Source organism: Nelumbo nucifera, chromosome 4 (assembly GCF_055504915.1).
Source record: "Nelumbo nucifera cultivar China Antique chromosome 4, China Antique-T2T, whole genome shotgun sequence".
NCBI classification, from domain to species: domain Eukaryota; kingdom Viridiplantae; phylum Streptophyta; class Magnoliopsida; order Proteales; family Nelumbonaceae; genus Nelumbo; species Nelumbo nucifera.
Genome location: NC_142652.1, coordinates 96,495,307 through 96,552,565, shown reverse-complemented (window position 1 = coordinate 96,552,565; position 57,259 = coordinate 96,495,307). Strand labels below are relative to the sequence as shown.

The window sequence follows — 57,259 nt, the reverse complement described above, 5'->3', positions numbered from 1 at the left end:
CTTTTAATTGCATTTACCCATCAAAACGGTTAGAGTTGAATTACTTTCTGGTTTCAAAATTTGAACCAAAGTAGCCTAAGAAGGGTATTAACAATTGAAAGTAGCCTTCTCTCCTAAATCCTATTATTTCGTTTTTTTTGGTGAATTAAAAAACTGATATGTATTCTATGGTACACAAAGATACATTGCCATACTTTAAACCTTGTTCCTGCATCCTGCCTAAGTTCAATCAATAACATATGCTATCATTCAAAACCCTAGGTTTGGCATTTGTGAAAATTTTGAAGAGACTGGTCCAAGGGAGCTCACATCCTATATTTGCGACTATCGTTGTAACCTTCACCAAAACACGCACAAAGATCCTCTTTCTTCAAGTTCAAAACACTCTAGGATTATCTTTAAGGTTTTGATGGTTGTGGGTCTCCATTTTATTAGGTATAGTAGGCCCTATTTGTTTTTCTTTAGGCCATATTTACCCAAGTAAATATATTTACTTTTGTTGTTTTATTTCTCATTGGTGTCCTTTGGGCCTTCTACCATTTCTCATGGGTGGAACTTGTTTGCTCTCTCAACTCATGTGAGTTGAGTAGCACATCTATCATATAAAATCAATCAACCCAAGTATATTACTCTTTCTCAATTCCACTTAAAGTTTTCATTTGCTGAGAAGCATTAGCATCTAAGGCTCGGTTTGGAAGGAGTACAAATATAAAAATGTACAATACAAATACATACAAAATAATACAAAAAACATAGTTTTGCACTCTACATATTTGCATTTGTACTCCTTCCAAACTGAGCCAAGAGTTCGTTTTAAATATTAGTCAAGGAGCGGATGAGTGAAGACCAATGCAAAGCATTCTAATCTAGGAACCTTAGAACAATATTAGAAACAAAAATTCTTATCTTACAAATAACCTCAAAAGCAATTTACTCTATTAATCCCTTGCATAGATAAATGATCAATAATGCGGTTTGTTGGTCTAGGAACCCATTGCATAACCACTAGCATGTCTTTTGAATATTTTAAACTCAGTTTTGAAATACCGTGGCACCCTATCCTCTTGATTCAACCAGCTTATGATCACTTTTGAATCTCCTTCGATCACCTATTTTTTTATCCCTATCTCCCAAGCTTTTTGAATTCCAAACATTGCCTTTCAATTCTACAACCATGGAGTTCCCTCCCCCTAAAGCTCAGAAATACCAATTCTACAACCTTTGTCATTTCTTATCACCCCTCCCTTTCCAACAGCACCCTAATTATCAAAGTAGCTACCATCAAATTAAGTTTAAAGAAATCATTCCCTGGAGGCTTCTAAATTTTCACTTGTTTCTTCTTTGTTGAAGATGATGCTACAATGATTACCAAATTTCTTGTAATATCAATAACAATAAAATCACCAAACAACTTTGTTGTCTTTACCCAATGTGTCACCTTTACCAATACGCTTTCAATCAAGGACTCTTTGCTTCTTTTATCCCTTCAAAAACTTTTGTATATGTTTCTTTCTTCCCAAATGGTCAAAGCCATTGCTGCTCTTGTGCACTTCCACAATAATCTTCTCTTTCTTCTCGGCCAAAAGAAAGTAGTGGGGTTAAACTAGTTGGAAAGTTCTACATACAACCAAACAAAAAAAAAAAAAAACAATCCCGAAAACATCAAGTAAAAGAGCATAAAATGAGAAGGTGATGAACAGTTCTACCATTTGATTCACACAAAGCACACCAATTTGGGGATAGACACCTTCTAGGTCTTCTCATTTGCAATAAGTCATGAGTATTGATTGCACCATGGAAAACCTCCCAACAAAAAATACTCACCCTAGGAGGGATTGGGCAACACAACACTTCCTTAATTGAGAATTGCCCTTGAAGGAAAAAAGGAAGAGTCAACACTCGGAAGAATGATGCACAACTAAAAGTTCCAGAAGGATGACCAGTCCACAAACAACAATCCACTTTATTGCTATCAAAGAATACCCCATCAAACAAATGTAAGAATTGAGACACAAGACTCACCTTTGAATCTCTCACATTTCTACCAAAACCCAAGTTCCACCCAATACCAAAAAGGGATGGGGACTGAACCAAGAAATCAAATATAGGCCTACCCTTGAAGGATGAGAGAGCAAACAAATATGTAAAAGACTCCATTTAAGGAGTTCATCTAGCCAAAGATCCTCCCAAAATTTTATTTTATTTGGTATGAATCAAAAAAAGAGGAAGATTTTTGTGGATAGCCTTCCAAGGAGTAGTATTGGAAGCCCTAATAGATACTCTAGCATCCCAACCATTCTCTAAAAGCCCATGCATGTTGATTACTACCCTATGCCATAGCTTGTCTATCTCATCTGGAAATCTCCAAAGCCATTTCCCTAAAGTGCCCAATTGTTTTCCTTTTAGTCTCCCCAACAGCCTAGCTCCTTCTGCACATGACCTCCCACTTGATTAAGTGATCTTTCTTCTCTTCCCCTGGCTCACAAAGAAAACCGCTCATAACTTTTTCTATTTCTTTTCACAAGAACCTGAGGCATGCTAAAAACCGAGAAATAATAAATTGGGATTGATTGGCTAAAGCGGATTTAATAACCGGGTTCCAAAAGGAAGCTGCTTTAGGATTTGCACCCAGAGGGAGACCCAAACTAAACTTAAATTGAAAATCTTACCTGTGAAGAGAGGTTGGTATCTTTAAGGACATGGATAGGGTTGCAGAAAATGCTCCTGTAACATGCACAAGATAAATCAAAATACCATCTATTTAAATGTTGATCCTTTCCTATACTTAATCCTCGAAGGATCTCCACCAATAATCTTGCTCTACCATGTTACCAACCCAATAAGTCCTGAGAATGAGGCTGCCATTTGTGGCATAAGGCTATTTAAAAACATTCCCAATGCCTAGACTAGTCCCATGTATCATATCTTCATCCATCAAAGTGAACCTACATAGCCTTAAGGTGGAGGGGCACCCATCAAAGTTATACCCAACATTTTTTATGAGTTATTATACCTAACAATTTTAGTAAAAAACGATGTTTTATGAAAAGTATAATTTATATCATACTTTGAAGTTTAAGAGCACATACAACATAAACACAACTGTGAAGTTGGATTACAAATAAGGACTTGTAAAAATGAATATAAGTATGTATGTGTGTATATCTTAGCTACAAATGCTACAAATGTAAGGAATTATGGTTGTGTTTGGAAACGATGAAAATGGAGTGTAAATCCCCATTCAGGATAAATTTGCACTCTGTTTCACTTTTGCTTGTGTTTGGCAACATTACATTTATGCATTGACAATGACAGACCGATGCATATTTACATTGATAATAAAATGTAAAAGTACATCAATAAAAAAGAAGTAAATTTGCATTCAAGTGGGCTTTTGATGAAAAGAAAAGAAAACATATGTTTTATTGGAATTCGTGTTTGCATCCATTACAGCTAAAAGTCTGTTTGGTCAGAAGGTAAATTTGTGAGTGCAAAACTAACCCAACTTTGCATTTTATATGAACTGATTTACACTCTACATATTTTCATGCACACTTATTTGCTAGTTGCAATCTAGTCTGTTGCTTGGTTTGCCTCTCTGTGCACATGCATGTAGCTAACTCCACTCTCCATCTTGTCCTTCATTTTCAAGCACTCTATGATGATATTTCTAAGGATCCAAGGAGGGGAGGACAACCCTTTGAGACAATGAATGGCTTCAAATCCCCTTCAATGATGATCGAGTTGTTGCAAAAGTTGACCACCAAGTTATGTGCTTCCCACGCAGCCCACACTTCAACTGAGTTGATCATGGAAGTGCCTAAGAAATAGCCTTTGAAGTTCAAAATCTCACCCAAGTGGTTCCTCGTGATGGTCGCCACAGAACACCTACCATTATTGTGAAAAGAAGCATAAAAATTAATTTTAATTTCTCAAAGATTCGGAGGGACCCAAAAGATGGCTTTCCAACTTCTTAAATCTTTGGTGGAACTTGGCTTCTTAATTAACTCCTCATATTCAGCAAAAGCCCTCAAAGCTCTATCCAAACCTATTTGTGGGGGGTTTTCTTTATTACTGAATGCCTTATGGTTTCTATTTTTCCAAATATGCCAAAGAACAAAGGCACACTTTTCTTTCAAACAACCTCTTTCACTTAAATATTTCTTACGAATTTCTATCCACCATTCGCCAATTTCAAAGTTATTCCCATTAGGACTCCCAATGTTCAAACAAAGGTTATTCAAAATTTGTTTCAAAGCACTACATTCAAGGAAAATATGATTGTTATTTTCCTCAATGCCACATTTGCAACAATCACCATCAATATCGAATCCTCTCTTTCTTAGAATATCCTTCATAGGTGGTCTAATATTTAAGAGCAAGAACATGAACACTTTAATTTTTGGAGGGATTTTAAGGTTCCACATAGTTGTAGCCCAACATACTATGTTTGATCTTGAGGAACCATCCTCCCATTTAATCTTATATGTCGATTTCATAGTGAACAAGCCCTATGGATTCAGACCCCAAATCAATTTATCTTCTCTAGAGCTCATAGGAATAAAAATGCTTTGATTTTATTCCAAATATTAGGAGGGACAACATTTCTAATTTGATACTCCTTCCACACTCCTCTATTTTTATCGATGAATTCACACACTAACTCATTTTCATTGTAACATTGCGAAGGGGTCAAGCAATCTACAAGAGAATTCTCTCCAACTCAGTTATCATTCCAAATTTTAATAGAGTTTCCATTATCAACCTCCCATCTAAGTCCTTTCCTTAAAAGGTTCTTAGCACTCAAGATGCCTCTCAAAGCCCAAGACATTCCTTTCCTTTTTCTTGCCTCCCAAAAGTTTTCCTTATTGAGGTATTTACACTACACCATTCTAACCCACAAATTATCCTCCTCCTTGAGAATTTTCCTTAATGAGATTATTTCTCCTTAATGAGGTCCCTAGCACTTAAGATACCTTGTAAAAGTTTTCCTTAATGAAATTATTTCTCCTTTCCAAAGTGCTTTTGTCCCAAATAGACAAATCAAATGATTGATTCTCGTATGGAATTAAACATCATCTTCCTGTACCCACCAAAAAACATTTTCCTATAACATTTTTGTTCTAAATCTGCATCACATTAAGCTACTTTAACCTGAAGTTCTTCAAAATATATTGTCTTTAGAGATTGTCAAGGCAGGTATCATTAGTCATAAAGTTGTCACTAGCTAGTTTTTAAGGCTCCTTCCTAGTTGTCCCCATTTCCCAGCAAGGTTCAAAATTTTTAGATGTTTATGGCGGCAATAGTATCTTCACATATTTTCTAGGTGCTCAACCAAGGTAAGGTAATGTATTACATTAATTTTTACCTTAGACTCAACTATTGGGCTCCATTTGCTCTTCGCTTTTTCTAGGTAGTTTAATTCCATAGACCTGGTTAATCCATCTTTCTCCTCCTTTTCTTCGTTCTCTATGGGAATAAAGGGCAATGCCCAAAAACTGAGGAAAAAATCCTCACAAGAGGAAGGAAAAGATCCTCTGATCCCCTATGTGGGCGACATAGAGAACCCTCATATTCATGCTGAATCTGTTTGTCAGTATTGGAAGGATATGAAGACCTTACACAATAAGGTCGAAAATGCAGAGTTTAAGCAAACCATCTGCTCTAGAAAATGTCTAGACTCAAAAGGAAGAAGGTTTCCTCTCCTAGTGAAGAATATGAGAAAGGAAATTTTTCTTAACCCGATAATGAATTTAGTTGGGTGTGTTCTACACAACTGAGATTAAACAAATTATTGGAGAAAATTGACCTTTTCCAATTTGTTTTTGAAAGGAAAAAGCAATAAAAGCTCTACAAAAACACAAAGGTTTACCTCAGATATTGTTGCTAGAACTAAAAGAAAATGAACTTTGAGAAGCCATGTAAAGTTCTACTTTGCGAATTCAAATCAAAAGCGGAAAAGAAAAGGAAAAAGATAAAAAGAAAACTGATGTTGCGCAATCTGGCTGCTCCCTGCAGGAGATGATCTAACCACCAGCAACAACGGGTTCGATGAACCTGCAAGAGATGAACTAGAGAACTCGGGGTTGTTTACCCGGTGGGGTCGCTTTGATGCTTAAGTTAGCACTTGGTTGCGAGCTGAAAATGATCTGAGAGAGCTAGAGAGCAGAGATTACGCGTCTCTTTCACCCCTGGGGGGTGGACCCTTTATATAGTGGAGTCCTTGCGGGTTCGGTGGAGTAGTTTCGGAATTCTCGTTGCGACAGGATCCGTTTCCATGTTAGGTGGGGATAATGCTACCAATCGGTAAGGCTGACCATTTCCGCCTGAATCGGGGAGTGGGAAGATAATACTAGCCGTTACAAGGTATGATCCCGTAAGACGTAGAGTACGGTGACGAGATCCCCGGGATTGCCATGCGGTGGTCGGTCAACATTGCCTGAGCTCGTGCTCTTTAGATCTGATCTGATATGAATGCCAAAGTGCCTTGGGACCGAGGTGGTCCTGATGTGACCTTGCACCGAAGTATACTCGTCCCGAGGTGGTCTGGTTATCCGAGCTCAATCCGTTGCGGACTTGGCGTGTCAGAGTGAGTTGTCGGCCTGCTAGTTAGGTCATGTTCATGCGTCCCCTTATCATTAGGTCGGGCCAAATCACTCTACATCAATTGCCCCGCACTCCCCGAGCCAGGGGTCCCGATCCGATGTGGGGAGTTCATGACGAGCCAAGTGGATTTGGTCCGAGGTTCAGGCAGCTAGTCAGACGAATCGCTAGTCGGACTTGTTCGACCACCCGGCTGAACTAGAGAAAACCCAGATCGCGTCTGTCTACGCGCAGACGTCACAAGGTCTATAAACTCCGCGGATGTCAAAAAATGCGCTAAACCGATTTTTCCCTTGGGGGTCATGCATTCAGTTTTTCTAGGAGCCGTTGGATCGATTTGATCTCAACCGTTAGTTTTCGGACATAGTGGCTATAAATAGGGGGCCCAAGACTCATTTTTCTCGCCACAACTTCACAAGTCTGTTATGAGGTCGTGTCGGAATCCTCTAGCTCGCCACCCCTTCTCTGCTTTCCGAGGTCACTTCTTTTTTCTTGGTGAGTTCGTACTCTCTTAAGTTTATTCTTTCTTGGTTTTAATCATGTCTAGTTCTAGCTTAGATAGTCTCTTAGGTACCTTTAGCGAGGTCGAGGGTGCCGAGGAGCAAACCGCTGCCCCTGCTGGGGAGGCCAGCTTGTCGCTGGGCGACTCCCCTCTTCGGTTTTTGAAGGGGACTTCGGTGCCCAAGGTTGAGCCATCTCGGCTCGGGGAGACTGAGGTTCAGGAATAGTATGTGAAGAGACTAAGGTTGAGCCACTTTGGTCCCTAAACTTTCAAAATGTAATAATTCCGCTGTTAACCAAATGTTAAATAGTATGTGAAGAGATACATATGCACTTCGGGTGTCATCTAATTTTCTACATACAACCAAACAAAGAAAAAAAAAACAATCACAAATACATATACATCTTTGTTTGCTCTCTCATCCTTCAAGGGTAGGCCTATATTTGATTTCTTGTTTCAGTCCCCATCCCTTTTTGGTATTGAGTGGAACTTGGGTTTTGGTAGAAATGTGAGGGATTCAGAGGTGGGTCTTATGTCTCAATTCTTACATTTGTTTGAAGGGGTATTCTTTGATAGCAATAAAGTGGATTGTTGTTTGTGGATTGGTGAGTATTTTTTGTTGGGAGGTTTTCCATGGTGCAATCAATACTCTTGACTTATTGCAAAGGAGAAGACCTAGAAGGTGTCTATCCCCAAATTGGTGTGCTTTGTGTGAATCAAATGGTGGAACTGCTCATCACCTTCTCATTTTATGCTCTTTTACTTGATGTATTTGGGATTATTTTTTTTTTCTTTGTTTGGTTGTATGTAGAACTTTCCAACTAGTTTAACCCCACTACTTTCATTTGGCCGAGAAGAAAGAGAAGATTACTGTGGAAGTGCACAAGAGCAACAATGGTTTTGACAATTTGGGAAGAAAGACACATATATGAAAGTTTTTGAAGCGATAAAAGAAGCAAAGAGTCCTTGATTGAAAGCATATTGGTAAATGTGACACATTGGGTAAAGACAACAAAGTTGTTTGGTGATTTTATTGTAATTGATAATATAAAAAATTTGGTAGTCATTGTAGCATCATCTTCAACAAAGAAGAAACAAGTGAAAATTTAGAAGCCTCCAGGGAATGATTTCTTTAAACTAAATTTGATGGTAGCTACTTTGATAATTAGGGTGCTGTTGGAAAGGGAGGGGTGATAAGAAATGACAAAGGTTGTAGAATTGGTATTTTTGAGCTTTAGGGGGAGGGAACTCCACGGTTGTAGAATTGAAAGGCAATGTTTGGGATTCAAAAAGCTTGGGAGATAGGGATCAAAAAATAGGTGATCGAAGGAGATTCAAAGGTGATCATAAGCTGGCTAAATCAAGAGGATAAGGTGCCACGGTATTTCAAAAATGAGTTTAAAATATTCAAAAGACATGGTAGTGGTTATGCAATGGGTTCCTAAACCAACAAACTGCATTACTGATCATTTAGCTATGCAAGGGGTTAATAGAGTAAATTGCTTTTGAGCTTATTTGTAAGATAAGATTTTTTTCTAATATTGTTCTAAGGTTCCTAGATCAGAACTCTTTGCATTGGTCTTCACTCATCCGCTCCTTGACTAATATTTAAAATGAACTATTGGCTCAGTTTGGAAGGAGTACAAATGCAAATATGTAGAGTGCAAAACTATGTTTGTTGTATTATTTTGTATGTATTTGTACTATACATATTTGTATTTGTACTCCTTCCGAACCGAGCCTTAGATGCTAATGCTTCTCAGCAAATGAAAACTTTTAAGTGGAATTGAGAAAGAGTAATATACTTGAGTGGATTGATTTTATATGATAGATGTGCCACTCAACTCACATGAGTTGAGAGAGCAAACAAGTTCCACCCAATACTCAAGTGATAGATGTGCTATCATCTCAGCAATTGATAGATGTGCTACTCAAGTTCCACCCGATACCAAAAAGGGATGGGGACTGAACCAAGAAATCAAATATAGGCCTACCCTTGAAGGAAGAAAGAGGAAACAAAGATGTATATGTACTTGGGATTGTTTTTTTTTTTCTTTGTTTGGTTGTATGTAGAAAATTAGATGACACCCAAAGTGCATATGTATCTCTTCACATACTATTTAAGAGTTGTTTAACAACATAATTAATACGTTTTGAAAGTTTAGGGACCAAAGTACAAGGTATTAATCGGGAAATTTTGCATTGGTTTTTAATTTTTTATTGTTTGGTGGGGCATTTCTTGTGACATTTTGGCTTGATGTTAGAGTGACATCAAATTGATCCAAGGGTCCAAATTATAATGGTTTATTTTGAGTTTCAATGATGGGTATTGTATGCAAATCACATCTAACGGCCGAAATCACTTGTCCATATCCCATAAGAGGTGAAATTGGGATCCAACAGTGAATATCATATGAAAATCACATTAAACAACTCATGTGAGTTGAGTAGCACATCTATCATATAAAATCAATCAACTCAAGTATATTACTCTTTCTCAATTCCACTTAAAAGTTTTCATTTGCTAAGAAGCATTAGCATCTAAGGCTCGGTTCGGTAGGAGTACAAATACAAATATGTACAGTACAAATACATACAAAATAATACAAAAAACATAGTTTTTCACTCTACATATTTGCATTTGTACTCCTTCCAAACTGAGACAAGAGTTCATTTTAAATATTAGTCAAGGAGCGGATGAGTGAAGACCAATGCAAAGCGTTCTGATCTAGGAACCTTAGAACAATATTAGGAAAAAAAAATCTGATCTTACAAATAAGCTCAAAAGCAAGTTACTCTATTAACCCCTTGCATAGCTAAATGATCAGTAATGCGGTTTGTTGGTCTAGGAACCCATTGCATAACCACTAGCATGTCTTTTGAATATTTTAAATTCATTTTTGAAATACCGTGGCACCCTATCCTCTTGATTCATCCATCTTATGATCACCTTTGAATCTCCTTCGATCACCTATTTTTTGATCCCTATCTCCCAAGCTTTTTGAATTCCAAACATTGCCTTTCAATTCTACAACCGTGGAGTTCCCTCCCCCTAAAGCTCAGAAATACCAATTTTACAACTTTTGTCATTTCTTATCACCCCTCCCTTTCCAACAGCACCCTAATTATCAAAGTAGCTACCATCAAATTTAGTTTAAAGAAATCATTCCCTGGAGGCTTCTAAATTTTCACTTGTTTCTTCTTTGTTGAAGATGATGCTACAATGACTACCAAATTTCTTGTAATATCAATAACAATAAAATCACCAAACAACTTTGTTGTCTTTACCCAATGTGTCACCTTTACCAATATGCATTCAATCAAGGACTCTTTGCTTCTTTTATCCCTTCAAAAACTTTCATATATGTGTCTTTCTTCCCAAATTGTCAAAACCATTGCTGCTCTTGTGCACTTCCACAGTAATCTTCTCTTTCTTCTCGGCCAAAAGAAAGTAGTGGGGTTAAACTAGTTGGAAAGTTCTACATACAACCAAAAAAAAAAAAACAATCCCGAATACATCAAGTAAAAGAGCATAAAATGAGAAGGTGATGAACTGTTCCACCATTTGATTCACACAAAGCACACCAATTTGGGGATAGACACCTTCTAGGTCTTCTCATTTGCAATAAGTCATGAGTATTGATTGCACCATGGAAAACCTCCCAACAAAAAATACTCACCCTAGGAGGGATTGGGCAATACAACACTTCCTTAATTGAGAGTTGCCCTTGATGGAAAAAAGGAAGAGTCAACATTCAGAAGAATGATGCACAACTAAAAATTCCAGAAGGATGACCAGTCCACAAACAACAATCCACTTTATTGCTATCAAAGAATACCCCATCAAACAAATGTAAGAATTGAGACACAAGATTCACCTTTGAATTCCTTACATTTCTACCAAAACCCAAGTTCCACCCAATACCAAAAAGGGATGGGGACTGAACCAAGAAATCAAATATAGGCCTACCGTTGAAGGATGAGAGAACAAACAAATATGTAAAAGACTACATTTAAGGAGCTTCCTCTAGCCAAAGATCCTCCCAAAATTTTATTTTATTTTTAGAATTGATATCAAATTTGGTATGAATCAAAAAAAGAGGAAGATTTTTGTGGATAGCCTTCCAAGGAGTAGTATTGGAAGCCCTAATAGATACTCTAGCATCCCAACCATTCTCTAAAAGCCCATGCATGTTGATTACTACCCTATGCCATAGCTTGTCTATCTCATCTGGAAATCTCCAAAGCCATTTCCCTAAAAGTGCCCAATTGTTTTCCTTTTAGTCTCCCCAACAGCCTAGCTCCTTCTGCACATGACCTCCCATTTGATTAAGTGGTCTTTCTTCTCTTCCCCTGGCTCACAAAGAAAACCTCTCATAACTTTTTCTATTTCTTTTCACAAGAACCTGAGGCATGCTAATAACCGAGAAATAATAAATTGGGATTGATTGGCTAAAGCAGATTTAATAAAAGTTATCCTAGCATCCAACGAAATATAATTTATTTTCCATTCTACTAGTTTCCTTTCAAATCTTTCCACCACCGGGTTCCAAAAGGAAGCTGCTTTAGGATTTGCACCCAGAGGAAGACCCAAACTAAACTTAAATTGAAAATCTTACCTGTGAAGAGAGGTTGGTATCTTTAAGGACATGGATAGGGTTGTAGAAAATGCTCCTGTAACATGCGCAAGATAAATCAAAATACCATCTATTTAAATGTTGATCATTTCCTATACTTAATCCTCGAAGGATCTCCACCAATAATCTTGCTCTACCATGTTACCAACCCAATAAGTCCTGAGAATGAGGCTGCCATTTGGGGCATAAGGCTATTTAAAAACATTCCCAATGCCCAAACTAGTCCCATGTATCATATCTTCATCCATCAAAGTTAACCTACATAGCCTTAAGGTGGAGGGGCACCCATCAAAGTTATACCCAACATTTCTTATGAGTTATTATACCTAACAATTTTAGTAATTATATCATACTTTGAAGTTTAAGAGCACATACAACATAAACACAACTGTGAAGTTGGATTACAAATAAGGACTTGTAAAAATGAATATAAGTATGTATGTGTGTGTATATCTTAGCTACAAATGCTGCAAATGTAAGGAATTAAGGCTGCATTTGGAAACGATGAAAATGGAGTGTAAATCCCCATTCAGGGTAAATTTGCACTCTGTTTCACTTTTGCTTGTGTTTGGCAACATTACATTTATGCATTGACAAATGACAAACCAATGCATATTTACATTGATAATAAAATATAAAAGTACATCAATAAAAAAGAAGTAAATTTGCATTCAAGTGGGCTTTTGATGAAAAGAAAAGAAAACATATGTTTTATTGGAATTCGTGTTTGCATCCATTACAGCTAAAAGTCTGTTTGGTAAGAAGGTAAATTTGTGAGTGCAAAACTAACCAAATTTACATTTTATATGAACTGATTTACACTCTACATATTTGCATCGTTTCCAAACACAGCCTAAAGTTAAAAAGGAGGAAGAAGTAAATACAAAGATACACACTTTTTTTGTGGATATAGATTTTGCGTTTGGGAACGTGAACTTAAATTTTTGGCAAGCCAAGCATAGATTTATAAAACATACAATGTTGAGTTGTAAAATAATTATGACTTAGATATCCTAAATATTATGAGATGTGGACCATGAAAGAAATTGTACAGCCATCTTTTATCATTTTATATTTTGATTGATTTTTTATTCTTAGTTGTTATTGAATTCCTACCTATTGGTGTGCCTTGTTTAGTTGCTTTCTCAAATCTAGAATGTAAGTTTAACTATATTCTCTTGTTGTATAATAGCAAAATTGAGATGTAACCCTATGACTGTTAATCCAATGGTTTTGCAAATGTAGTTGATGTTGATTACTTGATTCAACAAATAAAAGTTGTTAAAGAGTTGCCATCAAAGATAGCTTCAAGAGAACCCTTTCGAGTGGACTGGTGGAACACCGTTATATCTCAACCACACCAGCAATGAGTCCAAGAAGGGTTAAGTGCTATGCTTGCTCATGGAATATTACTGGTGGAACACTATTACTTTGTTGTATGTGAATCAGATCCAAAATATCCTAGACCTAGACTATAAATACCCAATAAAAGCTAAACTATACCAAAGAAAAATTACTTATTGGGCATACCTGTTGGCTTTAGTATGAATATCAATAGAGAGATCTAAAACGATGATAAACAACGATAGGATTTTGTGGCTGGTGGACTTACCTCTGTGTTTGTGTTGGTTGAGACAAGAAATTGCAGATGGCTGACAACATTGGGTGCACCTCGCAAGTCTTTTGTATGTCACTTTTACAAGTTTTGTATATAATTCCATGTCAACAAGAGTTGAATTTGATGATTGTTCTCCGTTTTCTTGATAAAACAAGTTGGTCGTAGTCCCTCAAGCTAAAGAGAGAAACTGAGCAAGTGGGAGTCTAGACACTAGACACATGGTGGTCCTTTACTTGGCCATGTGTCACCTCACTGGCCTTCCACGTGCCATCAATTGTCCCTAGTTTTGAAGATGAGGTGCAGGGTGTTGATGATACTAATAGTGTTTTTAAGCGTTTAGTAAGCTTTTTTTATACTTTTAATCTATCGTGGCACCGCATTCAAAAATCAAAGCCTTTGGTGTATTGATGCAATCCCACCTCGAATCACATGAAGTGATACCGTGATTCCCAATAAAATAAATCTAAGGCTTTGATTTTTTATGCTAGCCTTGTGCTACGATAATCGATTTTTTTATTATTTTCAACATCGCCGGATGGAAACCCAAATTGAGTTGGGTGAACGAGTGAAGGCAGGGTAGGCGGCTGCAATTTTCATTTTATCCGAATTTCCTTTAATAAAAAACCTGGCTGCAATTCGTACATGATGAGCAGATGAAATCAGTGGACGAAAGAAATAAAAAACATGTGGTAGGACTTGGGAGAAAAACAAAAAGCAGATTCATCTCTCAGTAAGAGGCTCAATGCCCGTACTGCCCACGTCAAAAGGGGCTAACGTGTACATGTGAATCCGTCGGGAGTGAGGAGTGAGGAGTGAGGAGTGAGGACCCTAGTCCCTACCCACTACCCACTTTCTTTGTTGCCGATCGGACCGGAAATGGTGATGGGGGGGGGGGGGGGGGGGGGGGGGCTCCAACCCCAATTGGATGAGCGGTCGCTGATTTCGATTTTGGTTTCTTCTTCTGTTCTACTACTCGGAATCACTGTCCAAGCTCTCCATTCCTTTCAATCCCCTGCGCTTTTGCTGCAACCACCACAAAAGAAAATCAAACTAGAAATTAGTAGTCCATTTTTAGAAGGGGCCCACTCAGAGTGTTGGTTAGGTTAGAAGTAGAACAATACCACACCTGATCACCCTAATGCTTACGATAAGCAAGTTTCGTGGTGGACCAATATCAATATTATAAATGGATCCTTTGGGCTTTCGCCATGGCCCATGGGGAGTAGTAGTACTGTAGTAGGAAGTAGGAAGAGAAAGAGATAACGTAAGGACTGAGGAAACGCATTTACCTTCTTCACGCACTTCTTCTCCCTAACTTCGTACCGGCCCCTCGTCAAGTCCGAAAGCCACATTCCCGGAAAAACATACTGCCCCAGCAATCCACCAAATACAGAGAGAGAGAGAGAAGAAAACGAAGAAATCAGATACTAACACAAGTCCTTTTTCCCTTTAAATAAATTGGGAAAAATAGAATTATTTACCTGGAGAGTCTTGTCAAGGGCTTTGGCTCTTTTCTTGGGCCTCTGAGGGAGCTTTGTGCCCTTCATAGCATAGAAATCGTCCTCTTTCTCCTTTCTTGAAAGAGATATGTAAATCCTTGGCCACTCAAAGTGATCGAGATTCACCTTCTCCCCTCCCCCTCCTCCGCCTACGCCGGCTGCCGCAGGCGTCGCTGTAGCTTCCTCATCCGCTGGAGTTGACCTAACATGGTTGATCATTAGCTCCGCCTGTGGCAGACACCCATTTCGCTTGTCACCCACAGCAATGGTGCTATAACAAGATGGAGCTTTATCTGGTGAAGAGGGGGAACGGGGTGACCTTTTCCGGTTAGTGCTGCCGCCGTTGCTCCTTGCAGGAGACCCGTTTCCGGCAGCCGGCCGATCTTCCAAGCTCCTGATCATGGTTAGAAAGAGATGACAGATGAGACCCCCTACTATTTACGACCAATAAAGACAATAAATAAAGGTGGTGGGAGTGGTGAAGGGTTTCAAGTAGAGAGGACTTCTTTTTTCTAAATAGAAGGGATCGGCAAATAGAGAAGATAGGACGAAGAAAAAGAAGAGAAAAGGACACGGGGATCTTTAATACCCCCTCCTCCTTTAAAAGAAAGACATATGACTACTCAGTTAACGTTGCTGTTGGTATGACTACGAAAAAGAAAAATATTATATATATATATCTAATAAAATTTCAGATTCCAACCAGAAGGAATTCACTTTTTCAAGCAGGACTGCAGGAGGTCGGAAGATCGATCGAATCCCATCAACAAAAACCAGAAGAAATACTAGGAAAGATGGAGGAAAAGAGAATGGGATTGGATGATCGTGGATACCCACAACTAAAAAGGCACGAGTTATAGCATATTTTTTCTATTTATATTAGGGATAAAGTGTAAATTAACTTGGAAATGATCTATTAATTACTAAAAGTTAGATAAACCTTACCAATCACATATTCTAGAAATTACAAAGAAAACTCGGAAGGAAATTCATAGAAAAAACAGGAGAAGGATGGATGAAATTTCAGAAAAAAAAAAATCCTCCCATTTTCCCTTTACTTTTAAAGAAAAAAAAAATCCCAATATAGAAATGACGCAGCTAACAGGAACCCAATTAAGAAGGGATAAATAAAAGAAATTAAAAAATGCCAGAAAAGATAAAAAGAAAAATTAAAAACCATAGAAACGCATTCGGGGGAGAAGAAAACCCTAGCACGATTTTTAAGTTTTGGATAAATAAGGAAACCCAATATTAATAACCAATAAAACTCAAAATTTGACCACAATAGCAGGAACAGGAAGAAACCCTAATAATTTTTATGCGCAGGAAAAGAAAGCAATCAACAGTAAACAACTCTTGGTGTTGGTAGCCGGTATCGATGTTTCCATCGAAGTCCGGAATTCTCAAGTATCATCAAAGAGGCAAGATACAAACCTACTACTGCGAAGGGAGCCTGTGCTTTCCCTGATGACGGGCATTGGAGGTCTCAGATTCGCACCTCTGTTGTACGAGCTACCACCGCCGGAACCGGGAGGTGGTGGTGGTGGCATTGCGCCGGTGTTATGGGTAGGGGACTGCTTCTGTACCCCTAAGCCCACCCTCCGAGGGATCTTGATCACTTGTCTCGCTGATAATTCATCGCTCATCACCCGTGCCTCGGACCTTGCCCCTCTAGACCTCTTATTCTGCCCCCATTGCAAGATAACATCCCCTCCTCCCCTGCTAGGGCTTGGACTTGGACTCCTTTCATGGCTCTGGCTCTTTTGGTGGCCATGGTTCTCGGATTGCGGAGAACTGGAAGCCGAAGCGGCAAAATGTGGTGAATTCTGTTCTGGGTTGGTTGTCGATCGGAACCTGAGTGGTTTTCCTTCTAAATTGTTGTAGCTTGCAATTCTGCCAGTCTCTACACCATCACTATCATCTTCTTTACAAGTTCTTACATGGGGTTTTCTTCCATTGCTAAGAGGAAGGCAATCTATACTTGATCTCTGGTATCTGTAACGAAAATAGCAGCTGGATTAGCCAGAAGGGATGCAACTCATGCAAGTAGAAGGGTTGATCCATCACAAAGAATACAACATCCCCGGGAATAAAAAGCACATAAGGAAATTATAAGAGTTATGAAAATTATGCAGTTTTACGCCCCAGATCACACCAACAACTGTATAAGAATCAAATGAAGGGGGCAAAACACATCAACCGCTTTATTAAATAAGCAGCTCCGAACGAAACAGAATCAAAAGAAAAATAAATTGCAGAGAACCATAAGTCTCTTGAGAAAGCAAGAGTTCAACAAGATTAGGGCAGAACTGGGTCAGAGCCACACCATTGCCTTAAGAGAGACAAGAGAAATGCACCCCCCCCCCCCCTTCCCTCTTTGACAGACTAAGAAATGCAACTAAACAAATCGACAGGTCAGCTTGCAGCTGCTCAAAAGAAAAAGGAAAAGGGAAAAACTCAAATGGCACAAGTGATTCTCGAGGCTATTAATACAGCAATGGAAAACAAATTTTAAGAATTCAAATAACCACCCAAACCCAGAAATTACTTGCAGTTTTATGCAATGATTCATGAGATTCCGAATTCCTCCTTTTGATCCTCCCAATAGACAAAAAGGTAAATGCAACAAAAATAGGAGTTTAGGCCCAAATCGCCCCTGTTCCTCCATTTAAAGCGCATCTTGCTTCCTGCAATCAGAGAATAATACCCAGGATTTCTGTTTGGGAAAGAATAAAATCAAACCTAGATGAGATTGAAGGAGAAATAGCAATAACACCTCACATAAATTTTAAGAAGAAACGGCAATCTCAACAAATCGATTTCTTTCTGGTAAATCTAGAGATCCTCGAAAAGAACAGTCAATTACTTTCAATTCACTAGATTGTTAAATCCAAAAAAAAAGAAACCTACTCAAAACCGGACATTTTTAGTCAACCCAAAAAACCCGAAACCGTCGGCGACTCAGATCCCTTCAACCGGAACCAACAATTACAAGCTGCACTGAAACGTGAAAAGTTATCAGAAGGTTTGGTTGATGACTGGAAAAGATCCCCAAGATGAAACTAGTTATGTTTGCTCAAAAACCATGTAGTCTCTACTGAAAACAAAGACTCGTTGGAGTGCAGTTTCTCATTGAAAAATTGAAGAAAATAAGGACCTTTCTCTGATGGAACGATTAGGGCGAGTGACATTCCACCGCAAGGAATGGAACTTGCTTTCGCCGGAATCTATTTTGCCAGAAAATCCTGAAAGGAAATTTAATAAAAAAAAAATAACTCTTCTTAGGTAGAAATAACAAAACAAACAGAAAGGCACAAATCTCCAGAGTTGCAGCTCTGACATTAGTATCTCGCAACCAAATGATTCATTATAAGAGTAGAAGCATCTCGCCGGCGACATGCCATTCGTCGGAAGACCGTCTCCACGGAAAACGACCAAACCAACCAAAATAAAGCAAGAAACCACCATTATTGCTTAAGATCGGATAACTCATCCCTTTACGAAGAACTCAGATAAAGGCGACAGACGTTGTTGCCCTACTTTCGCTGTAATCAAATGGGTATGTCTCGAATGAGATATAACCAGTTCGAGCATCCGAAACAAAACCATTCGCTCTAACACTCAAGGCATCTCGCCGGCGAGATACGATTATTGCTTTGACGGAAAGGGGAGACTTTTTCGCCGGAAAACGGCCATACCCACCAATAGAAAAAGAAGACCACCATTTATCGGCTAAAGATCGGATAATCGGTTCCTTCACAATGAACCCAGATGAAAACACCCAGAACCGAATGGTCATCTCTCGACTTAAAGAAATAACCATTGTAAATATTTAACTATCCAAGACCAAACGGTTGCTCTAACAATTGCGGCGTGTAACCACCGAGACATGATTCAATGCCTCGCCGGAAAAGACAAGTTTTGGCCGGAAACCAAGCTAACCTACCCGAACGAAGCAAGAGGCCATAATTTTGTTCAACCAAAGATCGGACAATCGATCCTTCTCTGACGAACCCAAAGGAAAAAGTCGATCTCTTGGTGAGAGCGGATAGTAGAGAAGAGAAAAAGAGAAACCAAAAGGTGGAATTCTTGTTTGTTTTATTTAAAAGCTTTCTTGATTCATTGTGGAAAGAACAGAGAGGTCGAGCGAGTTTGGGAGAAAGCATTTTGCAGACCTCATCATATCTAATGCAGTGAAGATTCACGAAGGGACGCGGGGAATCGGCCACTCGCCGGAAACTGCTTCCGTCAAAGATGAACAAAAATCGTCGACGAGCAAATGGCTTCGATTCATGTAATCTCCTCAATGGGTCCTTTAATCAACTATCAGAGCACGAAGCAGGAAGAGAGAAGAGGAGAGAAACAAAGTCGCAGGAGAAGGCAGCGGAAGCTGCAGAAGCGAAAGGGATATAGTAGGCTTTATTGAGTGATTTATCGAAAACACCCTTTCGTCTTGCCTATATATACGAGACTACCCCTCCAAGTTTAATGTGAGTGACATAACCGTAAAGTGGGCAGACCGGCACGGCGTGACACGAACAACTAGCGGTCACGGCCCAAATAGAGGCTTTTTTTGGTGGTGGTGGTGGTGGTGGTGGTGGTGGTGGTGGGAGGGGGGTGGTTTTATAGAAATACCCTTAACTTCAATGAGACTCATCTACACCAAGTGTTATGAATTAACAAAATTAATTCATATTTGTCACCGGTGTGTCTTTATGTGTTAATAACACATTTAGGCTGAGTTTGGATGGAGTATAAATGTAAATATGTAGAATGTAAAACTTTATATTTTGTATTATTTTGTATGTATTTATGTTATACATATTTGCATTTTTACTCTTTTCAAACTGAACGTTAAGGTTGTGTTTGAAAAAGATGCAAATATTAGGTTGTGTTTGAAAACAATGCAAATAGAGTGTATATACAAATTTATAGAGTGTATTTCGGTCCATACAAATGTAAAATAGGGTTAGTTTTGTATTGATTTATTTTCTTATTAAGCAACTTTTAGTTGTAATGGATGCAAATACAATTATACAAATCCCAGTAATACTTTTTTTTAACAAAAGCCCACTTTGAATGTAAATTTACTTCTTATTTATGTAAAATTACATCTCATTTCTTATGTAAACATGCCTTAAAAATTGTGTTTTTTGTCATTGTCAATGAACAAATGCATTCTTTCCAAACTTTAGCAAAACTAAACCATAGTGCATATTTACACTGAACTATCATTTACACTATTTGCATTATTTCCAAACGTAGTCTTCTGAGATTTATTTTAGTTTAGAAAGTTTCTAGCCATTAGATAGATTTGGGAAATCTATCTTGACAAAGTTGATACTAATGTACTATCAAAATGGTGAAGCAACTTATCTCATCTGCTAGTAGTGGCGGATCTGAGACCTTTGATCAATGGGGCTAGGCATTATCATAGCATCAACTTAGTTATAGCAAGGTGGGTTTAGGGTGAGGATTATACTCCCTATCCTCGATCCCAATCCTCATTAGGGAGAAAGGTTAATCTCCATCCCCGATTCCTAATGGAGACAAGTTCTCCATTGGGGACCCAAATCCTTGACTTTTTTTAATAAATTTTATTGGGAAAAGATTTATTTAAAATAAAGGAACAACTTTAAAGCATATTACCTTGACCCTGTCCTCAATCAGATATCCATATTAATTCCCATCTCTGCCAAAGTAGTCTCCGTCCCGATTAGGTTGGGTACCCAATAGAGATTGGAAAATTCGTCATCTCTAGGTTTGAAGAGATGAAGTAGAGAGATAAGATTTAATTATGAGAAAAAAAAAACAAAATGAAGAAAAGGAAAGTGGGAAAACATAAGAGTTAAAACCCCAACTCACATCATAAATTGGCTCACATGAGATAGGGACATGGGTGTCATTCTTGTATATTTTTTTCTTTATTGCCTTATTATTAACCTTTGAAAAAAGGACCTCATTTAGAAAGCATATTTTATTTGAACCGTACTATTTTATTTGAGTGGGGGCAATTGTGAAAAAAATATTAAATTTATTCATAAATTTCATAACTATGTTTTTTTTTATCAAATTTAAGTGGAGGCAATTACCCACACTAACTTCAACATAGTTTCGCCATTACTGCTATGGTTAGACCCAAGGTACAATTAATGGGTATTTATGAGAAATGCTAAACAATGACCAATTTCCAATCATGCCCTAAACTTTAGAGATAGATGGACAAAATTGAAAAGTTACACTTAATCTTAGACTTAATGATATTATACTAGGTTTTCGACCATGATTCTTTTAATATACCAACCAGTGAGATAGTCTTAGGATCAAATACTTGGGTATGTTGGAAAGTTTAGAATACTACCTAAGTGAGTAATCGTTGTGATAGGATCAACCCCTTTGTCAAACAAAGAGAATATCCGGATTAACACTCTATCTGATGGAAATCTAAATCTATCAACACTAGATTTCAACTTGTTTTTGAAATCATATTGTAAAATATATCTATATTTATAATATCTCATTTTATTAAAAGGTTTGCAAAAGGTTTCAATCCCAATATCCATTTAAGCAGAGTGTGACACTACATTTAGTAGCCAGGGAAGATGTCATTTTCTATGAGCAATGCTTGATCATTAAGGGTGGAGAGGTTAAGAGTAAAAGATCATTAAAATGATTAAACCTGATGGACTTTACCTTATGTTAATCCATTATCCCTTATGGTCTATTTGGTTGTTGAGTAAGGATGAGATGAGATGGGATGAAAAGGGAAATTTTTTTTTCTCAACAATGTCACTTGTGTTTGGTTGCTGAGACCAATTTGTTCAAGTGAGAAGAAATGAAAGTTATCGGTTAATTTGATCTTTACAGTGAGATTACAGGCTTTGATATGAGTTGTAGCCTTGATAACAACAAGGAGGTGATCTTCCCCCTCTATACGCTTCTGCCTCCAAAATTTGGCAATCTCCTACTCGTCTAATCAGGACCTAGTACCTCGGCAATGCTCATGGTGGTGGTGGTGAAGACAGTGGTGGAAGAACGATGCCTGATTTGGAAGAGGCAAACGTCGGAAGCTGTTTTTTGGCAATGAAAACCAGAGGTGGCATCGGTTAGTAAATCGTTGGACGACGTCTGAGAAGAAGACTACGTTCAATTGCCTCCCTCGATGAAATTTTCTCACTCAACTTCCTTTCTTAGTGGGGTCACACCTATTTGGTGAGACATCGCGTCCCAGAAATTGAGATGTGTTATCTTGTCGCATCTCACCCTTTCGTCCAAAACAAACCTGGGAAAATAGGAATCTTTGAAGAATATTCCTACTTTCCTATCCCAATCATACAAACCAAACGGACCATTAGCTTCATAGGGTGGTTAAAACCAACGGGTCACTTAGACTTAAGTATTGGGACCATACTTGGCCCAATTTGATTGGCTCAAGGATTCACTAGGTTTACTCAATGAACTCAACCCATGTGCTTTTTATTCATTGCATGAGCCAAACCCATATGGACAAGTATAAGACTTTTGTGGGCCTCACATCATACATTATTCAAGCACAATAAGATTTGCAACAATTATGTTAACTAATCACTTAAAAGGGATATAAGAAGTAGAGATCGATATGTGCTTGTGCACCTCTTTCTTGCACCTTGAATTTTCTCTGTTGTGTTTCTTTTGTAAAGCATCAAAGAAATTAAGTGATTAACAATTGAAAATATCCAAGCAAGTTGGAAGTGTAAATCGGCTAAAGACTAGTTGCAAGGTTGACCTCACCATATCAACTACGCCATCTTCAATCATGAGGGCAATTTGAGATTAAATTTTAGGCGTAAAACACCACTCTAAGAGTTGTACATTTTGAAATTCAGCCACTAAATCATAACTTCGTTCAATCCATATTCTGATATAACAATCCAAATAATAGTGGCATTAAAGCATTAGGTCCAGACCTAGCACTGGATTTGGACTGATTTGATTCTTGAATCAAATCGGTTGGAACTAGTTTAGTCGATTTAGCATAGTATAGTTGTTTTAGGAATTCGATTCTTTGTTTTTGGGCCATAGATCTGGATATTATTTCTTTTTATTTTTTCGTCATTATTTACAATTGATTTGTGGTGAAATTTTTAATTTATTGGCTGGAGTGTGGTAGAGATTGAATTTTTTACTTATTCTAAGATTGATTTACATGGGGCGATTTCTCATATTACATACAATTTGTGATTATTTTTTTAATTTTATTAGACGGCTTGTATTAGGATTTTTTTCTGATGTAAGCATAAAAAAATTAGGGTTTTCTTATATTTCACACTGGAGGAAGCGATGGAGATCTTATCCCTTGAAGGAGTTTAAGTTCAATGCAAAGTTGTAGCAATTTGAATCCAATTTGGACCATCACACTCCTAGTCAATTATATTTATCATTGTTAATGTTGTTATGGTTATTTTGTTGTTCTGATTATTAATTAAGATTGATAATATTTAGATCATAAACCCTAATTTGGTTCATGAATTATAACACCAAACCCTAGGCCAAATTGACCTAGGATGGGCTCAACTTGTTGGACTAATCCTATGGTTGTTGGGTGGACTGTTAACAGCCCATAAAGATCATTGTTAAGTGATCAAATTTCTAAGTTGGATCAAAGTATTGATGGGCCATTACATGGATCAATTTGGCCCATGCTTGGAAACCCAATTTTGTTAGGTTGAAGCATAATTTAGCCCATTTTGTTTTGAATTGGCGTATGGGCTATATTGCTTTTTTGTAGTTGGGCCCATATTAGTTAAATTAGTTTAAGAAAAATATTATAATTATGGGTTGATAATGTGTTAATCTACAAAGATCTGGGTTTTACAAGTTTTTTGATTCCTTACTTGCTTACATTGGATGTTTTATGCTATGTGAATGTATTTCTGCCATATGGGCCATAAGTACTTGGCTCACATTGAGACTTTAGTGGCATGCTGATTGTAGTTGAATGCACATCATTATCATGATGTTTAACATATCATTGAACGATCCCCTTATTTATGGGCCCCTCAACTTATTTCCTCTCTAAAGAGGGAACCTCATAGTAACTCTAACCTTGTAGGACCGTACAAATTCGATTTTATGAAAGTTAGTGAAAGACACCTTTATAAGACATAAGAGTTTAATTTGGGACTGTTACTTTGGTTCCCTCATGAATAATATAAGTGTATAATGATATGGATCACTATTAGATGACATATCTAAAGACCTTCTGTTATTAGTGTGAAAACAAGCTAAAATGGTAAACAAAGATGCACCATAAAATTGGGTTATCTACTTAACTGCGGATGCCAGTTGGATAACCTCATATGATGATAAGGAGGGCATCATAAATTAGTGGGAGGTTCTTTCATAGTACCTTGGGGTTCCCAACATAAAATCCCATTCTATGGTCAATAACATGAAATGATAATAGGTCGTGGATTAATTAATTTCTCGTGCAATTTATAGAAATAACACAAACCATTCACTAGACTTCTAGCTGACAATAAGCTCAAAGGACCAAATTATACCAATTGACAACACAATCTAAGCATAGTACTCATGTCTAAAAATCATGACAAGGTAGCCACCCAAAAGTGATGGTGTAAATGGATCAGATCATGATCCAAAATTTGATCCTATTTTGTCGAATTTGAATATCCCTAGGGGTGAGCAAACATTTTATTTGATTAAAACTTGAACCGAATAAACCGAAATTTTAAATGGGAAAACAAACCAAAACCGAAATAATGAAAAACTGAAATAAGCGAAACTGAATTTCATCACTATATATATTTTAATATATAATAGATATTATATATTATGTAATAAATTATATATTTTAATATATAATATATTGTACATATTATATATGTATTAGATGTTATATATATATATTATATAGATAGTAAAGTTTGGTTAATTCGGTTAACCAAATTTCCAAACTTGAAAACCAAAACAAAAACTAAAATTTTATAAAACCAAAATAGTTGAACTGAAATAACCAAACAAATTGAAAAAATTGGAACCTAAATTTTGTTCTTGTTTTTTTATTCTAACCGACCAATGCTCATCCCTAGATATTAGACCGGATTGGATAATGGGATCCAATTGAAAATGGGATTAAATTCATATTACCCACCATTTGGTCTAAAAGAATTGAAAATGGGATTAAATTCATTAAATTCATATCACACACACATAGATATCTATCTATCTATCTATCTATCTATCTATCTATCTATCTATCTATCTATATATATATATATATATATATATATATATATATATATATATATATATATATATATATATATATATATATATATATATTATGTTTATATTTTTTATAAATATATGTATATATTTGATGAAAGTAGTTTAAAAATACTTGCATTCTTTCGTTTTTCATTATATAGATTGTTATGTTTTTTAAATTTTTAGAAATTAAATCAGATCGGATTATATTTGGATATTCAACATCTTTAGTGGATATGGATTCAAATTGATGTTTCTAAGATTTGACAAGAACTTTGTATTAAATTGAATTTACTATTTATTGACTATGAAGAAACCTTCTCATTCAAGGCCATGCTAAAATCCATTATAATACTATTGGTAATAGCTACACACCATGACTACGAAATTTGGCAAATGGATGTTAAGACAACATTACTAAATGAATATCTTACTGAAAATATCTATATGCATCAATTGGAAAGGATTCATTGCTAAAAACTAGGAACACATGGTGTTTAAATTTAACAGATCCATATATGGACTAAAGCAAGCTTTCATAAGCTAAAATATCCAATTTAACTCAATAGTGTAACAATTTGACTTTGAATATAATCCAGATGAACCTTGTGTTTACGTAAATATAATAGGAGAAAAGGTTGTGTTCTTAGTATTATATGTAGATAACATTTTGTTAATTAGGAATGGTGCAGGAATGTTATCTACAATGAAAGTATGGATTTTGCAACAATTCTTTATAAAAGATCATTTTATATCTTAGGACATCGACTCAATAGAGATAGATTAAAGCAATTGATTGAATTGCCACAATCTACTTATGTTGAGAAGATTGCCAAGTGGTTCAACATGCAAGGCTCCAAGAAGGGATTTATCCTTTTTATGTGCAGGGTCACTTTCTCTAAGGGTATGCCACTTAAGACTCCTGAGGAAATAAAGGACACAAAATATATTTCTTATTCCTCTCCCATAGGGAGCATCATGTATTCTATGTTGTGTACTCGACCCGACATTGCACAAATTGTTAGTGTTGTAAATAAATATCAATCCAACTTAGAATAGGAACATTGGGTAGTTGTGAAAAATAAACTAAAATACCTTTAGAAGAATAAAAGACTATTGTCTCGTCTTCAGTCATAGTTCATTACAAATTATCGGGTATCCATCTTGGTTTGCAAAGTGTCGACTTGATGCTTGGGTAATGGGTTTATAGTGATGTTTGTCTACTGTTGATTGCTTGGACCCGAGATAGTGATATGTTTATTGTCCATCTGGTCCTATATGGCATTCTTTAGTGGTGAGAGTTGTTGGTCTAGTGATCTAGTCCCTAGTGAATTTCACAAATAGCAATTCTATTAGACTATGATGGTAGAGGTTTTGGAAGTGGCTAGGTGCTAAGGGAGTCTAAAGGCCCATCTCAAGTAGGCCTGGGAGTAGTTGGCTCATGGGTCTACCTAAGTCGGTATACTCTTTGTCTGGTCATTGAAGGTACTGACTCCTGTACTGCCTAGGTTGGTTGTTCTAGCCATGTTGAGTTTATTCCAATTACTCTCATAGAGTGATATTTTTCTTGAATTATTTACCATTGGTTGAGTCATATAGTTGGTTAAAAGTTAATTGACCTCTCGCTTGGAAGATCCATCCCCTGTGGGCTTGTTGCTGTTGGTGGGTGTGTTATTGGTCTTGTTTGCAGGGGAACAAGTGGGATTGTTGTACCGACTGCCAATGAATCTTCGGTTTGACAACTGATGTAGACTAATTAGTGGAATGTATGATGGTGGGTCAACATCGGTATACTCAAATATTCTATGTTTAGAGTCTTCAAAATCATAACATTTTGGTCTTCTTCTCTTGGCCTTTTTAGCACTTGAGCCACTTGGGCCCTCTACCTAGAAATAAATTTCGTAAATGATTCATTAGGGTGCAGCTTGATTAAATCTAGTTTTTGCTGAGACAATTGAATGCTTATATTATATGAATAGCATTGCTTGATCATTAAGGTAAAAGATGGTTTTTTTCTTCTTCTTTATTTCTATTATATGGTGGGCTAATTTTTCATTTCTGTTACATAAAAGCCACATCACTGGATGGCAAGATATCTGCAAGAATAAGTGATATTTTTTATAGTAGTTCATTGTAAAGTTTTCAACGGTTAAAGGAACTAAAGTTAGATTTATCATATAGAAGTTAATTCTTGCAAAGGTAACAAGAATTCAAATAAAATTATGACGAAGGTAATTGATAAAAATTATTAATTTTATTAATGAACCATACTAAATAAGAATAATAAGAATTTTATTAATGATAAATAAGAACAATAAGAAGTTTATTAATTCTTGTTACCTTTGCAAGAATTTTATTTGGACATATTGTTATGTTAATGAACCATAATAAAGGTGATAAATAAGAACAATTTTTATAAATGTAGGAATATAAAAAAAATTACAAAAAAATTTAGGAATATATTATATACTATCATCATTACAAAATTGTCACATGCAAAACACCTATACAAATACTAGTAATGGAAGTGCTTATAAAACAACTGGAAAATTGTTGAAACGAAGTTCGTACTCACTCGTGAAGTTCAACTAAGTTGGTAACACTCAGGAGCTTATCTAAGGTTGTAAGAGCTTTAAAAATCCTAGACTATGTTTATTTTCAGTATAAATATGGACCAATGTAAAACTCCACTGTCGGTCCATATTTTCATGTGTTTGTTTTCTATGTAAGTTTTTACATTGAAAATCGATATAAACATCATGAACGATTGAGTTTTACATCGATTATCGCATTTTAAAAAGTTCAAACAATTCATTCATTTTAAACCCGTCTGTATTGAACTCTTTCGATCAATGGCAGTTTACACCGAAAACAAACGCAGCCCCACAGTTGTAAGGCTTTGTTAGTACCCAAATAGCTCAACTGATTTAGTTAGTAGAAATTCTTAAAGGGTTTTTGAGGTACAAGACGTAAGCAACTGGTTTTTTATCTCCTCATAGACTATTAGCTCTAACAAAATAGAGTAGAACTTTAGTTTATGCAAAGAGAAACATAAAGTAGACAACGACGGGAGAAAGATCTAAGGATAGGGCTGCAGATGAATTGGATTGAATCGGCTATAGGCATATCCGAATTGAATTGGCTAACATTCGAATCCAAATCGGATCATATCTATTAAATATCTAGCGGGTTTGAATCAAATTCGGATTATAATGGGCTATTAAATAGTATAAATAGATTAGACTAAAAATAATAAAAAATGTTATATATTATTAATAAGATGAGCTAAACATGACTTTAATAATTTGTTTTATGAACAAAATGGATGGAAAATTACTTATATAAAATTTGAATATATAACAATTTAATGAAAATATAAACATTAAGACCAAAAGGTATAATATACTTTTTAAATATATATATATATATATATATATAATCGAATAAGGATAAATTCATATTTGATCCAATTATAAATGGGTCAAATTCGGATCAGGCTTAATCGGATGGAATTAGAATTTGAAATCGAATAATCGGATACCGTTTGCAACCCTATGTATAGGGGTACTCTATGTTCAAATTTTGCATTCATGATTTCCTTTAATTTTTCACAAACATGTTTGGATTTAAGGATATTACAAGGAGGGGTTAGACTATGGAAAACAATCGACGAATAAACTGAAATCACAAACATAGATTGAAAATTTATAAAAAGAAACAAGCTTGGAAGCTAACGTTTAGGTTTAGCTCATGTTTCTTTGGAGAGATGGATTGTGAGGGAGTGAGACCACTCAGACCAGATGCCCCGTTAGCTTTCTATTGGCGAGAAGAGGCCGACGGAAGTCAGAGATGGAGATTCTGATGATCAATTGGGGAAGAAGAGGAGAGGGGTTTTGGATGGTAACATGAATAAGGTTGCGGAGACTGTAGAAAGCTGAAGATCACTTGCAGGTTATAAATAAAGATCAAAGGATGCAGAATTTTATTTCGGAGTTGAGCTTTTACATTAAAGAGTAAAGATGAAGACAAAGAAAAGGCATAAAAATGAGGGGGGTGAGACAACGACAACGATTTTGGACTCAGAGCTCATGATGCTTTTGAAGCAACAACCGACTTGTTTGCTATGAAACCGTTTAATCTCAGAGAACTTGTTCACAGGGTTAGAGAGATGGGATTCTCTGCAGATTCAAAATTTATGTTATCATTTTGAAAATTTGAGGAAGAATGAAGATGAAATAGTCTTTTTAATCTTTCGTTAATGGATACTGTCAGAAAAATTAATGGCACTTTAAATAATTTTTTAAATGTTAGGGTAAGTTTCACATTTGGTAAAATATAGGGGTAATTTAAGTATTTTACCCATAAATATACGGCGAAGGAAATAAGATCCTATCAATTGTGACGGAGCTGAGGTTCAGCCGGCAGCAAAACTCCGCTGCGACTGTTGACGTGTGACGGGTTTTTCTTCAACCGCTCTTTTACAGGATTAAGCGGCGAATAGTGCGTCCTTTCATTTTGGAGAACTGGAGACCGTTTCCTCCTCTCTCTGATAACCACGTCTTCGTCTCCCTTTCTCTATTGCTATCCAATTTTCCCTGATGTATGTTATTAATTTCTATTTATTTATGGATTTTCTTATTTTCTTCTTTCTTCTCTCCGTTATTCTTCTGTTCCTCAACGGTTTTCTCTCTGAACCATCTGAAATCTCCAAACTCTTCCAAATCGAAAACCCAAAAAATTCCTCCAATGGGTTTGTCGAAATAACTTCCTCATTGTCAAAATCCAGCTGGGATTATCCTTCTAATCCTTCCTACATGTATAGTCTTCATTTGAGTTTGAGTTTCTCAGTTGATACATGGAAGCGGAGCAAGAAGCATTAGTTTCTGATTGATGACTTCAAGGGTAATTGCGCTTAGGGGGAGAGAGAGCATATCATTGATGCAAACTTTGGATTATTGGTTCGTTCTAAATGTACATTATTTTCTGCTCTATAGAATTCAATTGTTCCTTTGGCTTAGTTTATTTGCTTGCAGTGCGAATTTCATTTACACCGATATAAATGCATGAGACTACAAATAGGACTTGAGTGTAATTCTGCTTTACTTTTGCTTTATTTGTTTGTGAGAAGTAAATTAAGTGATTCCCACTTAACTTTATATGAAAGAGAATGGAGGTAAGAGGAGTGTTATTTATTTGGGAATGAGGTAGGAAGCAAGATAATGTGGTTCCACTTTATATGAGAGAGAATTGGGGTAGGAGGAATGTGGTGCAAATTCTGTATCAGTTTTTGGGATGCAAAATTTGCACTAACAATGAGTGCAAATGAGACAAAAAATTACAAAATTTATATCAGGTAAGAGTGCAAGTAATAGCTATGAACAAACGGATGCAAAATTTGTATCAGGTTCAATTTTACAATCCAAACAAAGAGCCTTTATATTGATGGTTCTGTTGGCATGGCCTAAAGTAGGATTTTTCTTTATAGTTATAATTACTCATTACTAAATCTATACTATTATATATTGGACACTTGCCTTGGTTTTAGTGCAGTCATAAAAGTTAAATTTGATAACATATTGTTAACTTAATGTTTTTACCTTTATTTGCATACGTGCATAGCACATGCCCTCGCACTGGTGTCAATACAAATAAAGTAATATTGATTTTTTATCTTCTTCAATGGACCGCGTCCATGAATTGTTAATTTTTACAGATATAGATTTGGGTTAAAGTTTATGTTATCACTCTGGCACTTCGTGTTCATCTGACCTGTAAGTTGTACTCAAGGGTTGCTCGGGATTGCCTCCATGGTATCATCAGGGACTTTCAAGCGGCAGAGCTCCTATGAGGTATGAAGTACAAAATACTTATTGATAATTAATCATGTTTCACTTTTTTCCTCTATTGGAAAACTTTTTATTAATTATTGATCATATGAGTGATTGTGGAAATTTTGAGAGGTTAACAACTTGAATTTTAGAAAAAAAAGTGATCTTTTGAAGCCCTAGATGCAGTGATCCATTTGGGTACATTATCAGTTGTGTTTGGTACCTTTGCTGTTGCTACCTGAAGCAGTTTGAGTTGAATACAAATTGGTGAGAGATATGTCTTGTCACATCATATACGTTATTATTTCAGCTAGAAAGATTAGACTCCACCCCTCTTAGTGCAAGAAACATTTCTACAAACAACTTACCACACATGCATTTTTAAGGTATGCATGTTTCAACTATAAACAGCCTCAAATAACAGTAGTGTGCTAATTTGTATTGATCAACCCAAAACATTTCAGGTAGAAACAGCTATTGTACCAAACACAACCATTATGATTTCCACCTTTGTCTCTAATTTCAATTTTTTTTTTGCTTATTAAGCAATGGTTTAACATTGTAATGCAGATGAGAAACATCCACCAGAAAATGCACCATGTGAACTCAAAAAATTGAATCCAATTACAAAAGATAGTGTTTACTTGATTGATGTTCCACCATATGAATGCTTAAGTTAGTGATCCAGCTTCCAAAGGTAGCATTGATTCAACCAGTAACCTGCCATGTAAAGCCAAAAAGATGGATCCAACTTCTAGGACTGGTGCTAGCCTAAACAACAATCCATGTCCATTGCCATGCCCAAAGGCATCTGTAAATTCAGAAACAATAGCAACAACAGGAACAGTAGCAGCAGCAATACCAACAACTGCAAAGACAAATGATGCAAAGAGAAGTAATTCCATCACCAATAATTGCCGAGGGAGCTGTAGTAGCACCCGTAGTGACAGCATAGATAGCTCCACTGCACCCCTCAAACCCCACACTGGTGGTGATGGTCGGTGGGAGGCAATTCAACTTGTCACTGCCAGAGAATCCCCTCTTGGTCTCAACCATTTTCGGCTTCTTAAGCGACTTGGATATGGAGACATTGGAAGTGTCTACCTTGTTGAACTTAAGGGAACCAATGCATTCTTTGCCATGAAAGTGATGGACAAAGCATCACTGGCTAGTAGAAACAAGATACTCCGAGCACAGACAGAAAGGGAGATTCTTGGGCTTCTTGATCACCCCTTCTTGCCCACTCTTTATTCACATTTTGAGACAGACAAGTTCTATTGTTTGGTCATGGAATTCTGCAGTGGGGGTAATCTGCATTCTCTTCGGCAGAAGCAACCAAACAAGTATTTCAGTGAGCAAGCTGCACGGTCAATTTCTTCTCTCTCATCCAGTTATTTTGAATTTCCTATTCTATTTTGTATTTTTCATATGTTTGCCTTTGCATGTGCTTATGAAGATGTTGGCACTTTATGTGGAAGCATTCATGCCTGTACTTATTTATCAAATTTTGAACTTTTGAAATATGATACTGATCTCTGGTGAGCAGAGGTTCCTGTTTGCATTCAGTATCCACAGCTTTACAACATTTCTATGTACAAAAGCAAACCCAATTCGGATATGTTTTCTATTGATCAAGGCACCACCTCATGGAACTTAGGCTCAGTTTGGGAAGAGTGCTACAGTGAAAATACAAGATTTAGAAATGCCATACACAAGGTTTTGTATTGATCATATTTGTATTTGCACTCTTCCCAAATTGAGCCTTTGGTTTTAGGAAGGGTTTGTTTGAGAGAGAGTTGGAAAATTCGGTTAGACGTATTTCCAATTTGAGTAGTGTCTTCATTTCTTCCAATGGTTCAAATGATAGGATTTGGATGCCCAGCTCCTTGGGTGTTTTCTCAGTGTCCTCTTTCATTAAAGACTTTGTTCTTGCTACCAATCTGCCTTTCCTCCCTTAGTTTCCTTGGAAATTCATATGGGTTGGTCCTTCCCCACCAAAAGTCAAGATTTTTTCTTGGGAAGCCTCTCTTAATTGCCTTCAAAGGAAGAGGCAACACTGGTGCTTGTCCCCTCATGTCTTCTTTCTTTCCCTTTCTCTTATAGAATTTAGAATCATTTCTTTTCTTTATTTGGCAAGAGGTGGAATGCCTGACAAATCCATACAAAGAGAATGAAGATGCTTTGGCATTGCATAAGAACAACAATTTTATGGTGTATTTAGGGGGAGAGAAATGCAAGATTGTTTGAATACAAAGAACTTAATGTGGAAATTCTCATTGAGTTAATTGAAAATAAAGTTGCTCATTGGGTATTGGCATGTCAAGATTTCCATGGGATAAGCATGGATAATATTCTTGGAGAGTGGAAGGTAATAGCTAATGTTGCTATATCTAGACCACTTAGAGAAGCTATTTGGCAATCTCTGGATGCAGCGAGTCTCAAATTTAATTTTCAAAGGTGCAATTTAGGTAATCCTAATGAATCTAGTTAGGGGTACAAATGGATCGGATCATGATCCAATCCAATCCGATATCCGATCTTATTTGGTTGAATTTGGATCACCCCCTATTCAAATCTTTGGATCGGATAATAGGATTCAATCAGAAATAGGATCGGATTCGGATCCCTATCCGATCCGATATATATTATATATTTATAAATATAAATATATATAGTACATATATATGTTATTTATTTATTTATAAATATATTTTTATAAATTTGTTATATTATTTATTTTTTTATAAAAAACATGTATGTATGATGAAAATAATTAAAAAATACTTGTATTTTTTGTTTTTACTTTATTTAAATTAGTATATTTTATTGTTCTTTTAATAATTTATTAATTTTTAAAGAAAACAAGTTGGATCGGATCAGATCCGAAGATCCGACTTATCGATAGGATTCAAATTCAAATCGAGTCCTATAAGATCTGATTGGATATTTGGAACTTCGGATCCGAGATTAACAGAGCCAGATCGGGTTCAAATATACACTGATTCGAGTCCGACCTGGCCCGATTCGTTTGCATCCCAAAATCTGGGGTGGGAGGTGTGTTAAGGAACCAAGGTGGAAACATCATGCTAAGCTTCTCAGGTAGTATTGGTTTTTTTAACTCATTGATAGCTAAGAGCTGCTCAAGTCATAGAATGGGAGGGGACATGCTAATTGAAGGTGATTGTAAGGTGCTTATTTACTTGGATAAATTTTGAGAGGACTCTCCTTGGAGATTTCCTCGGTAGAAGTTTGAATTGATTGTTCAAGTGGACTCCCAGGTCTACTAATTCCCTAGATGAGTCTTTGGCCAGAGCAGGTGTATCTAGACAAGTTTGTGACTGGGGTACACTAGGACCTAGGGCTCTTTTGTAACGGGGGTGTTTTTATGAGTATTTTCTTGAATGGTCAGCCATTTGCTGTTTTGTTGTATTGATCCTGATGCCTACTTGTTGAGAGATGAAGGCCAGTTTGCCCATTGAGGAAATTGTTGAGAGAGATGTTGAGATTGGTAAGAAGCTTGGACTGTTTTTTTTTTGGGGGAGGGGAGGGGTTTGCTAGGAAACTCCTTTGAGGAGTTTGAGAGGAGGAGAGAAGAGAGGCTGAAGAAAGTGGTTATTGGGGGAGGGGGAGAAATGTGGAATGAAGAAGACGAAGGCCAGGACTCAGGAGGAAGGTCTCAAGGAGGAGGATTGAGGAGAGGGCTAGTATCCAAGGTTCAAAGTATTGATACGTATTGGCTCGTATCGTCCAATACGTATCGCATTGGAGCCTTCCGGATATGCCCCTACAGGGGGTGTTTCGGGTCAACAAGTGGTTCATGGGGTAGACCGGCCTTAAACCGGCCTCTCTGAACCAAATTCGAAAAAAAAAACAATAAAAAGAGTAACCGATACAGGTCGATACGCCCTACTGGCATATCGCCCTGTATCGGTACTTTGAACCTTGGTGGTATCAGTGTTCGGTTCCAGAAAGGTGGAGGTGCGCTGGAGTCTTTTTAATTGGGGGCAAAAAGGTGTTTTTGTTGTCCTTTGTTTCAGTCTGTTGGCTTTTGGTTGTTGGAGGTCTAGTGTCTTGTTTGTTTTGTGTTTAGTAGGTGAAGGAAACTACTAATATATGCCCTGTTGTTTTACAAACTACTTATATATACCTTTTAAGATGACCCCATATGACACAAGTAGACCCACGATTAAGGAAACATTTAGGGCTGTTTCTAGTTATCATTAAATATTTTTGTAATCCCAAGTTTATCCTTCTACTTTAAAAACACTTTTGATGTTCTTCAAATTTCTCAATCAAAATACAGCCCTCATCTCTCTCTCTCTCTCTCTCTCCACCATTCTTGGTTTATCGCACACAAGTGCATTTGCTTTTCAGAGCATCAAAATTATAGAGAGAAAACTGTAAAGAACATGAAACTTACTCTCTGTCCTGTTGTGGATTGAGGCCAGCAGGGAGATACCCACTGAGAATATCAAGAATCTATTTGCTCTATGATGATTGAAAAAAAGGAAAAAAAAAGCATCATAGATGATGTCTCTGGAACCAAAGCAAGAAAAGGGGAAAAAGCAAAACCACTACAGCTCCTAATTGTATCTGTGAAATTATAATATCCCACATTGCATCTTCTTCTTCTTCTTTTACTTTTGCATGGAACCCTAACCGATAGATTTGATTGAAGGTTAACAAGTTCCAAAGAAAAGGGATCAAAAAAGAAAAAAACACACTCCAGCTCCTAATTGTGTGCATGAAATTATATTATCTCACATTATACCACTTGCAAGGGTAGGGTCTTGTTTTGAAAATTTAATGAACAATGAGAGACACTTTTGTCCTTTTCGTTTTATCTGTTAGACTTAACCTTTCAGAGGTCAACAAAGTACATATAAGTAGTTTTTGAAATTACAGGGTATATTATAAGTAGTTTCCTCAAACCTCAGGGTACATGTAAGTAATTAACCCTAATAAAATATGTTAACTTATATAAAAATATGATACTGATCTCATATTTCTAAAAGCTTTTTTCTTTAGCCCACAATGAAGTTCATATAACTTGGATGCTAGATTTTAGAACTGATTTTGTTTTTGTTCCTTTCTCTATTTTATTAGTCTAATGGAGAACTTATTGATGCACATATTATTACTAGTAAACATGTACATGCATTTGCACGTGACAGTATCTCCAAGACAAAACTATTTACAATACATGGACAGGTTTTGAACAATTATAAGTGGGCAGGTTCTTAACTGTTATAAGTGGACAGTTTTTGAACAGTTATAAGTGGGCAGTTTTTGGAGTGACAGTAAAGATATATATGCCCTTTTTTATGCCCATTTTATGTTACTTAGATAAGGGGTAAAAATGTCTAATAAAAAGTCCAGAAAATGGGGCTATTCGCTCTTTTATTAGTAGTATAGATTGGCTTCTGAAACAATTATCAGTTGGATATTTCAGTGAATGGATTTCCTAGGATGACAAATGTGAAAACATGTTTTTTGATGAATAATAGTAAATGTGAAAACATGTTCAGGTTTGAGAAGAGACATTGCATGCTAGATTGTTGGAAGTTAGGTCTTATCCATCCCTAGATAGTCTGGACCAGTATTGGCTAATAGCATTGTGGCCATATTTATGTGCTTACTAGCAAACTGTTTAGAACTTAGTTAGATTCTCTAATTAAATCACTGTTATCATCATCATTATCTAAGGGTCTAAGCCTTATCCCAACTATATGGGGTTGGCTACGTTGGGTCCTTTTTCACCTTCCCATTCTATTTACTTGCTATACCCATTGTTGAATTATGAGCACTTAATCATTTCTTAGTACAACCTATGTCCTTTTTGGTCTGCCCTTAGCCCTTCTTGTCCCTTGAACTTGTGACATATCTCATTTTGTCACAAGTGTTTTAGGGTGGTCTTATGTGCATGTGAACAAACCATCTAAGTCTACTTTCTCTCATGTTATCACCTATTGGAGATACTCCTAGGTTCCTTCTAATGACTTTATTGACCCTATTTTTTCTAGTTTTTCCACTCACCCATCTCAACACACACATTTCTACCACACTCATTTTCTTGGACATGTTTTTTGTCTGCCTGAAACTCTACTCCATATTTCTAGCCTTACAATTGTTTTATAGAAAATTTCTTTTAATCTAAGTGGTTTTCATGTATCACATAAAAGTTGATATACACCTTTTTATTTTTCCCATCCTGCTCTAATTTTATGGGTAAAATCCTCAATATCTCCCTTGTTATGAATTATTGAACCAAAGTACCAGAAAAGGTCGCATTGAGTTATCTCTTGGTCACCAATCCCAAGTATATCCTTATCCTTATTATTATTATTATTAAATTTACATTGCATATTATCTGTTTTAGTCCTACTTGTTTTAGAACCTCTTGTTTCTAAGGTATTCGTCATAAACTTAACTTTGTATTTAATTCTTAATTAGTTTCATTAATTAAAACAATATTACCAACAAACAACAAGCACCATAGGACCTCCTCATTAATATGTTTAATCAATTCATCTATGATCAGTGCAAATAAATAAGGGCTAAGTGGTTTTCAACCTTGGTGAAGACCCATTGAAACCGTACAATTTGATGTCTCTCTCGTAGATGTTCTAACAGTGGTTGTTCAACCCTTATACAAATCTGGTGTATCTCTCATATGCTTTCTATATATCAATGAACACCATATAAAGATCTCTCTTCTTCTTTATAAACTTTTTTTATCAACCATCTCAAAAGAAATATAGCTTCCATGGTTAGTCTCCCTAGCATAAACCCAAATTGCTTCTTTGATATATATTTTTTTTCATATCAAAACTTTTGCTCAATTATTCTCTCCCAAAATTTCATAGCATGGCTCACAAGTTTAATCCTGTGGTAGTTATTAAAACTGAGTATATCACCTTTGCTATTAGATATATGCATTATGGTGCTCTTTCTCCATTCTTCAGGCATCCTCTTTTCTTTCATTATCTTATTAAATAGTTTGATAAGCCATAATAAGCCTACCTCTACCAAACCTTTCCACACTTCTATTGGAATCCTAATAAGTCCTAATTCCGTTTCCTTTTCATCAAATCAACTCTCCTTTAACTCCAATTACAATGACTCTATTTATAGACTCAAACTTATTAACTGGGATGTCCCTTTACAGACTCCAATTTAGACTAAGAAACTAATTGAAAACAACTTTTAATTGCTTTCAAAATAAGACAAGTCTACAACTAACTCATAAAGACACACTTGAATAAAACAAATAGAATACTGCTGTGGACTGATGTAATTTAAGAAGAGAAACACAGGTTCGAAGAGAAGAAGAGAGAGAGAAAAGAAGAGAGAAAGGAAGGAGAAGAGAGAAAGAAAGGAGGGGTTCGGTTGTATGTATCTGCCGCCCCATTTAATTGTTATTTATAAACATTAATTTCCTTAAGATAGTAGCAGTTATTCTAATACCCCTACTTAAACTCCAACAAAAATAAAAAAGGATAAACATAAACAAGGCCCAACAAACCCAACTATAAAAGGAAATAATAAATAAAACACCTAATAAATAAGTGTGGGGTTGGAACCACACACACTACTAACTATCTCTATAGACACTTTTCCTAATCTCACTAAAAATAAATTTAAAGAACATCAGAAATTACTAAAAATAGTAATAATGAGAATTTCTATAAATAGTAAATTTGAGAGTTACCATAAATCATAATAAAAATCTAAAAAATATAACCATGTTCTTAAGACACCAACAACTAAAGAATAAATAAAAAACAGAAATAGTACCAATATCCTATAACCAAAAATAAATAAATAACAGGTATAGGAATTGAAAAACGAACTTAATTCTCCATGGATTCTTCCCTGCTTCCATATTTGCATGATTGCATCATTCTCCCCTAGTTTGAAAAAACCCTTCCTTGAGTTTTGAAGTGCAAAAGACAAAAAGTAGATTCAAAACTTGAGCATAAGAACTGATGTTGTTGTCATATGCATGAAAGAATATGGTCTTGAAGAGATTTTCTTCAATTCTCAACATTTCAGAAATAGAGATCACCATCTTGATGTGTTGATTGCCTCCTTGTTCTACAATAAAACCTTTAGAGAGACTAACTAGCAGTCCATCATTATATTCTTGATGAAGTTGTTCCTCAAGCAATCAGATAACTTCTTTAGGTGTTTTCTTCAACAACAGATGGCTCCACATCTGGTCCTTCTTTCCCTTCAACTTTTTCTTGTGTCATAATTTCATACCTATGGAGCTTTGATGGTTTACAAATGGCAGATGCCTTATGTAACTCTACTTGTAGATCTTGCAGGTTAACTGGTATCTCATGAAAACCATTGCAGAATTGATTTTTAAGTTCTCTTAATGAGAGTAGGACATATTCCCAACTCATCTTCAAGATTTGCTTTGATACCTCTAGATTTAGCTTTTGTTCTTTTTTCTTGAAGAGTAATAAAGAAATTTTATTAAAAAGAAAAAGGAAAAAAGGTTACAAAATAAGAGGTGGCAAGATGACACCTCGCCAAAACAAAGCATCCAAAGACCAAAAATCACTGCCCTTACCCCAACACTCTTCCTTCAGGTTCATATTGAACGACTCCCAGTTTGTTTCTTGCAAAAGAACTGTCTCCGTTCTGTACCATCTGATAACGCTTTTGACTGCTACTCTTCTTTTTTCTTCAGACCCCTATTATTCCAACTCAATATCCTCAACCTTGACCCCCTCCCTGACCCCTAATACAAGTTAATCTTCAACTCCTTATTAGATCCTCTTCCATCACCTCCTCCTCTCCTCTTTCATCCCAACCTTTGTTCTTTATTAGACTTTCCTCTCTCTTATTCTTTTCTTCCCTCCTAGCCTTCTTGAACTTTTCAAAAGCCCTCCTTGCAAAATCTTCCCTCCCCAGAATAGCAAGCCCAAAGAGTTACTCACTGCCACCTCCTTCTCAACCAAAGTATTGATTTCCAAACCTCCCTTACACACCCCTTCCAATACCCCTTGATCCCCTTCTCTCCCCTTAACTGCGACCTCTTTTACCCCCCTCTGTTTCTTTGAACAGCCATTCCTGTTCTCTTCCTTTCCTCCCTTCTCCCCTTCCATTTCGGTGTCAAGACCTAGGGCACAATGTACCACACCTAGCCATGACTACAGCATCCTCACCAACTATTTGATCGGTAGCCAAATCCCCTGCCACCGACTGAGAAAGATGGGCATGCAGTGGCAATGAACTTGCCTCCCTAACCTGACCCTCTATAGTATTAATCTGTGTAATATCCTCTGGGGTCTTCTTTTGCTCTGCCCCTTCTTGAAAGCCTTCCTCTCTTGGATCCTTTACTGTGTTTTCCACATCATGACTTCGTCTACCCTGTTGAATTTCAAGGAATTTCTTTCCTCCTTCGAATCTGGGAATCACCCAACCTCAATTCTCCTCTTGATGTTTTGAAGACCCTCCCCTTTTTTGTTGAAATGCCCCTTTTTATTGGTCATCTGGAATCTAGATATGCTTCTGATACCAAACTGATGTAGGATGGGGTAGGGCTCCTAATTTAAGATTGTAGTGGGCTTTGTGGGGTGAATGAGGGGCTGTGTATGATTGAATATAAAGAATATGGATGGAAAAGCAAGCAGAATGCTTGCTGTTAGGATAAACAGCAAAGGGATAGATTGCCTAGAAGATGAAATAAGAGAGAGAGGGGAAAAAGGGAGAAATTTCTGGAAACAACCAGAAATCACTAAACCAAAAAATTTATTTCATCAACTCAACTCTCGTTGAACTCTAATTACATTGACTCTATTTATAGACTGAATTTCTAATCCCTTTAAAACTAAGACAAATCTACAAGTAACTCAAGTGCACTTAAATAAGGAATCCGATTCCTAAACAACTCTTTATAGCAATTTCCTAATCCTACTAAACTAACTTGAAAGACATCAAAATTACTAAAATAGTAAACCAGGAGTTTACTAAAAATAATAATTACAAGAATTACTATAAATAGTAAATTCAAGAGTTACCATAAATAGTAATTCTAAAATAGTGATACAAATATAAAAAACATAACCATGTAAGACACCAAAAACTGGAAAGTAAATAAAAAATTGAAACAATACCAATATCCTATTCTCCTAGTAGGGAAAAAAATCTATTTATTTATGTTTGCTCCACTTTTAAATGTTATTGATGTTCATCATTCATTTTGAAATATATGTTTACTATTGTCATATGTAAGATGTTGCAAAATTTAAAATTGTATCTCTTATTTCATTTCTTTCCTTAAACCCAAATCCTCTATGCGCAACATCGCATTTCTTTTCTCCACATGCCCATTTATGTCCTCTCCTATAAAAATTTTCTTTTTATTTAAAATTTCTTGAATTAATCTTTATATGTTTTCAAAAAAACTGTCTTTTAATATTTTCTTCTAAGCCCACTTGAGGTGCACAAGAACTAGTTATGTTAGCGATTTCTTCACCTAAAAAAAGTCAAATTAAACTTAATATTATCTCCAATTCTTTTAATATTTACAATTTTATTTGCTAGATCCTTATCTACTGTTATTGCTACTCCATTTCTATCATTTACTTCTCTTATGCACCATAGTTTGTAGCCATCTATTTCTTGATGTTTCCCTTTCATCATGCAATATTAATCATTCTCTTCTTGATTGTGTCTACTAATCTTACCATATTTTCTAAATATTCCTACATTCCAAGTGGCTAATCGAATTTGTGTTGATTGCACTAACTTCTTTGCTACCCTCATCTAAAAATATGTGGAAACCCTTTCTTATTTTCTAACACAGTTGGGCTTAACTGTGATGCATCGCTTTTGAGGAATGCCCTAGAATACCCCTGCCCATTTAATACCAACTCTGAGATTGAGGTGTAGCACATCACTTTCAGGGAATGCCCTAGTATGAGCACGAAAAAACAATTCAAGATCCATGCCCTAAACAGTTTGTTGAAGGTTTTAATGCCAGCTACCAACCTGATGCCCTAGAAAAATTTTTGGAAGCATTGCATTTCAAATTGTGTGCACATTTTAAACTGTACTAGACTTGGTATTTTGATGACCTTCTAGTTCTCTCTGATTTTCCTTTTTGTTTTGAGGCTGCTCTCTGATTTTCTCTTCTAGATACCATTTATAGACAGCAATCCATTCAGGTTATCAACAATTGAGAAACTCCAAATACTGAAAAAAATGAAAGATAAAAATGAATATGAATATTCCAATAATGAATCAATCTTTTTAAAGAAATCATGTCACTTCTCATATTCAGTTAATACTTATACACTATAAAATTTATGTCAGCTGTCTTGTTTCTCCATAAAACTCAATTAACATTAAGGAGAAATTAGTTGCACTCCAACTTAGCAACTTAAATTTGGCAACACGGCAATTGGATGAAATACGTTGCACTTACTACACATGTATCAGTATTTCAGTTTACTTTAGCAAGCATATTATTGATTTCTTTATATAATCTCTAAAGCATCGTGGTCCCTGGGATGTTACCTGATGATGGTTCAAGCTATCCGGGGTCTTGGAAGGGGTGGACTGGATATGGACTTAATCTTTGGCATTTGTTTTGATAAAGTATCTACTCTTAAGACTCAAACTTGCATTCTCATACTTTCCAGCCTTAATTATAATTAGTGCAAGGTCATTTGTTTTTTTACAGATCTTATATGAAATTAAATTGAATATTTGAACATTTTCCTCGGCTGAAGGCCATATTAATTTTAAAGGATTCTATTAAAGTCTACTCTGTTGCCATCGAAAGGAATTGTTGGAGCTGAACTTAAAATCAGAAGTCTGTTCTTATTTTGACTTGGGAATGGAACAGAAGTATTCTTAGTATATTAGTTATTATTTCCTCATCCATTCGTTATTCCTGAGACAGGTTTTATGCATCAGAAGTATTGCTGGCACTTGAGTATCTGCACATGCTTGGAGTTGTGTACAGAGACCTGAAGCCAGAAAATGTGCTAGTAAGGGAGGAGGGACATATAATGCTCTCTGACTTTGACCTGTCACTGCGTTGCTCTGTCAGCCCAACTCTTGTAAAATCATCATCAGTTGGTGGTATTGGAAACATAGGTGGCATTCTCAGTGATGAGTTTGCAATACCTGGATGTATCCAACCATCATCATTCTTCCCACGCATCCTACCTAAGAAGAGTCGGAAATCTAAATCAGATTTTGGCCTCTTTGCTGGGGGATCCCTCCCAGAACTAATGGCAGAGCCCACGAATGCACGTTCCATGTCATTTGTGGGGACACATGAGTACCTGGCACCTGAGATCATACGCGGTGAGGGCCATGGTAGTGCAGTTGATTGGTGGACATTTGGCATTTTCTTGTATGAGCTGTTGCATGGGACAACCCCATTCAAAGGGGCAGGCAACCGTGCGACACTCTTCAATGTGGTGGACCAGCCACTCCGGTTTCCAGATGTACCAAGTGTGAGCCTTGTGGCACGGGATCTCATCCGTGGCCTCTTGGTGAAGGATCCACAGAAACGAATAGCCTACAAAAGAGGTGCCACAGAGATCAAACAGCACCCATTCTTTGAAGGAGTTAATTGGGCCCTAGTGAGGAGCAGCATGCCACCAATTGTGCCCCCACCCATGGACTTCAGCCAATATGCCAGTAAGGAGACAAACCACATGGATAAGAAGACAATAGGAAGTAGTAATACCAGTGGTGGTGGTGGTGGAAATAAGAACATCTCTGGTGACTCTGCTTCCCTTGATTTTGAATATTTCTAGGATAACTGCAGTTGCATATTAAAGTAGGGTGCTCCAAATTCAGGGATCAAACAGCCACATTAAATGTTCTTGGTTGGAAACTGAAGTTGTAATTACAGTTGTACACATGTTGGAGGGAAAATTTCTTGTACATCTGCAAGGATAAGTATTTCAGATGTATCTGTTTTAACATGTATTTATCAAAAAGAATGTTGATGGTCAGAAAGATTAAATTCTTTTCAGTTTTTTTTTTTTTTTTTGGTGGGGGGGACTAAACATTGCATTTTGAAGGATGCTGCAAGATCCATCCTATATCTTACTGTATTGTCAAGATTGATCTGACTTTGCAATTTCTATAAAATCTGTATTTTTTACACTTAAAAATATTTGCAACAGATTAGATTGATTAAATACTTTTCATTGTTCATATGTTAAATAATTTGCTTTTGATTCTTTCTTCAAATTTATGAAAGGATCGTAAATGATTCCAACGACAATTCAGTTTTCATTTTTTTTTTTTTTGGTAGTACAATTCGGTTTTGAGTGTTAGATTTCAGCTATTCCTAATAACTCTTCTCGTTTTAGCTTGTTTTTATCTTGTAAGTCGACATGGATAAGGATGGACTTAGAGGGAAGGAAGATAGTTACAGGGAATGGTTCGTCTATTTATAGAAGTATGGGAGTAAGAGTACATGCATGAAGCAATAATTCCAGAATATTCCTTAGCTTGAGTGGTATGAGATCAATCCTGTAGATTTCTCCTTTATTTTTTGGAATAGAACACGATTTTGGATTCTCTTAGGAAGTGACACGTGTTAGTATGACACATGGGTATAGCCGAACATGATTTCCCTGATGTATTGATCATGCATCTGACACCTTTGATACAATTCTCAGGGTTAACTTTGGCGTTGGGGCCAAACAGCAGTTTTTGGTTCTGGGCAGTTCATCTATTTATGTCCATGTTTTTGTTTTTAGTCAAAATAAAAATTTACCCATTTTCATGATAATGTAGCATTCTCATAAATTCTCTGTATAGCATAGACTGTTGGCCCCCAACAGCTAAAGTTTTTTCCCAGCTCTCATCGCACTTAGGTACAAGTCCAACAATATTTAACTTGCCTCCAAGACATACGCATGCGGTTGACTTTGTGAGGCAACTTCGTGAAGTTGGAATGTTGTGGGGTCGCGAGGAAGGCGTATTGATAATCCGGTGAAGCAACTTGCGAGGTTAAGTTGTGATGAGGTGGTTTGCAAGGTTCAGTCGATGAGGTCTTACGAGGCAATATTGTGAACTTATTCAAGACTTTGTGAGGCTTGACTCGGTTTTGCTCCCGTGCTATGCTATTATGCCACGAGGCTCTCATTTGTTCTAGGTTTCGTCGCATATGTTACTTCTTTACCCTTTGAATGTCTATTCATTGTCTTACATTAGCCTCCTACTAAGCAATAGAGGAATCTGTTTGTTAAGTAAAAAAAAAGGGAGAAGTATGGATACACACTATGCAGAATTCTGAATTCCAACCCCCCTACTACTAGCCCTCTCCCCCTATAAGCCACATTCTGCCTAGGAATTTGGCATCAATTCATGGTCAGGCTGTATTTGGTTGGAGTGCAATTTTATTTGTAGTGGCTCAATTTGGAAAGAGTACAAATACAAATATATGCAAAATAATACAAAATACAAGGTTTTGCACTCTATAAATTTGTATTTTTACTACTTCCAAACCGAGCTAGTAGTACAAGTGCATAGGAGTATAAGCAAAAAAAAATTGCAAATTCTTGTTTAAATTTGTTTTGGGTTTTACTTTATTCTGTTTCATGTCTTAATTTACTTCATTGTACTGCAATCAAACAAAACTAGGTCAGAATTTACACTCAAATCATTTGCGCTATTATAGTTTTGGATCAGTGCAAATTTATTTACATTGCAACCGAAGTCAATATAATCTTGTTTGTGCATATTTCCTGTATTTCATGTTTCCTCTACTGATATGGTTCATTTTCTTAAGTTCCTATTTTTGGTTTTAGCATCTCTTTTGGTTCGGTTAGAATTTACAGAGAGGTCATTTAATATTTTAAATGCTTACCTGTATTATCTTATTTTAAATATTTCTTACATTTTTTTTTGTTTGGTTGTGCATCAATTTAAACGTTTATTGCTTTTCACCTTAGATTAATATCCATAAAAGCATGTCACATCAACATTTTGTTTCAAGAAATGATGAGCGAAAACGAAAATTGGAGGTTTCCCCAAATGCCCCATGCACAAAAAATCAAGTATTTCAGTTTTTCAATGTTTATTTGATAAATAATGAAACAAAACAGTGGTTTTATATACAATAAACACAAACACCCATGTGGCACTGATGTAGCTAGTTTCATATGCAAACAGCGTTTCAAGAAATATTGTATTGGCACTGTTTTTTGTTCTTTTTTTTTGAATTTATTTAAGGCCGATCTACCCCCTGAACCACTTGTCGACCCATAACACCCCTTATAAGGGCATATCAAGAAAGCCCCGATATAATACATATCATTTCGATATGTATGAAAATTTCGAACCTTGACGCCAACTGAACCAAACATCCCCATCCCCATAGTGCTTAATTGTTGGATGGAGCATGGTCTTGTGGTAATGTAGAAGTGCTAAATCCCCTATATAATTATGCTCCTATATATCCAAGTATCTATGTAATCGGGTAGTAAACTTCCTTATGATTTTATTCCATCCGAATCTATTATAGTTTTTTTTTTTGGATCTTAAGTTAGTTAAAGCGACATTTTATCAATTTTGTATGAAGGTCCTATTTATCCTCTTGTGAACAATTGGCTAGCTGGTTTAATTTTATACTAGCCGATCCTGAAATTAACTGGGCCCCCTTCTTTAGACTCTGCAAATGTCTCTGGAGTTGAAGAACTCAAGACCTAGAGTGTGAAGCAAAAGCAACTTCATTCTAGAGCACTCCATGCTTCTGCTGCAACGGTTGAAAGACCTACAACCTAGCGGAGCACTAGTCCAACTCAACACGAGTTGGCGTAGCTGATACCATGAATCAAATTCTGGGTTTAGAATCCTTTTAGTTCAATCAGTAGGATCGATCAACAATCTCTTCGATCTGGTGGTGCTTAATTAATTTTTCCTTCAACCATACCCATCATGAGTTTATGCCTCCTCTCCTTAGTATCAGTGGAAGCAACCAACTGAGCTCTCTAGAGAAGGTACGTAATTCTCACTATTGAGTTTGTAACGTTAGGCATGGAAGAGATGGCGGAATGAAAGCAGCTGTTGAGAGAGAAGTTGAACTTGCATTGGCTGAGATCTGGGTGGAACCATTGGTGCCGCTTATTGCCGTTGTCTCTTCCTATGTGAAGGATAAATCCTAAGAGTTCTCAGATAATTCTTAGGTCATCGATATCTTATCATATCTAACCTCTGTACAGCTGTTCTTATCTGATATAAACAACCTACTCAAACTCAATCACCTGTAAACCTATATAAGTAATACAATCTTTGCTCATAGTGTGTGCGATTTCTATTAGCCTCTGTTTCAGAATTAGTGTTTTCGTCTTATAGATCATAGACTTTGATAACAAATTTGAAAACAAGAAAAACAGTAGAAAGAATAATAGTGTACGTAGTTCAGTGGTTGGTTCCACCCAGAAGTCCCTCTAGTATTAATAGACTTGGAAATTAGTACGTAGTGCAATTACGTACATTAGGACTCTCTACCAAGAGAGTTAAATACAAACAAGCTAGAATGGGAAATTAACAATGCTAATTAGTGATAGTTACAAAATCCAACTGATGAATAATATCCAATATCTTGACTGACCTGAGGTTATCTCATCTCAACTCAGAACGTGCCCTCAGCCTTCAATTTTGGTTGGTTTAGAGTCTAGATGTACATTCTAGCTAGTAGTGTTTGGGTTGCAAATTGCATATTAATTAAAGTGATGGAAACCTTGCCAAGTTGCAAAGACAAACACATAGTAGTGATTTTTAATTGATGTGTACAAACTACAATGAAAGAAATACATTCATGGGGTGGGGAGAGAAAATCCGATACATAGGGGAGTGGGGACACAACCTGTCGTTCATGTAGCTCTATGTTGGATTCTTAGACAAATTTTGCAAGCTGGACATAACTAGCTAGCTAGCTTTTGAAAAGACCTTGAAAGTTGAAACCAGGGCTTCTCCTCATCTTTTCTAACTTGAACCCTACCAACTCTGAATGATGCATTTCTCATGTTTGTCAAGGCCAGTCTGCTAGACCCAACAGATTTGCCAGCATCGATCAAAATTACAAAATTATACACATTACGATGATCTACATGGTCTCCGTGTCTGTTCAACACAGCATCAAGAAAAATAACTACTTGATAGATAGCCTTAGGGTCTGTTTAATTAGCGGTTAGAGTTGGATGGATTCAAAATCCCGCTAAATGCATTGTCTATTCTCATAGTCTGTTTGGTTTAGACAGGAATTAAAAGAATCTGGAAAGGAATTACATTCCCAAGGAAGGAGGAGGGAATGGCATTCCCTCCGGTGAAAAAAACAGCCAGTAAGAATGAAAATAGTATTCCAATTCCACCCAACCAAACAGTTTAAATTAAAATGAGTTAATTCCGATTCCACCCCGATCAACCCAGATTCTGTAAACAATGCTTTCAACTGTCACTGCCTCACCGGAGGGGTGGCCGATTACTGATATACACAAACAAAATGATTTCTAACTGTTCATAGGCATGCATGAATTCGGAGCAAATAAAAGTTTTAATTTAATCATATTAAATTATGTTTGCTGAATCAAAATTATTATTATTATTATTATTAAATAATAAATGAGGACCAAAGTATGATAATTGTAAATGTCTTTTTTTTTTTTTTTATTCTTTAGGGTACATGAAGAAGACCTTAGGCACAATTATTAGACTTCACAAACGTCCCTATCTTTTTTTTTTTTTTTTTCTATTTACTTTTATCCTTCTATTTTCTTTTCTTTTGTTGGGGTGGGGCGAGAGGGACGCTTTCTTCGTGTGCATGTCATTCTCATCATCTCCCATCCAAAGTTTTTTGGGAGAATGACCGATTAGCCCAGGGTCAGCATTTGTGCGGAATTGATGTTAATTTACTGGTGGGCATTGATGTGTAGAGTGGGGGTTTTTGACCTTTTAAATGTTTATACCTCTGCAGTAGAAATAAGAAATCTGCATTGGGCCTATCCGTATTTCTCCATAGTTTTTTTTTAAGCAAGGTTTAAAACAACATAGATAGATAGGGTCATATTAATGGATGTAGCAGTCGTTGTAATGCTAAAAGAGCAAGATGATAATTGATGGTGTACGATTCGGAAGCTCCTAGTTGGAAGGTTACCTGGATACTGGCCGCTTAGCGAGCTGGTTCAAACTGCAAGAAAGAGAATCAGAGACTCTGGGGTGGCTAACCCGGTGAGGTCGCTCCGATGCTTAACTTAGTATTGTATTCTGATAGCGAGCTGAAAACTTGAATGCAAGTAAACTAGTGAGCAAATAATCACGTGTACCTTGTTCTACGGGGGCTATTGCCCTTATATAGTTGGGTTGCTGTGAGCCTCACGAAACCTCTCTGAGATCTTTGGACCAAGCAGTAAGAGTCTGTTTCGCTCCAGAATGTGGATAATGTGCTGGCTAATAAACCTCACCGTGTCCACCCGAATCGGGTGGAATGAGGATAAGACTTACAGGTGTGTGACGTGATCCCGAAAAGCTCGGAGACAACTGGCGAGCTTCTAGAACCTGCTACGTGTCACCTCAACAAATACGGGCATCCGAGATACCCTGTCCTCGGGGCAATCCGAAGTGACTGGGACGCCCGAGGTGACCAATCTGCTAAGGTGGTCAGAAGTGTTGAGCCATCACTTGGCTGGCAAGTTTTGTCCACATGTCCTCTGTTCATCAGGTTGGGCCAAATCACCCATCATCAATAACATGATGAAACTACCTCTAATACAATGCCAATTTTTCTATTTTAGTCTCTTTTTAAATATGGGCTTTAAATTACCATTTTGATATGGATACAACTTTGCTATATCAGTTGATAATTTTCAATTTTTTCATGTTGATCACTGCATATGGGCGTTTACCAATATGTAAGATTTTATTTTAAAAGTAAAATTAACTATGCTGATGTGGCAAATTTCTTTCGTTTTAAAACCCCTAAGTATATATTTTCTTGTCGTTTTGATGCTCCAATAGTACTGAATTTTGATAGAATTAAAAGTATGGTTAAGTTGTTCGGGCACTTTTGGTTGCCATCTTAGGGGATTGATGTTCACCATTGTTTTTCAAAACAATGATACATCAGCATAATTTTATTATTAATTTTGGCTGATGTGCAGTTGTTTTATTTTTGAAATCAAATCATACACATTATTAAAGACCCACTTAAGGGGATGTTTGGAATCATGGCCATTTTTTAAAAAAATGGTGCCACGTCACATCCACATAGGCGCTTCACTTCAATAAACGCCCATGTATCTTATTGTTTGGTTCAGTCGATTATTAAAAAATCGGGCATGCTTTAAAAATTGGGACCCCACCGATTTCATGCACCAGTGAATTGTTTCCCCCAACGGTTGGCTGATGTGTATCATATGTGATACTTACCTGTCAGCACATACATGAAAAACGGTGATGAAAATCATCTTACCAAATAGCATAGTATTGCTCAGTGCCTATGTAGCAGAAGCGTTTTTTTTTTTTTTGTGAAAAATAGGTTTTAGAAGCATAAGCATTTTTTTCTTGAAAATCAATCCTAAAAAGTGCCCACGCTTCTAAACACCATGTAAGTTATATTTGATTTTGATTGGAAATAAGAGAAAAAACAGAAAATTGAAGGAAAGTTAACACATTTTGTGAAGTTCCTTTTAACTTTCCGTCTACTCCCTCTCTCTCTCTCTCTCTTTCTTATGCCACTTAAATATTTCCTTTGTTTTTGGATGCAACAGTGGTGGTGATGGATTAATAGGCCATTAGAAAGAAGAGAACTTAATCGTCTTATTCATAATACTCTTTCCACTCGCCACCAGCTTATGAGACAGGTTCTAGACAACAAAAATTAGGAAAAAAATTGATTTGGATACATAAATACAATGCTACAATTGTTTATTATTGTCTAATAATTAGATATAGGTACCACATAGGATATCCAATGTAAAAACGTCACCAACATCCAAATAGTATTTTCTTTGGATGACTTTCACATGACCCACGGCAAGGTGACAAACAATTATACTTGAATAAGTCCAATCAAATTAGATTTTTCTTATTTATCTTAAAAAATGATTTTAGTTTTGATAAATGACTCAGTAACACCGTGATACGAAGACAGACTCATAATTTTCTATCAAGGAATTACTTGAACATAAGGTTCAAAATATCAATATGCGATAGTAGTGTATCGATAGTTTTTTTTTTTTTTTTTAATCTGGTTCAGAGGGTTCGATTTAAGGTCTTGATATCTTAAAACACCTCCTGCAACTGTAGGGGTATATCAGAAAGCCCTTGATATGATACATAAAGTATTATAGTTTAGAGCCCATATTTTCTACTCACTGTCTACCCACTGTGAATTTCTGCCATACATTTTTTAATTCATAATAGAGATGTATGGCTTCAATTCACGGCAGATAGAAAATGGATAGGAAAAGTGAGTAGGAAATCCCGAATACATACTTTAAACCTTGCTTGAACAAGATAGCTTAGTTATACAAGTGCTGGATATTGAACTAGAATGAATGATGCAATGCTAACCACAGGAACAATTAAGGCTTTTTTTTCGCGACGAGATTATATTGAACTAGAATGAATGAATGACGCGATAGGGGTGCAAGTTGGCAGGGCCCAACTCGAGCTTAGGTCAATTCAACCTGCAATTTTGTATAAGCTGAGCTTAATTTTTTTGCCTTCGGCTTGGGTCTAGACTTAAAATTTGAGTTTTTAAACTTTTTGGGCTGGGTTCGGGCCTAACCCTTAAGAAGCCCAAATCCAATCCAATCTTGACCCGATTATATATTTATATATGTGCATATATAGACACATGTTTGCATGCATACATGCATGTATGTATATTTTTTTAATAAACTATACATATATGAATGCATGCACATACATGTCTATCAATTTTTAGTGTGGACTAAATGATCAATCCAAGCCTAACCCAAACTCACCCAAGCTCGAGCCTAACTTGAGTACATCAAATTTTAGCACAGGCTAGGCTTGGCCTCAAGTTGAATAGTTGGGGCTTGGGTCTAGGTTGAGCTAAAACACGGCCCAGCCCACCCGACTTGCACCCCTACATCAAGATTAGCTCCACTTCGTTCAAAGCCTGGATCTCTTAAAAGTAAAAATTCTGCATGCACACATGGCATTCAAATGCATATTCAGAATATCTACCATACATATATGTAAATTAAATTCAAGAAGGTGAATTGGGTAATGGAAACTTTTTCCCCTTTTTTAAAGCCTTCTATAATGATAAATACAAGAACAGTGAAGTGAAGGTTATGTGTATGTTTGTTATGCAAATGCAACGGATGATAATGCAATCTAATAAATAAGAATAAACAAATAAAGATTGTAAAAATTAATGTAAAACACACACAGATTTTTATAGAGATTCAACCAACCCTAACCTACATCCTCTCCTTAGACAATCTTTTGAAAGTTCCACTAACAACTGATTGGACTTTCGGGTGCCTACAAGACCTGAATAGAGTTCCCTAGTGCCATCCCAACATACAATGGTGCTTCCTTCTTTGAACACCTCAAATACAACAAATATAGCAATCATAGCACAATACAACAACAATGTCTCTCAATAGGTTAGTAATAAACGATACAGGACAAACTAATATCAAGGCAAGATGGCATACAACTCTACAAGCTTGAACACAAGAAGAGATTCATAAATCTCAGTAAGAAATAAATAAACCAAGATGGCTACTCAATTTTATTCACTATAACTGATTTAGAACAAAATCTTTTCTTTTCGACCAACTCTTGTTCATAATAATGCACTCTTTACATGGTCAATATTCACAAATTTCTCAGGTGAAAACCACTAATTTATAGTGGTGAGAGCATTTGATCATTAAAGAGCCATTGAGGAAGATTCAATCTATTCATGATAATGTTCAGATCAAGTTCTCAATGATATCATAACCTTAAAACTTGTTAATGTTAAGATCAAGTTCTCGATGAGTAAAGGCATCTCATCATTCCTATAGTCAATCATTGTTCATAACCTTAGATACTTGAATATTTTCATTTCAATGGTCTAGAACTTATTTCTTTAATTAGACTTTCAAACTAAGATTAATTGTTTTTTTCAAACTAGGCCTAATGCTTACCATTGGTTTCTAAGGTTTAGTTTCACGGAGATTAGTCAAGCTCAAGCTTATAGTGTGAATCATGCTTATGATTTATATCAACTACTGAATATGACACAACATAGACCACTTGGACTTGGATGTTTCTTTCTTCTTTTCCCTAATAGATATCTTCCTTGGAAAGTACAATGAAATTGATAGTTACCCAACATTCATCTATGCTTTGCTTCTTTATAGCACTTGTTAAATTAACCGTTCTAGTTCAATGAAAATAACTGCACACTTGGCATTGGTCATTACTATATTCAATGAGTTTGTTATCATCAAAACACATAGAAATTTTTAATGTCGGGCTAAATTCCTATTCTTTCTTGCTTACAAGGAATCTTGTCACCCTCATTCATAAGAGCTCAAATCTTCTTCAAGCAAAAATTTTGCTCACATAGCATATAGCTGCACATTGAGAATATCTCCTATATGTTTATGTTAAATTCATGAGAAGATGTTCCCAATGTATAGCGGCATCCCCATGCTTTCATAGTGTGTAGAGTTTTTGTTTGAAGAGAATACTTTCACCATTCAATGAGCAAGAAGATATATGGTTGGAGCCATGTGGGTAACTTTGTAATGAAAAAAAAAAAAAAAAAGAAAAACCTAAATGAGAGTAAGGGCCATTTGGCTAAATGACTTGATGCTTTATTTTTCTTGTTTTTTAACCAAAATTAATGTTTTATCATTCAATGGGTAAAATAATCAATAATAAAATGCTTAAGCATATAATAACCAATCATTTATCATAAGAAAAGCATATAACAACCAACCCAAATCAGCTTCAGCCGATAAGTGGCTCACAATTTTCTTAATAACTTATTAAGGAGCTCAGCCCACAACCACCTAAGTTAATACTACTAGGGATGTCGATGGATTAAATTTAAAATAGATTTGGCTCAGCTTTGAGCCCATTCCAAAGCAACATTGTCCCTAACCCAACTAACCTCATTGGACAAGGATGGGAAAACAAACCCAACCCCATACACATAAGCTACATTTATACTCAACTAGGGCTGTCAATGGGCTGGATATTGGTCCAATCTAATCTGATCCGATACAACTCCAATATAGATGGATCATTCTAGATTGGTCCAACTCAATGTTGGGATTGTCTTAATTGTTCAAATTGATTTTAATTTAGATTGGATCCGACCCAAACATCATCCATTGACATTCGTATTCTTATCTTATGTGTCAATATATCGGACATTAGATCATTAAGTCTGGACTGGACTGGTACAATCGGCTCAAATTTGTTTTGATTCAGACAGGGTCCGACCCAAACCTGGTAAATCTGTATTGGTTTTTACCATGGTTAAAGTTAAATGGTTTGCAAGCGTTTATAGGCAGGTTGAAGTTGATGTGATGTTAGAGAATAGAGATAAGCGATGAGAATGCTAATCTCTTGTCTTTCCCCGTACAGTGGCTTTTGCCGACAATACCAAATCATTGGCCCACGTTTCCCTTTATGATTGGCTCCATACCACTATGGTACTTTATTTGCCATATATGGTGGGAGCAAGAGTTGCTCGCATCACTCAAAACCGAATCACTTTTACGTTTAAACCTAGATTTTTGACCCAAAAAATATTAAGGTTAATGTATTACATCAGCGTTTTCCGTCAGAAAAATTAACGGAAGGGAGGTATTTATACTTTCCTCGAAAAAGTCAGGGGAGATTTTTATTAAAATTAAAAGACAAGGAAGTTTTATACCATTGTCTGAAAATCCAGGAGAGCTTTTTATAATTGGCCCTTTTGGTAAAATACCCCCAACAATCAGGATCTTTTAAATTGCGATGCATCATATACTCAATTTACAGGTTGTTTGGTATGGATGGCATTTATAAGATAAAACATTTTATACAATTTTGTTTTGAAAAACGAGAAAAAATCTGTTTTAAACGTTTTGTACAATTTTTTTATACGTCGGTGCCACTAGACGCCATTAAGCGTCATATAAGTTAAACAATGAAAAATCGGTCTTGAAAATGAAAAACATTAAAATTGGTGTTTTTCTAATAAACGGTTTACACAATTTTCGAGAGAGCCGTTTATCAAATAAACGGTTCAATCAAATAAATTTTTAGGCATTTTCTTGTTAAACACATCTCTAATGTTGAGCTGGCATTGTTTCTTCCAAAAGCTACATTAATACCAAACACCATCTTAATTATTGTGTAACCAAGTGAGGGCTGGCTGTGTTAACTGGCTTGTTCCAATGCCTATGCGCAACACTTTAGACTGCGTTTGGATTTAGTGTAAAATGTCATCAATTTTAAAGTATATCGATGATGTTTTACATTGAACTGTAAAAGTGATTTTTGCTTTTTGAAAAACACACGAGTGAAGTGTAAAGTTTTACATCAATAAAATCAATGTAATATTTACATCGATAGACAATAATCGATATAAAACTTTATGTTTGACAAGTTTTACGTCGATGTAAAATCCACTCCATACAAATGTATGCAAAACTAAACCAGAATAGAGTTTTACGTTGATCATAATTACACTTTCTTTCCAAACAAAAAAAACACGAATAGGTGTAAACTTTTACACCACTTGATTTACACTGATTTCAAAACGCAGCCCAAAGAAAAAAAAAAGTCAGGGAGAAGTTATCAATGGTGAAAGGCACCAAATATCAAAAAAGGAAAGGAATTAATTATTGCAGCCAAACACTACAAAGTCTTCAGCATAAAATTTTTTTGGTAGGAAAGATCATTTATTCAAACTAATAGATCAAGATTAGTAACAGAATACAACTAAACCATCAAACAAAGAAAAATGAAAATAAAAACACAGCAAAAGCAGTGCATCAGCTATCCTAATAATCAAACACAACCGAAGGGAATCACAAAAGGGAAACTATTCTCCATCCTCGAAGACAAAGGAAAACCGAGCGTTGAAAATCTTACTTTTTTCAGCAGCAGTTGGTGGTCGCTCAATTGTACGTCAGAATCACTACTCTAAATGCTGAAAAATCATTAGAATGATCAAAGTTTTTAAAATCGACTTGGAATCGGAACCGTTATGGGCATCAGTTTTTAGGTTGATGGTTTGATCATCCGGCTTAAATGGATAGTTCGTTTTGATCAAGATTTTTAAAATCAGACCGAACAGAGAACTGTTATGGGGTTTCTTCTCAGGTCAAACAGTCTGACCATCCAGTCCAACAGATGGTCTAATTTGACAAAAAAAAAAAACATAAAAATTAAGAAAACCTAAAAACTGCCAAAAATCATTGCCTGGATCGATGGTTCGCCTGCACGGATCAGTGGTTTGTTCATCAAATCAACAGTTTTTAGCCAAAAAGCGGTTTTAAGGTAAAATAGAACTGATCAGGTGACTGGTTCCCAGTTTTTCCGGTCCAACCGTATGACCCAGTTTTGAAAACATTGGTTCTGGCAAAAAAATAAAAAAAGCCAAAACCATCAAATGGATCAATGATTCAATCGCTCGGGTTAATAGATCATTGACTAATTCAACGATTTTTAGATAGAGACCGATTTTGAATAAAACAGAACTGGTTGCCTAAACGATTCCTAAACCAAACAGTCCTACCGTTACCTCCGAGCGTGTTCAAAGGCAGTGGACGAATTTTAAAAATTTACTTTCAACGTTGCCCCTTTCTTAGCTCAAAACTGTTCCTTGTCATGTCATATCAGTTCGATCATCGAACCAACCAGTCCTCTCTCTCTCTCTCTGTTCTTTCTCTTCTCACCCTCCTCTTCTTCTTCTTCTTCTACTCGAATTCACCCTTGTTCAACTACATCAGAATAAGTCGATAACTAATCGTCATTCTCTGCAAAGGCGGTAACCACTATTCCCTGCCGATGCTCATGAAGCAGGGCGGAAAGGGTGTGCCCTGGTAAAAAAACAAGCTAAGAGTGAAAAAAAAAATCCTCTCTTAGCTTACGCTTGCCCCTGTAAAAAATTAATGAAAATTGATCTTTCCCCTATTCTGTTTTCATCTTCTTGCCATTCCATTTTACTTTTTTTTTTCTGTCCAAAGTTCCAATCTTCTTTGTAAATAAATTCATATAATTTTATAATATTTTATAAAAATATTATAATATTTGTTCAATTAATGAAAATTTTTATGATG

The 57,259-nt window shown here is 36.3% G+C and overlaps 2 protein-coding genes across 8 annotated transcripts; one reads left to right on the top strand and one right to left on the bottom strand.

The window, feature by feature from the left end:
* Positions 1-13,950: 13,950 nt before the first annotated feature.
* On the bottom strand, positions 13,951-19,252 carry LOC104610822 (Serine/Threonine-kinase, putative (DUF1639)). Of its 4 annotated transcripts, none has more exons than XM_088886643.1 (7): positions 19,035-19,252; positions 18,017-18,104; positions 17,770-17,859; positions 16,294-16,854; positions 14,842-15,253; positions 14,650-14,727; positions 13,951-14,383 (listed from the first exon to the last, which is right to left on the bottom strand). In XM_088886643.1, the coding sequence occupies exons 3-7, from the start codon at positions 17,781-17,783 to the stop codon at positions 14,330-14,332; spliced, it is 1,119 nt and encodes a 372-aa protein (XP_088742769.1). In that variant the 5' UTR covers positions 17,784-17,859; positions 18,017-18,104; positions 19,035-19,252; the 3' UTR covers positions 13,951-14,329. The 4 variants fall into 4 exon arrangements, with proteins under 4 accessions (XP_088742769.1, XP_088742770.1, XP_010275920.1 ...); XM_088886644.1 differs by having other exon boundaries at positions 17,770-17,854; XM_010277618.3 differs by lacking the exons at positions 17,770-17,859; positions 19,035-19,252 and adding an exon at positions 18,562-18,994.
* A 9,566-nt stretch (positions 19,253-28,818) lies between these two features.
* On the top strand, positions 28,819-44,110 carry LOC104610821 (serine/threonine-protein kinase AGC1-7-like). Of its 4 annotated transcripts, none has more exons than XM_010277615.3 (4): positions 28,819-30,086; positions 30,916-30,977; positions 31,527-32,323; positions 42,880-44,110. In XM_010277615.3, the coding sequence occupies exons 3-4, from the start codon at positions 31,698-31,700 to the stop codon at positions 43,745-43,747; spliced, it is 1,494 nt and encodes a 497-aa protein (XP_010275917.1). In that variant the 5' UTR covers positions 28,819-30,086; positions 30,916-30,977; positions 31,527-31,697; the 3' UTR covers positions 43,748-44,110. The 4 variants fall into 4 exon arrangements, with proteins under 4 accessions (XP_010275917.1, XP_010275918.1, XP_010275919.1 ...); XM_010277616.3 differs by having other exon boundaries at positions 30,842-30,977; XM_010277617.3 differs by having other exon boundaries at positions 28,819-30,099.
* Positions 44,111-57,259: the final 13,149 nt, after the last annotated feature.

Coding starts and splice junctions, on each gene's coding strand:
- LOC104610822 (XM_010277618.3), bottom strand. CDS start 18,682: ATGGTTATTTCTTTAAGTCGAGAGATGACCATTCGGTTCTGGGTGTTT. Junction 15,254..16,293: donor GGCTCCCTTCGCAGTAGTAG/GTTTGTATCTTG, acceptor AACCATGATCAG/GAGCTTGGAAGATCGGCCGG. Junction 14,384..14,649: donor AGAAGAAGTGCGTGAAGAAG/GTAAATGCGTTT, acceptor TGGTGGTTGCAG/CAAAAGCGCAGGGGATTGAA.
- LOC104610821 (XM_010277615.3), top strand. CDS start 31,698: ATGGATCCAACTTCTAGGACTGGTGCTAGCCTAAACAACAATCCATGT. Junction 32,324..42,879: donor TTCAGTGAGCAAGCTGCACG/GTCAATTTCTTC, acceptor TTCCTGAGACAG/GTTTTATGCATCAGAAGTAT.